General features: G+C 44.2%; 2 protein-coding genes across 4 annotated transcripts; one reads left to right on the plus strand and one right to left on the minus strand.

The window, feature by feature from the left end:
• Positions 1 to 10,446: 10,446 nt before the first annotated feature.
• Positions 10,447 to 25,454, minus strand: LOC110548372 (zinc finger protein 39-like). Of its 3 annotated transcripts, none has more exons than XM_021636566.2 (6): positions 25,305 to 25,454; positions 22,789 to 22,911; positions 22,203 to 22,291; positions 17,154 to 17,280; positions 16,938 to 17,030; positions 10,447 to 14,636 (listed from the first exon to the last, which is right to left on the minus strand). In XM_021636566.2, the coding sequence occupies exons 3-6, from the start codon at positions 22,221 to 22,223 to the stop codon at positions 13,081 to 13,083; spliced, it is 1,797 nt and encodes a 598-aa protein (XP_021492241.1). In that variant the 5' UTR covers positions 22,224 to 22,291; positions 22,789 to 22,911; positions 25,305 to 25,454; the 3' UTR covers positions 10,447 to 13,080. The 3 variants fall into 3 exon arrangements, with proteins under 3 accessions (XP_021492241.1, XP_021492240.1, XP_021492242.1); XM_021636565.2 differs by having other exon boundaries at positions 22,203 to 22,297; XM_021636567.2 differs by lacking the exon at positions 22,203 to 22,291.
• A 7,089-nt stretch (positions 25,455 to 32,543) lies between these two features.
• LOC110548375 (zinc finger protein OBI1-like) lies at positions 32,544 to 53,849 on the plus strand. Its single transcript, XM_021636574.2, has 4 exons — positions 32,544 to 32,654; positions 45,404 to 45,530; positions 46,745 to 46,837; positions 50,300 to 53,849. Exons 1-4 carry the CDS (start codon positions 32,652 to 32,654, stop codon positions 52,072 to 52,074), a joined length of 1,998 nt encoding a protein of 665 aa, XP_021492249.1. The 5' UTR covers positions 32,544 to 32,651; the 3' UTR covers positions 52,075 to 53,849.
• Positions 53,850 to 71,938: the final 18,089 nt, after the last annotated feature.

The raw sequence follows: 71,938 nt of genomic DNA on the forward strand, positions 1-71,938 counted from the left end.
GTGTCTGGTTATATGTTGAGGTCTTTGATCCACTTAGATTTGAGTTTTGTGCATAGAGATAAATATGGATCTATTTGCATTTTTTTACATGTAGACATCCAGTTAAACCAACACCATTTGTTGAAGAGGTTTTTTTGTTTGTTTGTTTTTTTGTTTTTGTTTTTGTTTTTGTTTTTTTTTGTATGGTTTTGGCTCTTTGTCAAAAATCAAGTGTCCATAGGTATTTGGGGTTATTTCTGTGTCTTCTATTCAATTTCATTAATCAACCAGTCTATTTATTTGTATGCCAGTACCGTGCAGTTTTTATTACTCATGCTCTGTAGCACAGCTTGGAGTCAAGAATGGAGACACCTCTAGACGTTCTTTTCTTATATAGGATTGTTTAGATATTCTGGGTTTTTTTGTTTTTCCATATGACGTTTAGAATTGTTCTTTCAAGGTCTGTAAAGAACTGTGTTGGTATTTTGGTGGGGACTGCATTGAATCTATAGATTGCTTTTGGTAATATGGTCATTTTTACTATGTTAATCCTACCAAACCCACATCCGCATGGGACATCTTTCCAAATTCTGATATCTTCTTCAATTTCTTTCTTCAGAGACTTAAAGTTCTTGTCTTACAGGTCTTTTACTTGCTTGATTAGTGGTATATCAAGATAATTTATATTATTTGTGTTATTTATATTATCTGCTGTCAAGGGTGTAGTTTCCCTAATTTCCTTCTCAGGACATTTGTTGTTTGTGTATGAGAGGGCTACTGACTTTTTTTTTTTTTTTTTAGTTAATTTTGTATCCAGCCAATTTGCTTAAAGCTGTTCATCAGCTATGGAGTTCTCTGGTGGAATTTTTGGAGTCACTCATATACCCTTTCATATCATCTGCAAATTGCAATACTATGACATCTTCCTTCCCAATTTGTATCCCCTTGATCTCCTTTAGTTGTCTTATTGCCTTAGCTAGAACTTCAAGTACTATACTAAAGAGGTATGGACAGAGTGGGCAGTCTTGCCTTGTCCCTGATTTTAGTGTAATTGCTTTGAATTTCTCTCCATTTAATTAATATTGGCAACTGGTTCTCTGTATATAGCCATTATTATGTTTAGGAATAGGCCTTGTATCCCTGATCTCTCCGAGACTTTTATCATGAAGGGGTGTTGGATTTTGTCAAAGGCTTTTTCTACATCTAGTGAAATGATCATGGTCAGTTTTGGAGAAGGTTCCTTGAGGCGTTGAGAAGAAGGTGTGTATAAATATCTTGTGTTTTGGTGAAATGCATTGTAGATATCTGTTAGGTCCACTTGTTCATCACATCTGTTAGTTTCATTATTTCTCTGTTTATTTTCTGTCTTAATGACATGCCCGTTGGTGAGAGTGGGGTGTTGAAGTCTCCCACTGTTAATATGTGGAGTTTGGTGTATGATTTAAACTTTAGTAATGTTTCTTTTATAAAAGAATGAGACTCATAACCAAACCTTCAGCAGAGTTCAGGGAATCATATGAAAGAAGGGGAAGTTAGTATGAGGTGGAAAGGAGAGGAGCTCCACAAGGACCAAATATATCTACGCACAGGGGTCTTTTCTGAGACTGATATTCCATCAAGGACCATGTATGGATATAACCTAGAACCTCTGCTCGGATGTAGTCCGTGGTAGCTCGGCAACCAACTTGTTTCCCATAGTAAGGGGAACAGGGACTATTTCTGACAGGAACTCAATGGCAGGCTCTTTGACTCCCCCCACCCAGGGAGAAGGAGTCTTGCTAGGCCACAGAGGAGGACTTTGCAGCCAGTCCTGAAGACACCTGATAAACCAGTATCAGATGTAAGGGGAGGAGGTTCTCCCTTATCAGTGGACTTGGAAAGGGGCAGGGAGGAGATGAGGGAGGGAGGGAAGGATTGGGAGGGAGTGAGGGAGTGGGATACAGCCAAGATACAGAGTTAATAAAATGTAAATAATAATAAAAATAAAAATGAAGAGTTTAAAAAATAAAAATAAAAGAATGAGGGTGTCTTGCATTTGGGGTGTAGAAGTTCAGAATTGACATGTCATCTTGGAAGATCTTTCCTTTGATGTGTATGAAGTGTCCTTCCCCATCTCTTTTGATTAATTTTGGTTGAAAGTCTATTTTATTTGATTATTAGAATGGCTACTCCAGTTTTTTTCTTGGTTCCATTTGCTTGGAAAAGATTTTCCTGGCCCTTTACTCTGTGGTAATGTCTATTTTTATTGCTGAGGTGTGTTTCTTGGCTGCAGAAGAAAGATTTGTTCTGTTTTCATATCCATTCTATTAACTTGTGTCTTTTTATTGGGAAGTTGATGTCATTGACACTGAGAGATGTTAATGACCACTTGTTTTTACTTCTTGTTATTTTGATGTTATTGGTGGTAGAGTGTGTGTACTTGATAAGCTAGACTGGATGAAAAAGAGAGTTCCTCTTTTCTAAGGAAAAGGGGAGTGGAGAAGTAGGGAGGACAGGGTGGGGAGGGGAGGAGGGATGGAGCTACAATAAGGATGTAAAGTGAATAAAAATTTTCTTAAAAAGTAATAGAATTGTCAATAAAATATAAATGTAAAAATAAAAAGAATAACTTTTCCTAATTCTCTAATTCTCTGCATAATGTCTGACTGTGGGTGTCTATTTTTTTATGTCACCTGCAGGAGGAAGCTTTTCTGAGGATGAGTGAGTGAAGCACTATGAATACACCACAATGTCATTAGTAGTCATTTTATTTTATTTTTTGTTCCTTTATTGGAACAGTAATATTTTCTTTTAAACTTGGTATTTGTCCTTTCTATTCTCACTTGATCACCAAAGCAGTATTAAGTATGGTCTCCATTTCCTGGTGTGAACCTTAAGTCAAATAAGAGATTGATTGGTTACTCCCTCAGGTTTGCGCCATCACTTCACTAGCACACATGACTTGCACACCACTATGTGTTCTTGTGTATGTGTCTTTGTATGTTTTCTCATGCATTATCTTCATCTTTGTTTAGTTTTATTTTATTTGTTTTCTTTTTCCCCATTTGTTTTCTTAAAAAAAACAGACAGAAGGAAGTGTAGGAGTTGGAAGAATAGACAGTGATGGAGAATAATAAAGATGAGGGAGCCAAAAAAAAAAAACAAAAAAAACAAAAAAAACATGATCACAACATATATGAAAAAAGTATTTAAAAAAAGTCATTACGATGAACCAATTCTCAAAGTATTAAATTTAGGTCTAGAATTTAACTTAATTTACTCTTTCACTTATTCTTTCAGTGTCACAGCTTGTGTCCTATAAAAAGATAGATTAGTAACACACAACACTTTGTGTGATCCATACAGCACAGAAAGTCTTCCACATTCATGCAAATGGACAGTACACAAAAGAGAACATTAAAAGAGTAGTCCTCTGAGAATTTGTTACATTTTGTGAAGTGATGACAAATTACTAAGAACTACATACTTATGAATGTGTATAATTCACACAATATATGGTTTAAAGTGAACAATTATAAACCAACTTATCAAAAGTGAAGCAATGTGAACAAGAAGTACACAAATCAATAGTCAGAGAGAGACATGAGTACAGGTTCAGAAGAACTGGAAACAGATGAGCACCTGACATTCTTCATAGATTGAATAAAATCTTCATGTAATTACCTGTTATCTGGAGTGTAAGGTTGATTGATATATCATTTTTGTTACAATGTAAAGATTACAATTTGTGTTTATTCTACTGAAGTATAGATCTCATTATGCAATTAAGTGCAAAATATTTTTTGTCATGACAAAATCATATTCAATTTCTAAATTGTGCTTTTCTTCACAGTTAAAGCTCATAAGAAGAGAAAGCATGATGTGCTCCTGTAAATTAAAATGGGCATCAGAAACGTGGATACATATAAAAACATTTTGTGATTTAAAGAAAAAAATTATCAAGTGTTGAAGAGGTTAGGAGATAATACTCATTTATATGCAACTCAACTTTTTAATTTAGAGAAATATGTAAATAATATTAGAAAATGAGAAAACAAGGATGTATTTAATCAAAACATGAAACAATAAACACAAAATCCTAAATTACAATGTTGTCTCTGTCTTGTGGGATGATCTAAACTGGCTTCAAGATTTCTGTGTAACTAAGAACACACAGACTAATCTGCAAGATGGGCTTTTCCTGTAGAGTGTGCTTCGAGCCTGATGCAATGAAGTGAATTCCTATCTGGTCTTGACCAAATGATGTAGCGCTTTGGTACAAAGATGTAGCCTAGCAGCCCTGCACTGGAAGCCAAGATAGAGAAGACTTCCATGGCCACCATGACCTTCCCCTTGGTGCTGTGGTAGACAGGGAGGAATGTGACCCACGCACTGAAGAACACCAGCATGTTAAATGTCCAGAACTTGGCTTCCTTGAATGTGTCAGGCAGGTTCATGGAGAGGTAAGCCATGGTGTAGCTCCCAAGTGCTAAGAGACCAAGGTATCCCAGGACACAGTGGAAGGCAACAACTCAACCCTTGTACACGATGATGGTGTGTCCATGTTCAGAGTGAGAATCTGAATCTATAAAGGGAGGAGAGGTGCTCAGCCAAACTCCAGAGAGCACAAATTGGAACAGGATACAGATGGGATAATGAATTTAGGGGTCCTTGATATCATTAACCACCTCACCATTCTCCCTGGAACTGTGACATTGAAGGCCAGAACAACAGTCACTGTTTTAGCCAAGATTGTGGATACTGCCACTGTGAACAGAATTCCAAATGCACTCTGCTGTAAGATACAGTGGCTGTGTTGGGATGGCCCATGAAGAGCAAGGGACAGAGAAAATAGAAAGTCGGAGTGATGAGAATATAAGTGACAGCTTGACTATTGGCCTTGACAATGGGGGTGTTGTGGTACTTCACAAAGACACCAAGGACAAGAGATGTGAGTACAAAGAAGCTCAGGGTTATGCACGTGAGAATCATTCCTAAGGGGTCTTCATAGGAGAAAAATATCACTGATTTCTGTAGGCAGTAGTTCTGCTGTGTGTTTGCATAGTGACTTTCTGGGTATTTCACACAATTCTCCACATCTGGACAAAGAGGAATATTATTATGGGTCTATATTCAGGTTTCACTTTTATCCCAAGAACTTCTCAGAACCAGTTCTCTGGCATATTACCCAGACCTCTTTCATTGGTTGTTTCATACTCAAGGAAGTTAGTGCTCAATAGTACTCAATAGTCCCAAATTCTCTCTAATCCATTATCCAGAACTGATGCTGCTCATTCTCTTTACTGAGACCTGAAGAGAACAATGCTATTCTCTTCATATTGGTACTTAAATATCTTCAATTATGAGTGAATTTGCCTGTTTATATAGTCATAAGTTATTGAATGAAATTGCATAAACTAACATGGTCATAAAATTTCTTCCTTGTGAAACAGAAGAGTGAATTGGTCATTCAAGTTCATTACAAAAAGGAAAATATGCTATCAAATTTCATGCTTTTAATATTGGTCTGAGTTATTAGTCACAGATTTTCCTATTTTGTGGTGTTTATAGGATTTTTGGTGTGTTCCTTGAAGGTGCATTTGGTGTGGGAATTACTAGACTATTGATAGTTTGAAACTCCCTACGTGAAACTGTTTTGGGATTTGTATGGATCAATGATCTATTCCGCAGATAGATATAAAACTCTTCTGCTTTGGAATGTGCTTTCATGCCATCCTCTCACTCTCATGTGATTCCTCTTTTGTTTCCCATGTACTTTCTTTCTATTGTTTTCTTAACAGAGCATGAATTTGTCATAAACATGACCCCATGTATTAGTTAGTGGAAAGAATGGTTTTAGCAACAACATGTGAAATATTGAGATTTATATATGTAATACCCAAAGATAAATAGAGCACCTTCTCCATGTTTTGGAGAATAAGATTCTCTATTTTTAATCATTCAGCATTTATGTTTTGTTTCTTCTTTCTGAAACTGTTCTTAAACAGAAACCCATATAGGGTTTGAGGTTGCCATTTCAGGTTTCCACCAGTGTATACTACAGTGTGTGCATGAACTCACAATGCCACCAAAGTACACAGAGTCTCTATATGCATAATACATTTTTGATAGTTTGTAAAGTCATTCTTAATATACACATTTTGGATTAAGGCAAATTAAAAGACCTCAAAATTTAGAAAACCTCTATTTTCATGAAGTAATTTTAAAACATCTGAGTGTTGGGAGAAAGATTATTTGATCTCTGAACCCCATTTTTTAATTGGATTACTTGGTTTGTTGATGTTTAAATTCTTAAGTTCTTTATATATCCTGGATATTAGCCCTCTGTCAGATATAGGGTTGGTGAAGATCCTTTCCCAATCTATAGGCTGCTGTTTTGTTCTGATGATGGTGTCCACTGCTTTACAGAAACTTTTCAGTCTCCAAGTGGGTTCCCTAGTAAGGGGAGCAAGGGCTGTCTCTGGCATCAACTCAGAGGAAGGATCTCTGATCACCTCCTCCTGGGGATGCAGCCTTGCCAGGCCACAGAGGAAGACAATGCAGTGAGTCCTGATGAAACCTGATAGACTAGGGTCAGATATAAGGGGATGATTACCTCCCCTATCAGTGGACTAGGGGTGAGGCATAGGAGGAGAAGAGGGAGAAAGGAAGGGTGGGGTTGAGAGGAGACGAGGGAGGGGGCCACAGCCAGGATACAAAGCAAATAAATTGTAATAAATAATAAATAAAAATTAAAAACATGTTATTTGATCCTAAATGTTAACATTTATAAATAAAAAAATCTCATTAGCCAAAAACTTTAATGATAGTTCATTCTTTCTGGTTTTGTCTACATATTCAACATTATGCCTGTGTGTGTTTCTCACATTTACTGTTATCTATTATTTCATGCTTATTTATTATTGCTTAGATGTATTTTGAATAGGGTCTATTTATATTTCCCAGATTCACCTTGAAAAAGAGATCCTTCCACTTCATTGTCCCTACAGCCTCTGAGAAGTGGACTGTCCATACATGCCTAGCTTAATCTCAACAATAATATTAATAGAAGTAGTGATGTATCATTTCAAATACTTTTTGAAAGAAATTATTCCATAATTTATCTATTTTATGGTATATGGATCCATTATACACAGTACAGTCATTTGTACACATTTGTGAGTTATTGAATACTCTGAGATTCTTCAAGCTTAAGTTATCAAATAAAATCAGAAGTGCTTCAAACAGAATCAATGTCATAATATATAGATGATTATTGATTTAAAAATTCATTTGTGGTCCCCCATTCTGAAGAGGCCTATGGGGTGCGGAATCAGCTTTCTACTGGGAGATCTTTCCACCTGCTCCTCATCTGCCTGGCCCATCTGGGCTAAGATATCGAACCCAGCTAAGGTGAGCAGGGAACATGACCCAAGCCCCATTGTCCCCCATCCTGAGAAGGCCTGTGGCACACCATAGCAGCTTTCAGCTCAGAGATCCTTCTGACAGATCCCCGTCTGCCTGGCCCAAGTGGGTCACAGACAGTAAGCCCAGCAAACCACGAACTCAGCAGAGGTGAGCTGGTTGAGGGACCCAAGGCCCATTATCCCCCATCCCAAGGAAGCCTGTGGGGTGCTGGACCAGCTTTTAGCTCAGAGAGCTTCCCATTTGCCTGGCCAACCTACGTCACAAACAGTGAGCCCAGTAAAGGTGAGCAGGGCATGAAACCCAAGCCCCATTGGATCACATCCCATTGAGGCCTGTGTGGGGCTGGAGCAGCTTTCTGCTTGGAGATCTTTCCACCTGCTCCCCATCTGCCTAGCCCACCTGGGACACAGACAGTGAAACCAGCGAAGGGACCATGAGGCTAAAACCAGAGTCAACCAGATGGCTAGAGGCCAGCATGAAAACACAAACAACAAAATTCAGGGCCATATGACACCACCGGAAACCAGCAGTCCTACCACAGCAAACCCTGAAAATACCATTATACCAGAAGTGCATGAAAAATATTTAAAAGCTAAGATTATAAAAATGATAGAGGCCTTAAAGGAGGAAAATAAAGCTCTCAAAGTAGCACAGGAAAATGCAATCTAACAGATGAAAGAATTTGACAAATCCCTTAAATAAATTAAAGAAATACAGGAAACTACAATTGAACAGGAGGAAATGAATAAAACTGTTCAAGACCTTAAAATGTAACTAGAAGCAATAAAGATAATACAATCTGAGGCAATCCTCAGATGGAAAACCATGAGAATGACATCCAGTTTCCTTTATCACTGGCAACCATCACTGGGTAAGGGGGTTGGTTAGGTTTTTGGTTGTTTTCAGGGGCTCTGAATGTTTACTGTTATCAGGAGATGGTTATAAGTCATTAATGATATTATTCAGAGAAAAAATGAGGTTAGGATATTAGGTAATGCAAGTTAATTCTTAGTTAATCAACTCATACTCACATTGGACACTGGTCTAACTTATCACAGTATTATATATCCTAGGTTTAACAAACAGATATGAAGCAAGTATAATGTGGAAAATCTGAATGGGAGGAAGTTATGCGGGCTTAGAGATTTAGGATGGAGTAATTATTGTTCAGCATTGTGCTCTAGATTAATTAAATAAATCCTAGTCTCTGTATGGTGATTTGGGTATACAGCTGGTTTAGGAATAACTGCTGTTTAACTATCAATATTAAATATTAAAGACGATTCAACAGAGGAAAGAAAAAAGAAAGGAAGGAACTAAGGAAAAGAACAAAAGAAGGAAGGAAAGAGGGAAGGAGGGAAGGAAGGAAGGAAGGAAGGAAGGAAGGAAGGAAGGAAGGAAGGAAGGAAGGAAGGAAGGCTGCATCAATGTGGTGGTTTGGAAGAGAATGCTTCCCCCAGGCTCATATATTTGAATGCTTGGTCCCCAGTTGGTGGAACTGTTTGAAAAGGATTAGACATGGCTTGTTGGAGATGTCTCACTGGAGGTGGACTTTGAAGTTTCAAAAGCGTGTGCCAAGCCTATGTGTCTGTCTCTACCTTCAACTTGCAGATAAGGTGTAAACTCTCAACTACTGCTCCAGCACCATGCCTGCTGCTATACTCTTTGCCACCACTGTCATGGACTCACCCTCTGGAACCATAAGCAAAGCCCAATTAAATGCTATGATGGCTATTCTAGGTTTTCAACTTGACTACATCCAGACTTAACTAAAATCCAAAAATGGTGAGCACCCCTAGAGGTGTTGTTTTGTTTTTCAATTTGAAGTAGGAAGATCCACTTCAAATCCAGAAGAAATACACCTTTAAATCAAATCTTCAGGCAGGAAGACACAGCTTTAGTCTGAGCCACACCTTCTGCTGGAAGCCTATATAAGGATATCAAAGAGGAAGTGTTTGCTCTTTGTCTCCTTGGCAGCACACTGTTAGCTAGTCCATTCCTTCACTGGCATTAGAACCTACTGCTTAGAGATTGCAATACATACTAGCTAAAGACTAGCTAAGACATCCAGCCTCATGGACTGAGAAACTACTAGATTCTTGGACTTTCCACTCACAGCCATTGTTGGATGAGCTGGACTGTAGCCTATATGTCATTCTAATGAGCCCCCACTATACCGAGATTCATTCTGTAAGTTCTGTTACTCTAGAGAACCCTAACACAAATGCTTTCTACATTGTGTTGGTCATAGCATTTCTTCATAGCAAAAGCAAAATAACTAATAACTAAAACAATAAATGAGACCTAAACAATGACCATATAAAAAACATGCTAACAGAAAAGGGGTAAAGTCTCAGAGTCCCAACCCTAGACACAAACTGGAGACAACTAATTGATGGACCAGGCTGACTTCACCTTAAGATTAGAAGCCATCCTGTACAAGTTCAAAATAGGCTCATTCCTGTTTTCTGTTGGACCATGTCTTGACACATTTTCTGGAATTTGACACAGTCCATACCTTATACCCGGGCTTCCACCGTGATAAGATATTCTATCAAATAATTTTGAAATATTCTGCCAAGTTCCTACAAACCAAAAACACCCACAAACTCCCCGGGTTTGCGATTTGGGGATTATGTTTTTCTTTCCTCTTGTTTGGGGCTATACTGTCAAACCCCAACTTAGGGAGACAGACCTGACAGAAAATAAAGTTTAATTCTACTAAAAGAGAGAAAGAGACAGAGACACACAGAGAGACAACAAAGAGACACAGAGACACTCAATAGTCTCTCTTTCAATGGGATTAACATGACTGCTGAGTGACAGAGAATTAGCCTTTCCCAGGAATGAAGCCCAATTAAACGATTATCTACTACAAAGCAGTCAGTGCCAGATCCACATGTTTACCCAACAAAAATGAATTCAGTAGGCTGTATTCCAATATCTGTAGGTATATGTGTAACTATAATAATGAAAGAGGCCATAAAATTGGAAAGAGAAGCTGGAGGAAAGGCTAAGAGAGCAAGTTATAGTTATAATTGAACAAGCAAAAAGACAAAATGAGAATTGACCAAAAATGCTTTAATTCAGATGTTAACTATGAACAATTGTGAACCAGCTTTTTGCATTTTAACATAAACTGTTGATATTAGACATGACAGCAGGCTTTTTGTTGGTTAAACTTTGAAAATTAAAAATCAGTCATCCTCTTGGAGCAGTGAATAGCTCACCAGTTTCAGTCTGAATAATTTTGTAAAAATACCCATAGAACTCTGTATGAACAGGATATATTTAACAAAATATCAATGGGGTAGTTGTTTAATGTGAAAGTTAGATATTCTGATTTGAATCTGAAAGGTGTGTGTACTGGGTGCTGGGTTTTCAGAGGAGGTGATGTAAACTTCAGGAAGGCCCTTTTTTGTTTGCCATTTGTCCTTTGGGTTGTTTTTGATGCATATTTTTGGAGGTTTTCATTAAAGATGTCACTGCTATATATGTTTAAATAATAAACCTGTCATTCAGCCACTTCTTTGCTGTTTCCTATCTACCTGAAGGATAAAAACTGTTAGCTAACCCTTCTGCCAACCATGATCTACCCATGGTAAGGGGTCAAGTACCTACTGACTATATGAAACTATGATTTAAAATATTTACACCCTTAAATTGGTTCTGTAAGAGAGCTGGCCACAGCAATACCAAGTTAAATCATATAACCATGGTATTTTAATACTATGTGTAAGCCTGAAACTGCAGCCAGAACTCCATGCATAAAGGGCACACACCCTAAATAGTCTCTCAGTGTATTTGTTACATGTGTGGCAGAATCTCTGTACTCAGGCTGAGTGCTGCAAATTCACATTTCTAAGACAACATATATCATAAAAAACATACTTATATTTTTAGATGTTTCAAGCCTGGCCACTAGCTGTCAATATTATCTATAACCTTTCATTTATGTCAACCAGAAATGCCCAGATTGGAGGCAAATTTATGCTGACTGGGAGTGACCATCCTGCTTCTTTGTACACAACTGAATACAATTTGAAATAATATTTTAAATCATTTATTATTATCAATTAACACCCAGGTTATATGAACAGAATCTTTTTTACATTTTAGAATTTTTAACCCAATCCAAATGAGGGTGTTTTATTTCAACTCTTTCATTATCTTCTTCAGCTTCCCTGCCTTCTGCTTGTCTATGATGACCAAGATACAGGAATCTGCCCCAGCAAACTTTGAACTTCACACTCCCCCACTTCTCTTGATCTTAAAAGATCTGGCATCCTTTCACTGAGCTGTAAAATCAGATCTTTGATTTGCTCAATTTTTTAATAACATTCAGGGCATTCAGACCATGCATGCAGCATCTAAAAAAAGCTCTAGAAATTTTCATTCTTAATTTTTTATGCCTTAAAATGTTATGGCTGGACACAAAAGCACATACATGTAATCCAAGCACTCAGGAGGCTAAGGTCGGAAGAGCAGAACTTTGTTATCACTCAGGGCATTTGTACCAACACCTCATTTTCAAACCAAAAAGTGATCAAAGAAATATCTTTCCAATAAAGCATTCCGGACTGGCTAAATATCCTCTAGAATTGCTTTTAATTTTACAAGAGTTGTTGAGTATTTTACAAGAGTTGTTCAGTATAAAATACAGAGGCAGGACAGACGGCTCAGAGGATAAAGACACTTGCTTGCTGTAAAGCCTAATAACCTGGATGTGATACTAAGGGCCCACAAGGTAGGAAAAAACTGACTTTGGAGTTTGTCCTCTGACATTGACATGTGTGCTATGGAGCACATGCACAACTACATATAATAAAAGCTTTAAAGTGTAACAGAGGTAACCTATATGAAAGGCAGGTTAAACCCACACTGGTCACTCTGCCACTGCGCTACATCTGCAGCCCTAACTGCTTAAATTCATGTGGGCTCACTTTCATGAGTGAAGTGATGCTCAGTGTCATATAATTTCCACAAAGTTCCACAAGTTTCTACAAAACCTACATGAATAGGACCCCTCCAGCATCTTTGATTCAAATGGAAATAAAGTATACCAACATTTTACCCCATTGTGTTCTTGTCCTTTGTAAACTGTATGGGGTTTGTGAAGTTCTTATCCATTCTCAAGATTCTTATATTTTTGATTATTTGTTTGTTGGTTGTTTTAAAGGTCTCATATAACCCAGGCTGGGTTTGAACTTGCTTTGTAGCTAAGATTATAGTATAAGTCCTGATCCTCCTTCCTCAACTTTCCAAGTATTGACATTAGAGGAATGCACCAACACACCCAACAAGGAGTTCTGAATTCTACTCAGAGTTTAAATTCTTCACTTTCACTGGTTTCACACCACTGAGTTCTAGTAGTATGTCAGGAGAACCTCAAGTAGAAAAGTTTGCCCTATTTTCTTTTAAATCCTGGTGTCTTCTTCTGTTACCCGAGTACAAGTGATCCACCATAAACATGTCTTATGTTGGGTTAATGCACTTGACAATTTAATAATTTAATTTGCCAGAGTCAGTTGTAAGTTCTTTGATAAATGAGCATGAAACAGTTTCCTTTACTGTTTATTCATGCAGTTTAACCCCTTGTATGGGTAGTCCTATGTGTAGTACGATCTGATTTGTAGGTGTTTTCCAGTATTCTTTACAATCACAGGGTTCCCTTATTTGGAAGAATGTTGATGTTTAAGTAAAGTTTGCTTGATGGTGGAAAGCTTTCTTGCATTCTTCATATTCATAGTACATTGTCTGATGTTGAGAAGTGTTAACCAAAAGAGATTTGTTGCATTGTTTGCATTCACAGGCTTTCTCCATAGTATGAATCTTCTGATGCCGTCTAAGGTTTGACTTATCATAGAAAGCTTTCCGACACTCCTTACACTCATAAGGTTTCTCACCTGTATGAGTTCTCTGATGTACAGTGAGGTGTGAAGTGCAGTAGAAAGCTTTCTCACATAACTGACATTCATAGGGTTTGTCACCTGTGTGAGTTCTCTGGTGTCGAGTCAGGCCTGACTTGCGATAGAATGTCTTCATACACTGCTTGCATTCATAGGGTTTTTCACCAGTATGAGTTCTCCAATGATGACTGAAACTCGACTTACAGATAAACGATTTCCGGCACACTGTACATTCATAAGGTTTCTCACCTGTGTGAGTTCTCTGATGTACAGTTAAATAGGATTTGGTGGAGAAGGCTTTCCCACATTCTGCACACTCATAGGGCTTCTCACCTGTATGAATTCTCTGATGCAGAGTAAGTTGAGGCTTTTGGCAAAAAGCCTTCCCACATTCCTTACATTCATACGGCTTCTCGCCTGTGTGAATTCTCTGATGGTCAGTGAGCTCTGACTTACGATAGAAAGCTTTCCTGCACTCGAAACATATATATGGCCTCTCACCCGTGTGAACTCTCTGGTGCTGGGTGAGGTGTGACTTCTGGCAGAAAGCTTTACTGCATTCTGTACATTCATAGGGCTTCTCACCAGTGTGAGTGCTCTGATGTCTGTTGAAGCTCGTTTTCCAATAAAAGCACTTGCCACATATTTTACATTCATAGGACTTTTTTCCTCTGTGGATTTTCTGACGGAGACTCACTTCTGGCTGCTGAGAAAACTCATATTCCTTCTGGACAAAGAGCTTTTCTCCCTTAGGTTTTGGAAGGTATGATTCAGTTATGAAAGGGTTCGCAAAGTCACTACATTTGTAATGGTTCTCTCCCAGGTGTATTTGCTCATTTTCATCAAGGTCAGACTTGTTACACTTTAGCTCTGATATAAAAGACTTCTCCCTTATCTGAGCCATCTCTTTGCTAATAAGTGCTGTATCACCTAAAGATTTTGCATATTCACTGAATTTATGAGAAAGTAATATTGCTTTTGTGTTGAAGGATTTCCCTGGTATAAGACTTTGAAAGTAACTTTGTGAATTTTGAAACCTGTACAGACTAACATGCTCTGGATGTTTGATGGATTTTATAGTTCCGTTAAGATCATCAAGTTCTATCTCATCCGAATCACTATGGAGATACACATCCTTCCATAGAATAAGTTTTCTAGGACTCATTCCTAGTGAGTTCTCAGTCTTTATATTCTGATTTGAAATGTGGTTTTCACCCACACTGAAAGTCTTCCCTATTCCAGCCAACAACTTTGATGAATCACTGTCAAATGCAATTTGCCATACATGTGTTGCTTTGGTTTCTGCACTGGTCTTGTTCAGAGTATTCATTTTCTGAAAATCTAAAATGACAGTAAGACATATTAATATGTACAAATTGGACTATCTTCCTTCCCACTAGAAGGATAACACATACACATAAACCTAATTTTATCTTTTCTGCATTACCCATCTATTTGCTTTTAAATCATTTTATCAAAAATGAAAAAAAAAAAACCTAAAACATTATATTAGCAAAATGATACTCATTTCCTTTACCTAACTCAACATCATATATAACTTCTAAATTTAATACACATTAATTGTATGAACTAAGGTATATTAGGTTGCTTTGATATATGTATGAATTTAATAGTATTCACACCCAAAAAGGTTTGTCTCGTTTCTATACAAGTACACAGTGTACTCGGATAATATTCATGTCTACCTTTCTCAGACCAGACCTGTAGGTACTCTTCCCCTTCCAGACACTCCCCATTTTACTATTCTGAGCTTATTTCATTCTAGAAAATTTAACCCTTATTTTTTTATAAGCCACTGATCACACAAAACTGTCCAAACACATCTTTGTTTAGTTTCTAAAATTTCTCTGGCTATTGCTTTTTAGGATTTTCAGTTTTGATTTTAAAAGATAGAGTAAATTATTTCCAATGTTTGTTAGACCTCTAGAGCTTCCAATTTGATTGTTTTGAAGAGAGCATAGATATACATTTCGCAGCCGCTGAGACAGTGTCTACTGTCTATGTCTCTTTAATAGCACTGACGCACACTATGCTTAGCTGTGACATCTCCCTGTTAAACCTTGTTCCTCCATTAGCTACTGGTGACAGCAGACTACTTTAGTCACTCGACTCCAGTAGGTACTTCATGCATGAAAATGGATAGTCTTGTTCAGATTTCTCTGTTATATATACACAGATAGACAGACAGATATAGATATTCCATCCACTCCAAGAATGCTAAACTGAGTCACTATTGCTCTATCCAGAACATCTGGCTTTCTTTGTGTCTAGAAATATTTTTATGGAACCCAGCACAACAATATTCAGTGCATAAACATTTGGAATAATTTTATTTTAATGGGTTGGTTCCTTTATGAATATTCAGTAAATTTCTTTATCCCTTCTAAACTAATTTGGCATGAAATTGGCTTACTCATGTGAATAGAGCTATTAATGAGTACTTTTACAGTGTTTGTTTCAAAAACATTGTTCATATTTTAAATCCATATGTACTTCTGTCAGCGAGAGGAGATGCTGCACACAGCAAACAACAAGATCTTAACTTTTATACCATTTTGGCCATCTGCTTTAAAATTTAGAACATTTATATCTAGGGCTCTTATTGGAAGATAAACATTAAATCTTTATCTTAAAAGGTCGTTTGCTAAATAATGGTGACAGAATGTATACATCCTCTGTGATTTGTGACTACTTCTTGATTTCCTGTCTACAGTATGGCTCAGTCTCAAAAAAACTGAATGATTACCCTCTCAGGTACCTCTCTCGAGCTGGGAGTCTGGGTACAGTACTTCAAGGTAAAGGACGCAATGTAACTGGTTTCTTCACCAATGCTAGTCTGTCGTGAAGAAGGTATTTTCAGGCAAGGAACGCTGGACTGTATGTCAGTCTTCTAACTGTGGGTTTCTCCTCTGTCTAGTTGTCCCTAGGGCTGCCTACATGCTCCAGGTTTCCCTTGCACTTATGGCTTCTCTCCACACAGGAAGATGCTAACAGGCTGTCTATTTGTGTGTACTTGTTTTTGTGTTTGTGCACATGCATTGTAGTTTTGTTTTTATTCTTTTTAGCTGCCCTGAAGACTTGGGATAGTTTCTTCTTTGTTACCCTAACTCTCTTTATTCAGAAAATCATAAAGCAATCTTAATCTACTACTTTACTCTGGAACACTTTGATGCTTTTTTTCTCAAATTTCATCTGTACCCATAACATTAACAATGACTAAATACTAGCCTTATCTCTGTTATTAACACCCATGACTAACATCAAGTCTTTGGTAGATACCCACCTGCATATTGCGTAGCAAACTTGGAAAACACTTATCTCACAGTTAAATTACCTAAGTGAAATAAATTCATAACTACTTCCTTACAGCTCAGTTTAATAGACTCTTCATAAAATAAACACTATAGGTTTTTTTCTCTAAGATCATATAGGAATGGAATTCTACTAAATCAAAAACCATATTTCAATAACAAAAATCAGAGTCTTCTTTGGAAAGTGTATTAGACAAATATCTCCATCACGAGATTCACAACTTTTAGGACTAAGACAGGGATAAATTCTGTGACCCCATATCTGATTAGTTCCCATCATCTTAATCCCTAATAGTATACACTGACATACCTGGGATGCTCTGGTGTGAGGCTTCTCCTACAATCCATGATCCAAGTGTTTGCTCCAAATTGAAGATCAACTCAGGTTTGGTCTTGCAGTGCCCTATATATAGGAAATGTTAAACTACTAAGTCAGGCAGAGAGAAGAAAGAATCCTCATTTGAGGAGACACCCAATCATGAGGCCAACTAGCTTTGAGAGAGTTTATATTCCATTCTCCACTCACCCAAGAACAGCAAGTTACTGTAGTTCTCCAGCATCACATCCCTGTAGAGGGTCCTCTGACCTTCATCCAGGTCCTGCCATTCCTGCCAAGTGAATTCCACAGCTATATCCTCAAACGACACCAATCCCTGTAATGACACATTTCTCCTCAGCCAAGAGTTCATTCTTCTGTGTAGATATCTGTCTTACACAACACAAAACTTGATTTGTATTCTGTATCATAAGAGAAAGAAATATCTTACCTACACATGATTTTGATAATTCAAAAAATTATTATCCAGTTTCCCTTAAAGATGCTGAAAATTCTTATCACTAGGAAGAACAGGATTAATAAAATTCTCCTCAGAAAAGTACCTGACATAGTCCAAAGACACAGATACAAACACACTGTTGATATGCACAAAACAGGCAATGTTCTATGTACAATAGGACAATGAAGTAGAAAACATGTGCTGCTTACACAAGGCAGAAATCTCAAATGATTTCATGGATGTACTCTCATGAATATGAAGCAAGAACAGTCCAGTTATGACAGCACAAAGGACATAAGACAGGCTAACAGAGCTACACAAAATACTGGGTCTGAGCATTCTCATACTGTGATGACTGATAACACCAGTAGATGGTCAAGTCATTTATTACCCAATGATTTTGAATTTAGGTAGTTCAAACAATTTAATTTCAAGTATTTGTTAGAAGTCCAATACATACATAAATAATAATTCAGAGACTGGAGGGATGGCTCAGCAGTTAAGAGTGCCAGCTGTTCTTCCAAAGGACCCAACTGTGATTCCTAGCACCTGCACCGTACGCCACAACCAACCAGAGCTCCAATTCAGAGGATCTAATGGTGCTCAAGGGCACCAGACATACTCACGTTGCATAGACAGCCGGTCTAAACGTCCACACATCCATATACATAAAATGTTTAGGAATTAAATCTGCTTTAACAAATGATAATTGCTGTGATAGGCAATTCTGTATATTCTCACGAAATAAAAAACTGCTCCTGCTACTGAACTGCCACTGCTCGGATCCACATAAAAGTGTCTATTAGCCATTTCCTAAGTCAAAGGGTCTAAAAAGAGACATGAGGAGCTAGAAAATAAGGAATTACATGAACCACGGTAACATGTGATCATCTACATGATTAACTCTAACCTGGCATTTATAGGCAATTGATATTTACAAGAAGAGGGGCTCACAAGGCCCCAACCCTTCTCAAAGATTTATAGACAGTTAGAGAGACATTCTTTCAGTGGTGTAACAGCTTATGAGTTACCCATGTTCCTATTAGGCAGCCCTAACTGGTAACACTGGTTCACCAGGACTTGAGCAGAGGAGTTGTGTGTCATCTGGATGAGTTATGTCTTCCCAAGAAATATTCACACAAATGGATAGTAAACATGCACGATCACAAAAGTATTTAGCACTCTATGATGGGCACTGGCAAAACCAATGAAAGAGAAACAAGAAAGAGCATCATCTTCACAACATAAACCAAATATCCCAAGAGAATTCCCTGGACACTACTCCAAACAGGAGAATTCAAAAGTCACACCATACCAGTGACATAGGACTGGGGATATAGATATAGTTCAGTGGTAGAGGGCTTTCCTAGCACATGAGGCCCTGTAATGCCAATAAACAGATGTTAGATGATAGACAGACAGACAGAAAGACAGATACAGGAAACTGTTCTAATTTGCTTTCTATGCTTCAATAAAACACTGAACAACACCAACTTTAGAAGAAAAGAATTTATTACATCTTTCAGGTTAGACAGAACCCATCATCAAGGGGTACCAAATCAAGAACCCAAGCAGGAACTTGTAGGCAGTAACTGAAGCAGAAATCACAGAGGAATGCTGCTTACTAGCTCTTTTCCTCTAGCTTATTAGTTGCCTTTCTTATATAGCCCAGGTCTACCTACCCATGACGGCACCACCCACAGTGAGCAGGGACTCCTACATCAACCAGCAACCAGAAAATTCCCAACAGACATGACCACAGATCAGTCTAATAGAGGCAACTGTTCAGCTGAAGTTGCCTCTTCCCAATTATGTCAAGCTGACAAGCAAGATCAGCCATCACAGAAAATGTTCACACATAAAAACATGTCCAGACAATACCAAATTAAAGGTACCGATTGTAGGACAAAAATATACCAACTTATCAGAGAATAAAACAAACTAAGGTTATAAAAAATAATAAAAAAAAAACTACATTCATGAACATAAAATTATACACCACAGAATACAATAAATAAATGGAGAGAGTCTATATCACAGTGTCATTAATTTTTCTCAGTAAATTTTCCTCTTATATGTGAAACAGTTGATTTCAATGTTATTATAAAAAATTTTTTTACACACTGGCAAGGTATCTCGGAGGGTAAAGGTGACCATCAGGAAGTCTGGATGACCTGGGTTCAATCCGTAGGTCCCATATGATACAAGAACAACCAATTCTCAAAGTTGTCCTCTGATCTCCAAATACATGCACCAAAATAAATAAATAAATAAATAAACACTTTAAAATTAACACACACAAAAAAGCAACGGAATAGCACAGGCTTAATTCCTATTCTTCAAATCCAATGCTTCCCCTGTATCAGTTACCATGTGTTGCTATAACAATTTATACAGAATAGGAGACAGTGAAATCCCATCACAGTTGTGTGAGTTAATAGTCAAGGTTGCAGGTGGCTCAGTTCCTGATAAGGTCTCCCTTCTGACATCCAGGTGAGAGCCTAGAAAAAGTGTCATTACATGCAAGAATAAAATAATTCTCCCTTCCACATCTGTTTTCATTTCTTTAGTCTGGAGTTCAAATCACGGCTTTGGGCAGGGTAGATAAATGCTCCTTCTCTGTTTTAGCAGCCAGCCCTTCTTCCTCTTCTGGATGAACACGTGCAGGTGCATGGTGTCAGCACCCCACACCTATTTCCTCACTTGACGCTAACTGCCTCCTAAAGGCCCTAACTCCAGTTAGCATGTGGATTTGGATATAGGCATCAATAGTCAAATGCTGTGGAAAGGATGAACACTTCATCCACAGCCCTGACCGCCATTCCTTCATCAGAGTGACAGACTGAAGAGTCACAGCATTCACATAAGCCAACCTGGAGCCTCCCTCTGCTGTCTGGGCTCCCTCTGCACTATGAGCCATGCAAGTGATACAGTCTTCTCTGCAGAAGCCAGAGGAGTCACATGTAAAGCACGCACAGTCTTCTAAGAGGAAGTCAGGGGTGCCACCCACAAGTTCAAGTTTTCCCTTTTTCATGAGAATGTACTACACCAAGGGAAAAAAAAATCTTTTTCCTCTGGTATCCCAGTCAAAGAAGCAAATGCTCTATGCTCTTGGACAGGTTAGTATGAGTTAAAAAGAAAAATTGGCTTCTGCTCTTCCTGGAAACTTAATTACCATGATAAAAATCATCAGAAATAACAAGCAGTGTAAAGATGCTGTTATGTACTGTCTTAAACGCTGACTAAACCTGAATACTAACTATAAGAATGGCGCTCACCCTACTAGTGCTATAACCTAAGCTGGGCTTTACTTACACCACTTAAGATAACAACTGATGTAATACAAGAGCTGCGTAGCATGTTCTGTGCCTGCCACAGGGGCTTAAAACATAAATGACAGCAGCACATCTCAGGACACTACACTTAACAAACGTATCCAGTTATGAATGGACGATATAAACATGACAGTTTTTAAGAAGTAAAAAGGAGCAAGGAACCTGTAGACATTTGAGAACATGCAGTTCTAAAGTTTAACTGTGTTTCCATCTCATTTTTCATGCTTGTATGCTAGGAATTTAGCTCATTCCCACAGCAGTCAGCTAGAACATGGCAAGTTCCAAGTTTGACACATTTTTTTTAACTCCTACAATGTAAAACATATCAAGAAAGATTAAAAATGACTGAAAATAGAGACTTTTTAGGTCAGATGAAAAAACAGAAGCTGTCTACAGGTGACTGACTCTAAGAAGAAGATCAGCTGGGTGGTGGTTGTGCAATGCCTGTAATCCCAGCACTCAGGGAGGCAGAGGCAGGCAGATCCCTGGTAGTTCGAGGCCAGCCTGGTCTATACAGCGAGTCCAAGACAGGGCTACACAGAGAAACCTTGTCTCGAAAAACTAAAAAAAGAAAAAAAAAAGAACAAGAGAACATGAAAATGAATAACAAAAGACAAACTTTATTTTGAACAGAGGGGAAGAGTACTGGGAAACAGAAGAGGAGACTACAAGCTGAAATACAGTGAGAAAGACAAGGCAGTGAGAAGGAGATGATGGCCAGCCTCAGCTCAATCAACCCACAGAAGAAAGAGGCCAAAGATGCATCTACGGGTAGGCCAAGAAGCCTGGGGGAAAACGAACTGACAGTGGCTAAAGCATGGAGGGGGCAAGCCCCACCACTGCTTAAGGAGTATGAGGAGTTAATGACTGCTGAGCATTCCTTAGTAGTGCTGCCACGGTCTGAGCTAGCTTTGCAGTCAGTAACCCTCTAGCCATGCTCATGCCAACAGCCCTAAGTAAACACAGCAGGCCACTAAAAAATAATAAAACTACATAAAATATTTAAAAAGTAAAAATAAACAAACAAAAATGAAGAGAAGAGAAGGGCCCGTTGGGAAGGAATATTCAATAGGAGGAGGGAGGTAATAAAGGATAATGACCAAAGAATACTATATATATGTATGAAACTGTGACACGAGTTTTTAAAGTTGTATCACTTATGTTAACAGTCAAAATCGTAATAGTTTAAAAACATTTTCTCACCATCTGGGAACAGAACACAATGTACCCTGTGCCCACTGATGGCCCAACCTGATGCCCTACAGTCAGCAGGAACTAAAGGCACAGAGAGCGCCAATAGGAGTTCAAGTCACCTTGCAGGAATGAGGCCCATCACCCACCCCACAGAGAGAGGGGACCTGCGGCCAGTGACCCAGTACTGGGTTCCAGCCTCTAGACTCCACAGCCACAAATGACTCCCACCAATCACAGTCCGTGGTTCAAGGCGCTGACCCACACACTCACCATTTCTGGCTTCCAGGACATCGAACGTCCTCCCTATGGAACTCCCCGACCAGCACGTCACAGGGCAACAGAGTCTACAGCACAGCCACCTAGACCTCCAGAGTAGAGGAGACTGAGCCTAGGGACGCATCTCAAGATGGCGAGCTTCAGAGTAAAAAGCCCTAGCAAGACTGGGAAGGCCTGCCCCCTTCTGTTCATCTGCCTGATTAGACATTCTCACCCCAGTGCCTTCAACTGTACAGGAGGGGCTGCCTCCGGGGCCCTAACTAACAATAGCGTCACCAACCCTTAAATGAATGAAGCTATCCTAACAGGTGAGTTGAAATGACAATCATATGTCTACATGTCTGCATGTGTTTCTGTGTGACCCAAGACTATCTTTCAGTTAAAAGTAATCAGTACCTATAATGTACCTACTGTTTTGCCAATATTAGTCATGTATCATTACACTTGGGAATCTATCATAGGGGTGATAATTATCTACACTAGATAACAAGCCCCTTCAAAATCTATTAAATACAGTATGGTTGGGCTGGTCAGTAATTCAGGCTAGGAGTAGAGGGCTCCTTGTTAGTTTGTAACTTACCTGATGGTGGGAGAGGCAGATGAGCTTCAGAGGCTGACCTGACTGTCAACGGGAGCATCTTGATTCTCCTCCTTAATTCTCATCCTCTTGTGGCTCATTGGGGCCTTCCTCTCTAGCAGGGATCTGAAAGAAAAGGGGAATGTATTCAAGGACCTTTCAGACAGATACCAAACTAATACACTTTCCCATTCACAGCTTCAAAAGCGATGTGTCAAACAGGCAACTCCAGATCCAAGGTTCAGGAAAACAAGTTCCCTTTCAATGGGACTGTCCTGGCTATGGGGACAGAGAACTAATGACAACTTGCTGACATTTCAAAATTCAGTATCATTCAGCCTCTACTTGTAGATAAAGTTTTTGCACCTGTTCCAAATCAAAGAAATTCTCTGACCTAACCAATTGGACTTGGGGTTATATATATATATATATATAGAGAGAGAGAGAGAGAGAGAGAGAGAGAACATGAAGGTTCAAGGAGGATCTGTTGAGGTACCTGGGAGGAGCAGGACCAACACGATGAACACATTGTATACTTGTATGAAACTATTAAAGAATCAGTTAAAAAAAAATACTGTTGTATTTTTTGGTTGTGAGCATAACCTTTAATGTCCAAGCCATCTCTCCAAGTCCTAACAAACTACTGGAAAAAGAAAAAAAAAAAAAAAAAAAAAAAACCTGTCCTTGTCCTTTTCAGTCCTAGATCAGGAATACTTATTCTAATGGCAGAACTCAATCAATCAAAGAGCAACAGTATAGTTCTGATTTCACATGACAGGAGAAGCTTAAAAACATGTATGATACTTCCCACACACATGCCAATCATTTTCATCACTCCTAGTACTTAGAGGTCATTTATGGTTTCTTGTACCGGTAAGTACAAGCCTGGTATACCTTACTGTGAAAGTGACCTGACGATCTGATTAAAGAAGGCATTTCCTCGTGCTGGAATTTGGAGAAAGATACAGCTAGGTATCCTGAATTTGTTCTTTGGTTTTCACTAAACAAAGTTGTTTCTAACACGTGAACTGATCCTGCAATGGAGCATATACACACAGCACCCTGAGAATGTTTCCAGAACCTTCAACTCTGGTTCCTAACCCTTGAAAGACTTAAAATCTTCAAAATTCAAGTTGCAATGAGGCAATGAAATTAGAATTGCTCTACTGGCCCACCTGGAAATCAATACTCTTTTATGTTCTTTAGGAGTATGCAATGTGAAGGCAGGGCCAAACCCAATGCTTTTAAACCATCATCTTTTGTTGACTCATCTGTTAATTGGTTTTTAGGTAACAGGAAAGTCTTGGGGCTGCAGAAATGGCTCAGCACTTCAGAATACATGCTGTACTTCCAGAGGACCCCAAATTCAGTTCCCAGCACTGATGTCAGAGGGCTCACAGCAACTTGGAAGTCCAGCTACAGGAAACGCAATGCCCTTTTCTGGCCTCTGAGGCACCTGCATGCTAATGGCATACATTCACATAAATACAAACAAAACATAAATATGCTGCTAAGTTGTGGTGCCTTACCTACGTTGTCTAATTACTATCATTTGCTCGACTCAGCAATTACCTTGTTCCTGACTGAACTCAGTCCCAGATGTGTCCTACCGTGCATAAGGTCTTCTAGCTTCAAAGAGCATTCTATAAGGTGAGCGCTATGTGGGGAAAAGGGTCATCCAGAAACAAAAACTCACAGTTCTCCAGGATTGCCCAAGGGTGAGGCCATAAATACCTCAAAATACCACAGCTGACCTCACGAAGACGTGTGCAAACATGGCCAACATTAAAACAATACTATACTGTTATTAACGATGTTACTTTCTGTGGCCGCAAGGTAACACCCATGCGATTACCCATTCACAAAGCATTCACCTAAAACTCAAGACTTTTTGCATGACATTCAGCAGTCAAACGACTTCTGTCTTCCTTTCACTTTCTGTGATATGTTTGTGACGTGTTCACAAACAGAAAAAAAAAAAAAATTAAGTCCTTAACAGATTACTTTTCTCTAGTAATCTGGATTTTAAAAAATAGTAAGTTATACAATACTGCATATCTGAAATGTACAGTGAGGACCAGTTAACACAGTGGAAACTGGACAGTGCTATTTGAGAACATGGGCAGAGAGCTAACTGGAGGGGGGTGCTAACTCGGAACGCGGAGGGGCGGCGCTGGCATCAGTCTGGATTTGGGAACCGATGCCCAAACCTCAGGGGAAATTAGAGGACGGCAGCAGGCTCCCAGGAAGGGAGAAGGGATGCGCATCCGGCGGGCCGCAGCTCATGTGGGGGAGAAACCTCACGGACAGCACAGCACACGGCCTGCGGGAGCCAGGCAGCCGGGGCCGAGCTGCCCGGAGCCGCTCCGGGGCCCGCCGCCGCCGCATCCGGAGGACCGGACCCGGGCTCCCGCAGCCCCCAGCCCCGGGATCCGGCACGGACGCCCGCGAGGCCGCACCGCACCCCGCTCCGCACGGCGCTCCCGCTCGGCGCCTCCGCGCGCCACACGCGCACTCACCATGTCCGCGTCTGCGGGACGCCGGAGTCCGCTCACCGTACCACCGCGTCACCGCGCCACCAGCCCTGCGCGGGGGCCTCCGGGACGGCGACACCGGGCCCAAGATGGCGGCTCCCAGACAAAGGCCGGGCGACAGCCAAAGCCCGCCCCTGCCCTCCGTCCGTGCGTCTGATTGGACACGCCTCATCCCTGGGCCCCCGATTGGACAGGGCTTCGGGTCCTGCCCTCCTGAGTGACAGTAGATGGCGCCAACGCACAGCAGAAGTTGCCCAGGGTGACAGGTTCTTGGCTGCAGCTAATTTTAAGGCAGGGAGGGTTTCTTGTGAAACACAGCATAGTCCTGTAATTGGACGTTTGCAGTTTAACCTTATATTCTTATATATAAAATCATATAAGCTTGTGATGTGTGAGTGTATATTAGTCATATATATATATATGTGTGTGTGTGTGTGTGTGTATATATATATTAGTCACAAATAGAAATAAGATGCCCAATTTTTCAAAAATGTCTAATTTAGGTTATAGACCCCCCTAGCTGACACTTTGAGAACCAGCTTTTACACACACACACACACACACACACACACACACACAAAGCTTGCTGTGTACAGGGCAAGACTCCATGACTTTTGGCAAGTAGGCTAGGTCACTTGGTTTGTTCAAAAGAATTGGATCTGGGTTATATTCCAGACTCAGCTAGAACCACTATTCAGGTAGAGCCATGACAGTCTAAACTGTCCAAAATGTACTAGAAGAAAAAAAAAAAAAAAGAGTTTAAGGTAAAGGGTAAAGGAATTTACCAGAGCAGAAATTATATACTGCATTAAATATGTGGCTTTTGTGATGAAAATAATTAAGATTTATTCTTTGAGTGATGCTGAAGTGTATAGTTTTTCTTTAATTAAAAAAAATTTAACCAAGATATATTTACATCACTTCTTTCTTTCCTTTCCTCTCTCCAACTCTTACCATGTCTCCTTCCTCCAACCCCTTTCTCAGCTCCTCCCTCTCTCTATCTCGGATCAAGGCCCCTTATGTGTATATTAAACCTGATGAGTCTGTTTAGCATTTCTGGTGTGCGCATTATTTCAGAGATGATCACTTGGTATTGGACAACCAGTTAGGGGACACACCATGACCAAGGCAGCTCTTAGAAAAGAAATCACGTTGCTGGGGTTTGCTTGCAGTTTCAGAGGCCAGTCCGTTATCATCATGGCGAGGAGTGTGGCGGCGTGCCTGGCCCTGAAGTAGGCACTGAGAGCTATGTCCCAGTCTGCACGTGGGAAGGAAGAGAGAGAGCCTGGGCCTTCGTTGTGGAGCAGTGACTAAGACAGAGGCGGTGCCCAGGAGCAGGGATTGTGACGGACCTGGCTTTGCTCTTTGCTGGGCCTTGCTGCTTATGGCATTGCTGCTTGAAAGTGTTTGACTGCTTTAAGTGGGGTTTAATGGGCCATCTTAGTGTAAGCAAGGACAGTAGCCATTCGAGCAGGTAGGAGCCAGCTCAAACATCAGAAGGGAAGAATATTATTAAGTGGCCGAGACACCATTCTTGTAACGTTTTGGCAAAGAATGTGGTTGCGTCTTGTCAGTCTGCCTCGGGTTAAATGGAAGAGTGTTGGATTGATGGCACTGATGTGGGGGATTTGGAGACAGCCTAGTATTCACTGTGGCATGTGGCTGCTAATAACCACTGTTATGCAGCTATCTAATGAAAAGGAGTGAGCAGGAAAAAGAAAGGGAAGCCACAGCGAGCAGGGTCCTCCCATCAATCAGTAACCTCTACAGAAAATGCCCTACAGGCTTGCTGGCCTGCAGCGTGAGGTTTGGGAGGCTTCTCCCCCCGCCCCCCACCTTGAGGTTCTCTTGCCTCAGATGACTTTAACTTGTATCAAGTTGGCATAAAAGTAGCCAGGGCAGGCAGTAAACATCAGAATGCCATGGCAGGATTGAAATACAAGAAAATTGTGGGGATGCAGAAAGGAAAAGCAGCCCCTCACCCCCGAGTCTGAGTGGAACCTCTTGACCTATAAGAAGCAGAAACTCCTGCACAATTAAACACATCTGTGGCGAAGGCTGTCAACATAAGATTTAATGTGGCCTTTACGTAGAGAGGTCTGTGGTGAAAGTAGCTCAGAAACATGCTTAAAAGCTGACCGTGTATGGTCTTGGCGGGGCCTCATTGCTCTTCCCCGACATAGCCAAGAACTACCAAGCAAGCCTTAAATTTGTTTACGGTTGTTGCCTTCTGGCATCCCTGTGAACTAGACATTTTCTTTATGGTGAACTTACCCAGTATCCCCCAGAAATCACCTGGTGGTTATTTGGGGGGTGACTGTGTGTGTGTTCACAGGTGTCCCTGGGCCACGTTGTACATAGAGAGGTCAGAGAACAATGTGTGGGAGTTGACTCTCCTACCATGTGGGTCCTGGGCGTTGGACTCGAGGTCTTCAGACATAGAGGTCTGTGCCTTTGCCAGCTGGCCCATCGTCACTCCATCGTACAAAGGGGCTAACTGGAGGTTTTCTGGGCTTGTTTCCTTGAACAGATGAAGGAGCGAATATCTGTCAAGATAGAAGACCAAGCCACAAAGAAAGTAAAATTAAGTGCTTTATTCTTGAAAGCTGGGAGGAGCCGTAAGCCTGGAAGTTTACTCCATGCTCAATGGACACTGGCTTGAGGATTTTATGGAGGCTGCTGAGTCCTCCTTTCCCCCTGCTGCTCCTGTTTAGATACTAGCCTGGCTGCCATTTCTCCTCAAGTTGTCTTCTGGGGTCAAAACCACTATCTCAAGGAGCCTGCTTTCAATTTCCCTGCCTGCCTGTTTGTCTGACTCCACTTCCCTAAGACCCTTCCAATTTCGAGTCACCCCTCCTCCACTGGGCCCAAGTTGTGCAGCCTACACACTTCCTCGTGGAGGTGGGACCACCCACTGGAGGGTGGCTGACTTACCAGGGTCCCCACTCTTAAAGACAACTGACTCTCCCTTCCCCAGAAGCCCTCAACTGTCAACAGCTACTCATCTGATGCTGGGAGAGAGGCAGGCATCCGAGCCTTTCCCCTTCCACCCTGAAATGTTAAGTGGCTTTATTCTGTTGCATGCATCCACAGCTCTGTGAGTGCATGCGTGTATCCATCCTGCCATATTCAGAGTACAATGTTCATGTCTCTGTTTTTGAGACACAGTCTTACTGTGTAGCTGTGGCTGCAACTTTCTAGGTAGACTGTGCTGGCCTCAAAATCAGAGAAATCTGCCTTCCAAGAGCAAAATTAAAAGTGTATGCCATTGTGCCCAGCAGTTTCTTTTGTTTTGTTTTGGTTTTATTTTTGTTTGTTTGTTTTGTTTTGTTTTGTTTTGTTTTTTTGAGACATAGTTTCTCTGTGTGTGTCACCTTGGCTGTCCTGGACTTGCTCTGTAGACCAGGCTGGCCTTGAACTCACAGAGATCTGCCTGCCTCTGCCTCTGCCTCCCTCAGTTCTGGGATTACAGGTGTGTGCCAACATGCCTGGCTCAGTTTCAGATTTCATGATACTTTTTTCCAGCAAGGTTCACACTTCACAAGAACCAATTAATTACAACAGTTCTGTGCATATAGTGGATACATGGGAAACTGAGTTCAATCCGAAGCAAGATGAATGGTCGAATCCAGAAAAAGATTAAACTTAGGTAGTACATTAAGACTGGAAAGCCACAAAGCAGCAGCAAGGATTTTTCTGTCAATTTAAGAAATTTGCAGGAGCTGGAGCGATGGCTCAGCAGTTAAGAGTACTTGCTGCTCTTGCAGAAGAGTTGGGTTCCCAGGACCCACATCACACAGCCCACAACCACCCCAAACTCTAGTTCCAGGGGATCCAGTGCCTTTTTCTGAGCCAGGCCCGGCGGTGTACACCTTTGATTCCAGCGCTCGGGAAGCAGAGGCAAGCCAGTCTCTGCGAGTTAGAGGCCAACCTGGTCTATGTAGAGAGTTCTAGGACAGCTAGAACTAATAGAAAGACCCTGTCTCAAGAAAAACCGAAAAGACTGAAATACAATATCCTTCTTCTGGCTTGCACAAGTGCAAATACATGCATATCCTTACTTCTCACACACACACACACACACACACACACACACATAAGTTAAAATAAATAGATGTAAGCATATTGAAATTTGAAATAATACCACCTTAAGGAAGCATATCAAAGATCTAAAATAACAAAAGGAAGTACATGGACCCTATGTTTGAATGAAGGTGTTTGGACTTCGGAGTGAGGCAGGGTCCATCCTGAGTCCAGTTGTTTAATGGTTGAGACTTCAGGCTATCTCCCATTCTCTCTCTCTCTCTACACGCACACACAAACACACACACACATGTCCCTCTATATATACATACATTTGCATCTATACGTACATACTATATACATACATACACATATATGTAGCTGTGTGTCTGTGTCGCTGTGTGTCTGTTTCTATCTGTGTGTGTAGGGACTCCTGCCTGTGGGTACGTGGGAAGGTTGGTTTCAAGTGTCTTCCTCTGCCCTTCTCCACCATTTCTTTCTTTCTTTGTTTCTACTGTGGTGGTTTGAATAGAAATAGCCTCGATAGGCTCATATATTTGAATGTTTCGTCATTAGAGGATGGTGCTACTTGAGAGGGATGAGGGGGTGTGGCCTTGTTGGTGCGGGCGTGGCCTTGTTGGAGGAAGTTATGCCTCTGGGAGTGGGCTTTGCCAGGCCCGTAGCACTTTTCCTGCTGTCTGCCGATGCAGATGCACAACTCTCAGTGGCTTCTCCGGCTCCGTCCTGCCTGCCTGCCACCACACCTCCACCCTCAGTAACGGGTGAAGAGTGGACTTGCCCTCTGAAACTGCCAGCAAGCCCCACCTGAATGCTTCCTTTTACAAGAGTCACCGTGGCCATGGTGTCTCTTCACAGCAATAGAACACTGACCAAGACGGCCAGGGTTCTCACTGAGCTTGGAATTCTCCCGTCTCTACTGCTGCAGTGCCGGGATGACAGATGGCCCTTCGCATGGGTGCCATGAATCCAAATGCCAGAGTTAATGCAGAAGGGCAAACATTCCACCCCTGGGCCAATCATTAGCACACTGAGAGACAAACCCATGGGGTTTGAAGGCCTTCCCTTGGCTCCTCCAAAAACTCCCTGTTGGAAGTCAGGTTGCCTCCCTGGATCTATAACAAGAAGAGAAAACAAAACAAAGCAAAAACCCGAAGCATGCTAGATCACTAAGCACAGTGCATCATTAAGAACACCTAAAAGGTAAACCATTTACAGCAAAGATCACTATTGCTCATTCCATGGTGTCAAGATACGTACAGCAGAAAAGAGAAGCTGGGGCTCATTCATGGAGAAAAAGATCCTAATCAGGAACTCCAGCTAGCTGCCTCAATGTCCCCCACCAACTTCTGCTGCTTGTTTGTAAAAACTCCCAGTTTTTGCTGTTGTTACTTCTCTCTCTGTCTCTCTCTCTCTCTCCCTCCCTCCATGTATGTTTCTATGTGAGTGTATGCACCCATGCACACACATGTACATGCAGGTGCCCTGGAGGCCAGAAGAGGACACGGATCCCTTGGAACTGAAGTTACAGGTGCTCTTGAGTCACCTGACCTCTGGTCCTCAGGACGGAACCTCTAGTGCTCTTAAGCCAGTTTTCCAGCTTAATCAGGTTCCTCCAGGTGTTCCTGCTGGCTACTGTAAACTCCTGTTTTAAATGGTTTGCTATCTTTCTGCTGTTTCTCCCTATTTGCTACATGCAATTTATCCTTTTACTTTTTTGTTTGTTTCTTTGTTGTTGTTGTTTTGTTTGTTTGTTTGGGTTTTTTTTGGGTTTTTTTGGGTTTTTTTTTTTGTTTTGTTTTGTTTTGTTTTTTTGGCTTGCTTGCTATATACTCAATAAGCACACTTATTCAGAACCAGAAGTTTGGTTACCACAGATCACTCTCTGGACTAGAGAGAAAAGCATGTGACCAGGACTCAGTGACATGCTACTTACAAACTACCTGGCTAACATTAGGTGCCTTATAGACATTGACTTCCCTTTCCTTTTATAAAATGTTGTTGCTGTTGTATAGAAATATATTGTGCCAGAAATCACCCAACATCCCACCGCACAGAAGGAAGGGACACCCACAGCCCGACCATTAGGGGACAAGGCCAAAGAGCAAAATAAAAAGATGTGGGTTAAACTCAGCAGGCTGGGGCAGTAGACTGGTGAGAAGACAGCATTCCATCCTCCCGTGACCCCGAAGTCCCCCCTCAACCGTGTAATCTCTGAAAGGATGAGCTTGTTCCCAACAGCTCTAGGAAGCTTTGCCTTTGGATAATGCTGGTTGAAGCTCTCTGTTCTCTTGTGGGCTCCTGGTTCCCTCACTGGGCTATGGGACAAATGCCTCCAAGGACGTCTATTCCCTCCCCTCCGGTACAACAAGCCCTGCTACTTCAAACATTTGCTGAGTTCTGGAGACTTTGTCCCAATACTACATACAGGTCACCAATTTTACAGTAGTCAGATTATAAAAGATATTTGGGGCGTGTTTTGATCGCGACAATCAATCTCACACTTTGTACTTACTTATTTTGAGACAAGGACTACATATGCCTTCCGGGATGGCATAAAGCTCACAGCCAAGCTGGACTTGAGATTGCGGATTCCCTGAGTCTGCCTTGCAAGAGCTAAGAGCACGTACAGACCTGTGCCGCCGAGACTGGCGTTGCCTGCTTCTCTTCGGTTTTTAGCGCGAATACAAGGAAACTTCACATTACCAGCCTCTTCCCATTCCGAAGGCCAAGCTGATGAGAGCGGATTTCAGAAAACTCAGAATGGCTTTGAAAACCGGCCTCTTCCCCCCATTTGTGACTCATACACATATACACATATTTAACTCGTAATCTCATCTGACTTCATATACAAAAGTAAATGCAAATGTGACCTGTGGCCCAGAGAGGACTGTAGCAGGCTGAGGGCACCCGAGGTCTTTGTGCACATTGGCGACAGGACTTCTGGCAGCCGGAGTCCTTACTCCACAGAGCCAAGCATTGACAAGTGACCTGAGCCAGGGTCCCCAACAGCTGCCGCAGAGACCCCGTCACCTGGGCTCCTTCTGCTGGGCGTTGGCGCCATCTACTGTCATTCGGGGACCCGAAGCCCTGTCCAATCGGAGGCCCAGGGCTGAGGCGTGACCAATCAGACGCACGGACGGAGGGCAGGGGCGGGCTTTGGCTGTCGCCCTGCCTTTGTCCGGGACCCTCCATCTTGGGCCGGGCTGCTGGGGAGGCCCCCGCGCAGGGCTGGTGGCGCGGTGACGCGGTGGTACGGTGAGCGGACTCCGGCGTCCCGCAGACGCGGACATGGTGAGTGCGCGTGTGGCGCGCGGAGGCGCCGAGCGGGAGCGCCGTGCGCAGCGGGGTGCGGTGCGGCCTCGCGGGCGTCCGTGCCGGATCCCGGGGCTGGGGGCTGCGGGAGCCCGGGTCCGGTCCTCCGGATGCGGCTCCGGGCAGCTCGGCCCCGGCTGCCTGTTTGCTCTGGATCACGCGTGCGAGGACTTGGTGGATCATCAGGGCCGAATCAGAGTGTGACGTTCCTCCACAAACCTGAGGGAAGCTGCATCGCAAATCCAGAACCTAGGCCAGCTCCTCTGAAGTCCGCCCGTGCGTTCTCGAAATTCCACCTTCCAGCTCGCACTCCCAAACACTGTGACTTCCCCTTCCACCCAGCTGTACAACCCCTGAGCTTCCCACAAGAGCTCCCCGGGGCGGCTGCGCTGAAAGCCTTCCATTTGTCCCTCGTGGGGTATTTTCCTTATAGTGTATCTCAAACACGTTGACACATTTTTTTTTTAATGTTTTGTTTTCTTCCAGGTGCCAGAGAAATGGCCTTTTTTTTTTTTTAGCTTTGTGTGTGTGTGTGTGTGTGTGTGTGTGTGTGTGTTCCTGCGCACTCACCAAAGGAGGGCAGTGGCAGAAGAGGGCCTGTGATCCCCTGAACTGAACAGTTGCCTAATGTGGGTGCTGCGAACCAATCCCAGGTCCTCGGAAGAGCAGCAACTGCTCTTGACAGCTGAGCTGTCTCTCTAGTGCCAGCGATGTTTGTGTGTGAACATTTCAGGAGGGTAAAGCAAAGAAGCATCACTTGAATCCTTGTTTTAAAAAGACGGTGTCTTTTGTCCTTTTTCCCCTCCTCTAGGCCAAGCCAGCTTATGAGAATACCTTTGTGTACCTTTCCCTTGGGAACTGTGAGGTGTCCTCATCCCACCTTCGTGGATTTTCCAGGTGGGAGGTTTCTGAACTGCCTTGGTCCGAGTGCTTATCATTGTCCAGTCTCTGGTCACTGGTTCCTCGGAGTATTTAGTTAACACTGAGTGGACCTGAAACGTGGGGTGAGCTGCGGGAGAGGGCAAAGGAAGTGTGAAGGTCCCAACAGGCTGCCCAGAGGTCTGCTGTTTCATTCGCTGCTGCGTGTGTGTGGCTTTTCTGTTAATTAGTAATGCTGTATTTCATGTGTTGTGCTGATAGGTCTTTCTGTTGCTCTCAGTGATACAATCCTTTCATCCATGCACATCCGTAGATGACAGTCGCAGCACTGGGACCCTTGGGCTATGTTGTCAAGATATAAACTGCATGGTAGTGTCCTGTAATGATAGCCGTTACTGATTTTACTCTAGGATACTGGTCCACTCCTGAGGAGGGGTCCTGAGGTGTGGGGTGCAGCGTCTCGGGGGAGCAGCTGCGTGCCCGAGTCTGGTCTGCGAGTGTGAACAGTGGGCAGCGAACATGGGATTCCTGCCATTTCCTTGACAGTTTGATTGTCGTTCCTTTGAACACAATACCAAGCTTATGATGTTTGCAGTATATAGTAGTTCTGCCTGGTTTTCTGAAACGAAACGAAACTGCTCTGCATAATTTATATTCTCGTTAGCAGGGTTCTAGGATTCCTCTTTTGCCGCATCTTATTGCCCGGCATTGATTTGATCGTACTTATCCGTGCGGAGGCTGCAGAGGTAACCGTGCGAAGTAACCGCTCCCTGATGGAGCCTCGGGAAGAGCGTTCAGAACCTCTTCTGGGGTAATTGGGATCCGTGACTTTTAACTCTTCTTTTCACTAATGCTGGGAGTTGAGGGCCAAGAGAGCGCCTGTGTGCCAGCTTAAAAAGTTGGTTTTTCCTGTATTTATGGCTACTCGCACAAGCCCCATCTCCTCTGCTTCCAGAGTGCAGAGGAGTGGGATTAATTCGTTAAAGTGAGATACTTGGTGCATACTAAAACTCACTCCGGGAGGGACTGTGGGACCTTGTTGATGGGGTGGGCTGGGATGGGGTGGGGAGCTCAGCAAGCCGAGCGCCAGTTCTGGATGTCAGAGCTTTACTCTCTTGTTAGTTTTCTCTACTAATTAATAATGTTTTTATAAGGTCACATTTATATATGCCTTTCTTTCACTCTCACTACAAAAAAAATCCATCGGCAGATTTTATTTGTATCAGGATGCTGTGGATTTTGTTATCATAGTATTAAAGATACATAATAAATATAGTATTGAGTTCTATAATGTAGAGTATCATGTAATAATAGCCAATCTTATCCCTCTTATTCTAGGTTAACTTCTATGTACTGTGGATACACACATGCACACACACACATATCATACATTTACATCTATTGAGTCTTCCAAAATGTTCCAGGGTTTTAGGGTTTTTTTTTCCCTTCAGTTAAGAATTGAGCATGTTGAAATTTTTTGGGGGGATAATATTACTAATTAACTTAGGAAAAATGGTTATGTTTATAAATTTTTCAATACCGATGATATATGCAATTTAGTCTTTGTATGTATCTTTCTGAATTTTTATTATCTCTCAAGTTCTGCCTATTTCCTTTACAAAGTGTGTCCTGATGAAATGTCACGTGCATATAATAGTTATGCCAAACCTAGCCTGTGCCTCACTGTGCGTCATTGTGAACCCTGAGTGTGACTGGCACCTACGTCACGTCATTATTTGTCACGTCCTGAATGCACCTCCCTGGTTTCCACCTCCCAGGACTTCAGCTCTCTGAGTTTTTATTTCTGTGTCTCCCGTGTTACGACATACATTAATAGCTGTGACAGAGAATATTTTGTCTCATAGCCACTTCTGCAAAGGAAGTACAACTCACACTTCATCTTGAGTTTGTTATTCCATGTGTTCATTGGTATTGTTTGTCTGTCTTGTGATTTTGTTTTATTTCTGGGTTTTTCTCATTTCTAAATGTGCTCTATATTTTTATGGTTATTGAGTATGTGCATACTTACTGTATAAAACAGCTTTTCAAATCTCTTGCCTACTTTCCTTCCTAGGCGTATAACTTTCCTTCCTTATTAAAAGTGATTAGAGGTATGTAAGGCAACTGATTTCTCCTACTGTAGCACATTTTCCTTTGTTTTATTTGAAGAATACAATCCTTTCAGTGCAGTTTAAATTATGAAATTTTTAAAATATAGCTTTGTATACAACTAAAAAGAAACACTCTGTTTCCCAGTACACCTTTTGAACGTCATAGTATGCTTTTAGATTTATTTACTTAAAGCTATGGAATGACTTCTTATGGTGTGTGAGGAAAGGATTTGCAAATATTTGTAACCATACTGTTTCTTTACCGTTCCTGTAGTTTTCATCAGAAAAGGGGTATTTTTCTATTGTTGTACGGTCCAGTCTCTGTCATCTAGAATCTAAGAGGCATGAATTTTTTTAAGGGCTCTGTCTTCATATCCGCAATTCTGTCTTTCATCTTATTGCCAAGTTCATGCTATATTTTTATAATATGTAGGTATGTGACATGTCGAGGTGTTGTGCTCACAGTAGATTCATATATGATAGTGGTTATAACGTGTAACTGAGGCATGTATACATTTACTCAGCAATGTTTGCGGAATGTCAGAATCACTAAAAATGCATTTCTCATAGGGTGTCTCCACTATGATGTGAGGTATGAATTCAAATATTTGATACAAATTAACATAATTTTTCCTTATTGACATTAAATGGAATTGCTGAAATTCTCTAATATGTTCCTTTTTGATACCTCTTAACTTTTGTCTTTACTTTTGGGTTTTTTTTTCTTTATTCTCGCTCTAGCCTTTTTTGGAAATTGCATTTATTATTTTTGTGTGTATGAGTGAGCAAGTGAGAGAGAGACTATATGCACATCAGGAAACAATGTTCAGGAGTCAGTTCTCTCCTTCTGTTATGTGGATTTGGGGGACCAAACTAGGGTCACAGTCTTGGTATCAAGTCCTTTATCTCTACCAGCTAAGCCATCTTGTCAGCCCCATCTTTTTTTTTTTTTAATGAAATATTTCTTTTTTTCAACTATTGAGATCAGAGTTTAGGCAATGAATTCTTGGTCTCTTTGTTATTTTACTTAACATTGTCTCTAATGAAGGTTGTGTGCTTTGTTATTAACTCTAGAGTTGAGTACATCTCCTTTTTAAATGTATTGGCTCATAATTGACATGATTTGCATCTATTTTTGTTTACTGACATGTTTACATTCATAACAACAGTGCCACAGCCAGCAGAATTAACATATCCATGAACCCTTTGTGTTTATACTGTTCTTATACAATTCCTTCTTATGTTTTTCCCTATTGTATTTTATATAATAAACATTTCCTTGAAGAAAAGAGAAATGTGACAAACATCAAAATCACAGAGCTTGGTGAAGGAACACATAACTATTACCACCTGTGTCAAAAATGGATGCCTCTGTAACGGGTGAAATGTTTGGAATGTGTTAATTTAGACCACCGGTTCCCACCACTCCAAATCTAAGTTCCGATAGCATCTGCAGCCTGTGCTACAAGTTTGCCCACTTTGCTTTAACCCATTTTATTGACTTACATGAGGAATGTCCCCCACAGGCTCATGTATCTGAACACATGGTCCCAGTTTGGGGAGATTATGGAGGCTCTGTGAGGTACAGCCTTCTGGAGGAAGTACATCCTGGGCAGGCTTGGAGGATTTCTAGTCTTGCCCTACTTTCTATTCTCCCTCTCTCCTTCTTGTGCATAGGTAAAAATGCAATCAACGAGTTTCCTACTTCTGCCACTGTGCCATCCCTTCCCTGTTATAAACGGACTCTCATTTCACTTTAACAGTAAGCCAAAATAAACTCTTCCTTATGGTGCTTTTGTCATGGCATTTTATCATAACAGCAAAGAAGCAACAAACACAGCCACTTACCTGAGAGCTACACCACTGTAGTGCCTTGATTTATGACTTTGGTTTGTGACTATAAAAGTTCATAACCACTTCCACCCAAATCCACTGCTAAGCAACAGCCACGAAATTTTGACTTGGAACAAAGTACCTTTTATTCTCTTTCAGGTGAGAAGTATTGTGTGTGGACACTCCCACACACCAAACCCACACATTACCTTATTGTCCCTGCTCCCTTTGGCACTCCAGAGTTTGGGGAGTTGCAGGTATATGGACACTGGTGTGCCTGAAGAGGGCTGAGGTCCCTAGACATCATTTAAATGAGAGCCTTGATCCCGGAACTGCAACCACAAATAGGCAGGAGCCAGTTAGTGAATGAAAAGCTGTGAAACTGGCCTCTCGACAGGGGCGGCCGGGGTGGTAAGCGCTGGTTATGAAGGCTTCAATAGTTTGCCCGTCTGGACTGCTGGGCCTCCTGGCCCAGATTCACCATGTCCCGCCTTAAGGTGTCTTGGTGTCTTCCCTGTGATTGCCATGTAGGTTACAGTAGGGTAGATGGTATTGCACAGTCATTGACGTTAGTAAAGACCTTAGCACGTGTCTCTCACAAACCATAAAGCAATTTACACATATTCATGTACTCTAACCCATAACCACTCTCATGCCATCCCTTTGCACCTGGTTAGACAGTTCAAATATCCCCATCCCTTTGGAATAAATGCAGGAAAGAAGGTCAGTCTACAGGCAGATTCACCTTCCTTCTGTGAAGTAATTCCTGCCAGCCACATTTCAATGTAAGCAGAACCTAATCCTTACACCAAAGTTGACCCCATTGTCTTTCCAGAGCTGCTCCTTCTTTTTTTTTAACTTTTTCATATTAATTACAGTTTTTTCACTTTGGAATCCAGCTGTAGTCCCCTTCCTCATACCCTCCCAATCCCACCCTCCCTCCCTTATCTCCTCCCATGCCCCTCTCCAAGACCACTGATAGGGGAGGTCCTCTTCCCCTTCCATCTGAAAGACTCTACTAATCGAGGTATCGAAGTAGAAGCTGAGACTCATAGCCAAACTTTGGGCAGAGTGCAGGGAATCTTAGGAAAGAAGGGGGAGATAGAAAGACCTGGAATGGACAGGAGCTCCAAAAGGAGACCAACAGAGTCATATAAACTGATCCCTGGGGGCCCTGAAGAGAATGATAACCCAACCAAGGACAATGCATGAATAGGACCTAAAACCCTGGCTCAGATTTAGTTCATAGATTCAGTCTCCAAGTGGGGTCCCTAGTAAGGGGTGCAGGGACTTTCTCTGACATGAAATCAGTGGCAGGCTCTCTGATCACTTCCCCCTGGGGGGGTGCAGCCTTGCCAGTCTATAGAGGAAGACATTGCAATGAGACCTGATAGGCTAGGGTCAAATAGAAGAGGAGGAGGACCTCCTCTATCAGTGGACTAGGGGAGGGGCATAGGGAGAAAAGAGGGAGGGAGGTTGGATTTGGGAGGAGAGAAGGGAGGGAGCCACAGCCAGGATACAAATTGAATAAATTGTAATAAATGATAATAGTAATAATCAAAAGAAGAAAAGAGAAAGGTTATATGGGTAAAGTTCGGTCTGTAAGTCCACAGTCCTTTTTCTGGATCACAGTCTTGTGTGCCTAGCCTTATCTCTCTGCCTCACTTCTGCCTAAAAGACATCATTTCCCCAAGTCCTTAAGGGAAGCTGAAGAGCAAGAGCACTCATCTTTGGTAACCTCCATCTGGCTATGGGCAATAGACCTATGTATCTGACATCACAAAGTGGTGGCCCCAGCAGAGATAGCAAGACTGCTGAGTCTTGCTTCAGAATTAGTCATAAGCCGTAAGTTGTTGAAACTTGGAATTTGGAGGCTTTCAAGTAAGTTGAAAGCAATTTTGTTTAAAGGTTTAATAGACAAGGTCCAAACAGCAGGGCCAGGAGCAGCATCAACAAGGTCCCTGCTAAGGGAAGCATCCAAGATAAGCAAGATAAAATTCTAGACCATAAGCCCCATGATTCAGATAGCTAGTACCCAAGTTGCAGCCCTGGTCCGGCAATCTTTGTGAAACATCTCTGACTAGTACAATTAGTTAACATAAAAATATTCTTCACGGGAGAAAACAGGAAACAGGACAGGAGCCTACCCCAGAGGGCCTCTGAAAGACTCTACCCAGCAGTGTATCAAAGCAGATGCTGAGACTCATAACCAAACTTTGGGCAGAGTGCAGGGAATCTTATGAAAGAAAGGGGAGATAGTAGGGCCTGGAGAGGACAGGAGCTCCACAAGGAGAGCAACAGAACCAAAATATTTGGGCACAAGGGTCTTTTATACTCCAACCAAGGACCATTCATGGAGATAACATAGAACCCCTGCTCAGATATAGCCCATGGTAGCTCAATATCCAAGTGGGTTCCCTAGTAAGGGGAACAGGGGCTGTCTCTGACATGAACTCAGTGGCTGGCTCTTTGATTACACCCCCTATTGGGGGAGCAGCCTTGCCAGGCCACAGAGAGGGACAATGCAGCCAGTCGTGATGAGACCTGATAAGCTAGGGTCATATGGAAGGGGAGGAGGACCTCCCCTATTTATCTGTGGACTTGGAGAGGGGCAGGGAGGAGATAAGGAGGGAAGGAGGGAGGGTGGGATTGGGAGGGAATGAGGGAGGGGACGATAGCTGGGATACAAAGTGAATAAACTAATTAATATAAAAAATAAAAATTTAATTAAAAAATTTTCTTCAAGGAAGAGGCAATGACCTCTCATGTTTAGAGTTAAGTGGCCTGGTCTTCAGTTTTGGAGGGCTACTGGAACTAGTGAATCTTTTTTGTTTGTTTTTTGGGGGGGGGGATATTACCCTGTACAATGTCCTGTAATCTGTGATAGTTAGTATTGTCAGATTTCCAGAATCTAAGATTACGTAGAATACAAGCCTCTGTCCATGTATGTGACAGATTATCTTGATTACATTAATTGATGTAGAAAACTCATCTTAATTGTGGGCTGTAAGCATGAAGTCATTGTATAATTCAAATGCTTATTTCTGTACTGCCCATATCTGCTTGCAATCCTTCTTCTAAGAATCTTAATATTGTGTGAGCACTGCTCCTCAATTGTCCTCTGACATGCCAATAAAGCAGCTTACAGCCAGTCACTGAGCAGGGAAGAGAATAGGGCTGGACTTCCTGTCAGCCAGGAGAGAAGGAGTTGGAGGAGGAAATTAGGGGACTGAGGTTGATGTGATCATGAGAGGAGCTGGAGCAGCAAAGCTACAAAGTGCAAGTATCTCTGGACCGTATGCTGGGAGGAAGCCAAATTAGCTTACGGAATTATGAGCAGAGTTAATACCGCTCAGCGATCAGCTGTAAGATGCTTTGGGGAGCAGTGTTTACACAGCATTAAGACAAGAGATTCTAACAAGGATTGCAACCAGATATGGGGGCACAGAAATCAGCAGTGGAATTATACGATGACCTTATGTCTGCGCTCCCTTCTTAGTCCAATAAAAGGCTCTTTGTCCTACAGTAACGAGCTACATGTAACAATAACGATTATGAAAATTGTTAGGTAAGAGTTTCACTTGTACGTTTGGCAGCCTTGGGTAAAGTGCTCTACTGCCTGTCAATTCCATCATCTTACCTAAGCTTAACAATGAAACTATAACTGTCTAGTGTTAAAACTCATCAAAGACTTAAGAAGTAATAAATATTGCCTAAAAATATAGGAAGTGCAGGCAAACAGCTTCCGAAAATATAGAAATGGCAGAGATATTTGGCCACCTGGAAGGTCCCCAAAATTTCTCCATAACATTGGAGCATCAGTGGGCTGGACCATTCCTTCGACCGGGGCCTTGGACTATGTAGGTGGGGAAAGAGCTGAGCAGAGTGCATTCATTCATTGCTGTGCATGTAATGTGACCAGCTTTCTTAGGTGCCTGCTGCTGTAACCACTGTAATTGGAGCAGACTAAAACCTTCCTCTGTTAGGTTGCTCTTGCCGGTGTATTTTATCATAGCAACAGAAAAGGAACTAGGACTTAGCTGTCAGCTGGGTCTCTAGACATATACTGGTAAAATGAGAGGGAGGGACCAAGCCCACCCACCTTGTGCCCACTTTGTCAGTAATTCCCATCCCTACAGAACAGGAATGAGGGGTGTAGCTCCTTAAGCTCAGACAGCCGTTGCTAAAGGAACAGTTAAATATTCATTGTTGCGAACTATGGCTCACTTAGGGGCCAAGTAAATAAAAGGTACAGGTTCCTGTCCAACTGGCTGGAGAGCATTGGTAAGAGCTGGTCCGCAAGAAGAATGTTTCCTGAGTCGCAGGCAAAGCTGGCTTTGATGCTGAACATGAGATAAAGTCAACAAATGCATCTTCCCAGGTCGATAAAGGTTTTGCTAGTAGAGCCCCAGTTAGAGGTTGAAAGGGGCCTGCGTGATGTTCTGGGTCACCGTTTTAGCTTTATTTTCCCAATGCATACAATTTCTTTTGTTGTCTACTGGAACCCATTGTTAGCTTTTCATAGGTGAGTACAGAAAGCAGCCTGTGGTTCAGGGTGGAACAGCCTTTGAGAGAAATAGATGTGATTTCCCTGGTGAAAGTGGATTGTTTTGGGGCTCCATATTCAGGCACCAGAACCACAGATGCAAAAAATTCAGCTCTTACCTCAAAAGGAAGATGAAATGGTTTGTTGTAAAGCAAGGGATGAATAACCATGTCCTGTGAACACATACTTAGCTTCCCCCAAGCTCTATGTCCCCATGCAGTAAAGTTCTGTATGAACAGACACTTTAAAATACGGGGTAGAGACATTTGGTAGACAGGTTACGACGAAGTAGAGAAGTCTCTGTATGGCCCTCAGATGCTGCCTCGTGACATTCTTAGCCTTGGCATTGGGAAGAGGATAAAGGGAGGATTACCACGTGTAATTCTCCCTGACACATGACCTCTGAGGAGTAGACCATTCAGAACATCAGGGTCCTTATTGAAGTCCCTTCCTTCTGGGCTCCTTTGTAAACCAAATGTTCTTGGTAAGTGACCATGAAAGCCTGTATATACGGCATCTCTGACCATTTTTCTCCCATAAAGTGAGTCTAACTTACTGCAATGCAATTAAGGTTGCCAGTAAATAGCCATTACTCCAGTGTGTCTAATTTATATTGTAATTAGGCCATGTAAGAAAACAAATAAAGGTGCTTTCTCTTTAGCTTATTCGGGTCAAATCGATTTTGCTAGTTAAATATATAACCAATTAGAGGGTTCAATCAAATTGAGAAGTTATTCTGAGAGATCTAAGGATGAGGATGGTAGAGGTCATTAAAGGTCCAAAAGTTCCTTTTAGAAGCACGCCTGTCCATGAGTCACCTTAGGGTGCCAGACCTGTCTAGACCTTGGATGAACATATATACCTTTTTCTTAGTGACCTCTTCCAGTTATGTCCTCTCTCCAAACACGACAGTCTGTCCTTAGAAGTGCTGGATCCCTGCAGATTGGGAGCCGTCACGTAGGTGCTGGGAACCAAACCCAGGTCCTCTGGAAGAGCAGCCAGTGCCTTCCCTGCTGAGCAGTCTCTCTAGACCGGCTGCATTGGTTTTACATTCCAGCAGAGCACTAGCATTTCCTTCTCGCCACACAAGTGTCCTCTGAAAGGCTTGTTGTCTGTCAGTGTTTCAGTCACAGCACTATCGCTGTGCGTCGGCTGCCGGGGCTTGCAGTGTATTCAGGGAAGTATTCCCCAACAGAGAGTTATTAGAGCCCGGGCTGTTAAGCAGGCCCTGGAAAAGTGTACTTAAATGTCCTTCTGGAAATAAGTGAGGATCTGTGCCTTCCCACCCCTCCCTGTATTCTTGCTGCAGATTTGAGACCATGGGAGGAGTGTAGGCCCCCTGAGGACATGGTGTTTCTCAGATCCAATGTAATTCTCACATGTTCAGATGCCTTTGCTCCCAGAGTTTGGAGATTTGGCATGTATTTCCTCAAATAAAGTGTGTTGAGACACTCCGAGCATGGCAAACTCCATCTTGGAGGAACTGGAGGGCCTGGGAGGTGTCAACGTGCTGGGCAGTGGGGAGGGCTCAGGATACGAAGAGTCCCAGGCAAGCTGCCAGAGGCCTGTTGACCTCACTGGATTAAGTCTCTAGGGCAGGCTATATGAAAGCTTAACTGTCAGCTCAGCCATTAACAGGCTGTGCTGATAGGCCCCTCCCAGATAAACTGGGTCTCCTCTGCCCTGATCCCAGGGCTGAAGCCAAGGGGAGTACTCATAAGCCCATAAAAGCCCAAGACTTTATTCTGTTGTCTAGGTGGACTCGTGCCCGCCTAGGCCAGCACCCTCCCAGGGTGAGACGAATTGAGCTCCTAGAGCAGACCGCAGACATAGGGTGTCATATGCATTTTCCAAATCTTCTGCTGGTGTTATTTGTTAGGATCGTTTCTCAGTGACGTCGTATGTTGCCCAGTGTGCCTCTGCTCTCCCCACACAGCGACGGGGTGGGGCGGGGGTCGTTACAGATCCTTAGAATACAGAAGTCTGTCGACTTGTTCATGCCTTGAAGAGAGGCTTGAAACTTGTGTAGATGCTCATTCAGACTGTTCATGAGTGCAGTGAGGTTGCAGAGCATCATACCTTCCGGCACGCGCTGCACCGTAGTCCTATGCTACCAGCCCCAATATTTGCCTTTTTGTTGGGTGTGTGAGAGAGGGGAGGGAGAAAGAGGTGGGGTGTGGATGGTACATGCACGTAAATGGCCAAGCATACACACGTGAAGGCCAGAGGTAGACATTAGGTGTCTTTATCTTTCTCGATTTTGTTTTCCTGAGAGATGGTCTCTCATTGAACTAAAAGCTCACTATTCCACCTAGGCTGGCTGGCCAGCAAGCTCTTAGGATCCACAAATCTCCACTCCCCAGTACTGGGATCGCAGGTATACAAAACCATGCCCAGCTTTTAATGTAGGCTCTTTTGATTCAAGCTCGGGTCCTCCCAGTTGCAGGGAAAATGCTGTTTACCCACTAACCATCTCCCCAGCCTCCACTACTCTTAAAAAAGACTTTATTTTATGTATGTGAGTGTCTCAGTTAGGGTTTTATATTGCTGCAACAAAACACTCTAACCAAAGCAACGTGAACTTGGTTCATTATTGAAGGAAGTCAGGACAGGAGCTCAAGCAGGGCTGGAACCTGGAGGCAGGAGCTGAAGCAGAGGCCATGGAGGGTGCTCTTTACTGGCTTGCTGGGCCTGCTTTCTTACAAAACCCAGGACCGGAATTGGTACCACCCGCAATGGGCTGGGCCCTCCCTGAACAAGCACTAATTAAGAGAAGGCCTTACAGGCCTGCCCACAGCCTGATGTTACGGGGCCATTTTATTAACTGAGGTTCTTCCTCTCAGTTGACTTTAGTTTGTGTCGTTGAAATGAAACTATCCAGCACAATGTTTGGCCTACATTTGCCTGTATTTATGTGTGCCATTGTGCATGCCCTGTGCCACAGAGATCAGAAGAGGCTGTCAGCTCCCCCAGAACTGGGGTCATTGATGATTGTGAGCTGCTGTGTAGGTGCTGTGAATTGAACCTGGGTCCTCTGGAAAAGCAGCCAGTGTTCTCAACAGCTGACCCCTCCACTATATCCATTACTTTAATTCTATTTAAAAAGTAAAGATTTTTTCATATGTATTCATCAATGGACTTAATATTGGGAAATTGTACCGTTTTCTTGAACCCCTGAATCTAGAGATACGATATTTATTTTCAGTTTTGTTTGTCACATAACACAGAATATAAATCAAGCTGTATCTTCTATTAAAAACCAGCAAGACAGTTGTGTGTGTGTGACAAATACATGATCTCTGATTTTGATTTTTGTTCTCGAGGCTAAGGACTTGGGGGTGACAAGTGTGTCGTTGCAGGGGCTGGTGTCATTTGAGGACGTGGCTGTGGACTTCACCTGGCAGGAGTGGCAGGAGCTGGATGCTGCTCAGAGGACCCTCTACAGGGACGTGATGCTGGAGACCTACAGCAGCCTGGTGTCCTTGGGTGAGTCCCATTCCCTGGCAGCTCTCGGTAGCAAGTACTTTCTTCTTCCCTGATCTTTTATACTCATGGGTACTATACATTTTTAACTGACATATAGTACTGGGACTAAACAACATTGAAAATTATCGCTTCCTTTCACACACCCCGGTGCTAACCACCCCCTCTCTCCTGCTCCTTTTCCATATGCCATAACCACTGTTCTGTCTTTTATTTCTTTGAGTTTAGCTTAAGCTTCCAAGTGTAATGAGAACATGCAGCACTGTCCGTTTGTTTTTCTCTTTCTTTCCTTCATTTTTTTTTTAACCCAAAATTTATATATTAAAGCCACTTATGTGTAATGGCTTTCCAGGAGAGACAAAGAAGAAACTCTGCCCACCCAAATAAGGGGGAGCTGTTCTAATCAGCTGGAGCTCCAAAGCTAGTGTATGAAGAACACGTGCGGTTGAGCAGGAGGGGACCGTTGTTGGAACTTCATGTAATGTGCTAATGACCATCTAAGAGGGGATGTCCACGTCGGCTACTACTTGTCACAGACCTCACTGCCTGCTGTATGGTTCACTCCATTCTGGCCCGTAAGTGGGCCAGTGTCTTCTGCAGGCCACGGCTGCTCTGCTTCAAGATGCTGATGACTGTTCATGGCGGAATTAGCTCTTCTGTAGCCATAACACCCTCCCTCTCTGCCATGTCACTCTGACAGAATTCTCATTTATTTTAGTAGAAAATATTCCATTTTGATATATACTGCTCTTTTTTTACTATTCTTGTGTTGATGAACACCCGCACTGGTCACATATTTTTGCTTTCTGAGCAACACTTCAGTGAACACAAGATGGAAGGTTTTAAGCCTTCTTTCATATTTCATGAATTGATGCCTTTACTTCCAAAACTTCTGGCTAGCTTTTTCTGTGAACACTCTCTGCTTTCTCCATTTCTCTTAAATATCATGATTTAGCATTCCAATGTCTCTGGATTTGTTGTTGTTGTTGTTGTTCTTAACTTCTTCAGTTTCTTCCAAGTTTTCTTACGTCATTACATTGGGTTATTTAATTCCCCATAAGTGCTATCCCAGTAAATGAAGACTAGGTGAAAACCCTCTCTAACACAAGTTCTAACCTGGCCTTTGTGGCAAAGATCCTTAAATGGGACTGTTGTCTTTTATCCATAAACCTGTCTTTGCACTTTGGTACAAATCTTCTATTATTTCCCATTTACAGGGCACTGTTTAGCCAAACCTGAGTTGATCTGCAGGTTGGAAGAAGGATTTGGGCCGTGGCGTGTTGCAGAAACCGCAGAGCAGTGCCTCCCAGGTTAGTCAACACTCCTGGGCAAGAGTCAGCAAGAAGTGAGCTCCTCAGCTAGTGGCCGCATTGCGATGTTCCCAAAGCCAGCCCTGAACAGAGTGGGCTGGTGAAGCAGACATATTTCATATACTTTCCATCCTGGGGTCTCCATGTCAGGCCATTTCCTGCCCTGCCCTGCCCTGCCCTGCCCTGCCCTGCCCTGCCCTGCCCTCGTTATTGTCTGACTATCCTTGTGTTTGCCCAAACTCTCTACTATGTGGAACTGCTCATACTTTTTTGTTGCTATTAAATACTTTCCCTATTTTCCTATTTCTTTTCTTTTTTCAGTGCTAAAGATCAAACCCAGGCCTTTAGGCATTTGAGAAAAATCCTCTAGCAACTGAGTTGCACCCCCACCTCCACCCCTCACTTGTCCTCTCCCCTTTCCACAGACTCCTCTCTATCAGGCATTTGCTGACATGGGGTTTGTTGTTTTCCATTCTTGCTTTCTGATTATGTCACAGGTTGCTGTCTTGCAATTGCTTGGATAGCAACAGTGATCACACGAATGAATCATCTTTTGGGATTTACATGCAGTGAGAAGAAAAGGGGAAACAGAGACAGAAGGGTGGTAGAGGGTGGCTTAGCAAGAGACTAGGAATTAAACAAAGGCTTAGGTTCTTAGGAAAGGCATCAAGTGAACTAAGCTCCAGTGAATTACTTACTTAACAAACTAAACATTAAATCCCGATTGTAGGAGTTAGGTTTTTCTTGTCATCAATGTAGGCTGGGGTCACCTGGGAAGAGAGAAACTTCGAATGACAAATGCTTTCATCAGATGGCCTGTAGGCCATCTTCTTAATTAGTGATGGAGGTGGGAAGGGCTCTGCCTACTGTGTGGGGAGCCACCTCAGGGCAGGTGGTTGTGGGTGCTGTCATAAAGCGGGTTGAGAAAGCTAAGAGGAGCAAGCCAGAGATCAGTGTTCCTCCAGGGTCTCTGCTTCAGTTCCTGCCCTGAGTTCCTGCCCTGGCTTCAGTCAGTGATGGAGTGTGAGCAAAGTGTGTAAAGCAAATAAACCCTTTCCTCCCCAAGTTGCTTTTGTTCCTGCTGCTTTATCACAACAACGGAACCCAGCGATCCTGGTTAATTTAGATGCACAACTGTGGAAGGCAGTGGCCTGTGGGAAGTTTTAAAGTTACAGTCATTGTTGCAGTAATTATTGCAGTTACTGGCAGGATTTTTAAGAAAATGAAGAAAGAATGAACTAGAGATTCTGGAGAAAAGTGGCAGCTAGAAGGTTTTACTGGTTTGGGAATGGGAAGACCAGCGTGTAACAAAGCAGAGATATTCTGAGGAGAGAGGAAAAGAACCTGTGTGGTTAATAATAAGACGTTGTGAGGCTGAAAGACAGAAAATCAGAAAGGCGATGTGCGGAAAAGTGGGAGCCACTCAAGTCCATCCTCAACTAAGAACAAAGGAAACCTAAAGGCACACCCACAAACCATTCCGCAGAGTGCACTGAGCCCTGATGCCAGCAGACCCACGTTCCTCCACTCTGAAGTCCTGTAAACATTCCACCTGGTGCGTGCGTGCGTGCGTGCGTGCGTGCGTGCGTGCATACGTGTGTGTGTGTGTGTGTGTGCGCGCGCGCGTGTGTGCGCGCGCGTGTGTGCAGTGTTTCCATCTGACTTTCTGCACTTCAGACTGTCATGGAGAAGCCCTTTTTATTTCTCTGCATTTCTTGGGGTGCTATCGACAGCTGCCACTTTGAGAGTGGTCCCAAGATTTGAGCTGTTCTGGGAGCCTGAAAATCGGACACAATCAGGAAGTAAGGAGGCGCTGGGCACACTTGCAGAGTTTCTGTGCAGGAAAATGGCCACCAGAGACAGCTGTGTTGATGAGCAGGTCAGGTGCAGAATCACTGAGACACTTCAGCCAGAGTAAATTCAGAGAGTAGAGAGTGTCTGCTGGTCTTGCCCTCTGTTGTGAGGTTTGAGCCCCAGTCACTTGTGGGTTTCTTCAGATTGTAATAGCAAGACTTGGCCTGAGTCAGACATAGTCCAGAACCTCAGTCAGACTCAAGTAGACATCACCTTTCCTCTTTGCACAAACTGGAGCAAGTAGGGTCCTGCCTGGATCCCCTGAGGTTTGTGGAGGTCAGCAGTGGATCTTTCATGCAAACATGGAAGTTTCTAAATGAAATGCAGCCCTGTCACTCACAACATAACCTTGATGGGCCCAGCCCTCTGCCAGCACCCAGCACCATCTAATAAGGTGATAATGAAGAGTTTAAGTTAGCCAGGGTGACTCCATTTTGAAATGAGGAGCCATCTTGACCAGGAACTGAACTCAGGTACCAGGAAATATCACAGAATATGTGCTTGGCAGAAAACAAAGTTAACTTTCCTAGCAACAGCCTCCAGGAAATATCACAGAATAAATACTTGATAGAAAATAGAGACAACCTCCCTGGCAATAATTAATGAGAATTGGTTGGGAAAATTCTCCCCAACGTTCCAGATATAGTTTAGAAGAATGGCAATTGTGATTATGTAAAAGATCACCTCTCCCCTATGGCTTTTACTCAATCCTGTAACGTCAAGGCAGGGCCCCCCCTGCTTGCTGTCATGGAATCCCACTGCTTATGCTTTTTCCCTTTAAAAACCCTGCTCACTCAGGGCTCTGGGTTCCACTTCTTTACTGCTGTGTCAGTGAGACTTGGGTCCAGAGTTCAATCACTCATGTAATAAAGCTCTCTTGCTCTTGCATCAAGTCATCTCCTGATGGTCTCTGAGGGTCCCGTGATCCTGGTATTACAATAAAGACCCCAGGTGATATTAGACTCCAGGCACAATGACAGTCTCCCCTTGCAGCTGAAGGCAGTGGTAGAACAGATTGAAAGCTTAGCCATTTCCTTCTCTGAGCTGCTTTCTTTTTTGCTGGGTAATTAGTATTACTGTTTAATTTCCTTTCTTGAGTCTTTTATTTTAGTTTGTGTTTTCCTTATACTTCTACTTTTATGTGTTTTGTTCTTACTTTGTAACCAAATTCTTTTAGCTTATATGCTCTCTTCCATACATGCTATTTTTTTTTTGACCCATATTTTATTTTATTTTTGAGACATGGTTTCTCTGCTATGTATCCTGGCTTCCTGGAGTCACTGTGTAGATCAGGCTGACCTCAAACTCACCTTCTGGCTCCTAAGTGCTGAGGTTAAAGGGCATGCCGACCTCTCAATTTTTTATTTTAACATACATCAAAATTTATTCTTCTTGCTAATGTATAGTCACATGACCATCACTACCATGATCAAGATATGTAAAAGAGCTTATGCACCCCAAATACATTGTTTTTAAAATGACATTATGTAGTTTCTCAGAGTGACAGTCAAATTCTATAAATAGTAATGAATGCTAAGTGCAAGTTTTCAGTGTTGACCCATAAGAGCATATATCGCTTATTAAATGATCATCTTAATATCGTTTTAGATGTCTCTGAATGGAGCGCCCCAGTTGAAACAAGCCAGCAAAATCAAGAGGAGTGTTTTATGCAAGTCGAAATCACCAAGAGAAACACATCAAGTGAAGATCAGGATGGAACAGAAAAAACAGTCGATATGGACTCCAACTGTATTTCAAATATGAACATAAAGAATGAAGCCTATTCCAGAGCATCCCTGCAGGAGCTTGGTGATCCACGGCACGATGTACCTTTGCCTAGCAAGCCTGATGCGAGGCGGGGTGCAGAAGAACCTCACGAGTTGAGTGAAACTCGGGGAGCTCTCTCATATCCTGACCATTTTACTCACCACAGCAAGGATCAGTGTTCACAGTGTTATTTTCAGTATTTTGGACCAGATGAAACCCTCCACACAAAAGCAATATTAACACCTAAAAAGTTTCATGTGCGGGAAACCTCTAGGAAGTTCAGTGACTGTGAGAGCTCCTTTGATGAGGTGACCCTTCCTGACCAGTACATGACTCAGTTAAGAAAGCAAACTTTGGAATGGAATATATGCCATAAAGTGTTCCCTAGTAAGCCTGCACTTAGTAACCATGGCAACATGCACACAGGAGAGAAAGGTTATAAAGGTGAGTATGAGAAACCCATCATTAACAAAGCATACCTTACAGAACATCAGGAAGCACATGCAGGAAAAGAGCCCCAAGAACACAAGGAAAACGTCAAGTTCTGCTGCCTGGATGCGGAACTACAAGCAGTTGATCAAAAACGGCACAGAGATAAACAAATTTATGGGTGTAAAGTATCTGGGAAAACATTTTGCCATGAGTCACAGCATGTCAGCCAACAGAGATCTCAGACCTGTAAGGAACGCTGTGAGTGTAAGGAATATGGGAAAGCTATCCATGATGAGCCAACCCCCTCTCAACATCAGAGACTTCCTACAGATGAGAAACCCTGTGGGTGCAGAGAATGCAGTCAGGCTCTCCACCACGAAGCCCCTCTGTCTCAGTGTCAGGGCACTCACGCAGACGAGCAGCAAAATGAGTGCAAAGAATTAATGAAGATTTACTTCTATATATCAAGCCTCACTCAACATCACAGACCTCATACTCTCGAGAAACCATACGGATGCAATGATTGTATGAAAACTTTCTCCCATAAGTCACAGCTCACTCGCCATCGGAGAACTCACACAGGGGAGAAGCCCCATGAATGTAAAGAGTGCAGCAAAGCTTTCTGTCACAAGTCGCACCTTACCCGGCATCAGGGAATCCATGCACCTGAAAAGCCCTTCGAATGTAAAGAATGTAAGAAATCTTTCCACATGAAGTCACAACTCACTCAGCACCAGAGAACGCACACCGGTGAGAAGCCCTTTGAGTGCAAAGAATGCCGGAAAGCCTTCTTCCGTAATTCACACCTCACTCAGCATCAGAAAATCCACACGGGCGAGAAGCCACATAAGTGTGAAGACTGTGGGAATGCTTTTGCCCGTAAGTCACACCTCACTCAGCATCAGAAAACCCACACGGGTGAGAGGCCCTACGAGTGTAAAGACTGTGGGAAGGCCTTCTCCCGTAAGTCCCAACTGGCACAGCACGGGACGACGCACACTGGTGAGAAGCCCTATGAATGTAAAGAGTGCAGGAAAACTTTCTACCTTAAGGCGTACCTCACTCGGCACCAGGTAATCCATAAAGCTGAAAAGCCGTTTGAGTGTAAGAAATGTGGGAAGGCTTTCTCCCGTAAGTCATACCTCACGCGACATCACAAGACCCATAAAGGTGAGAAGCCCTAACTAGGTGAGAAAGCATAGGGATACAAATTTTGAAGGAGGTTCTTAAACTAGTCATACTTAACAGAGAGCTTACACGAGTGAGAAGCCATGCATGTAGGAAAATGTCCTTCTGTTACATCTCAGCCAACATCCGAAAACCCATGCCAGTAGTAAACTCTATAAATATAAAAGTAGGAAAGAGACTTTTCTACAGGAGTTAGGCCTCACCGTATGTCAGAGAACTTTCACCAGTGAGAAGCCATAGGAAATGAAGGAATGCAGTGTTTAAGTTACAACACATTGTATGTTCGTGAATTCATATTACTGAGAAAGTCCATGATGTATATATACATCAACAAGAGATGATGTATCCCGGCATGAGCCCTGTCAATGTAGACAATGCAGAAAAGCTTTCTACCGTAAAACAACTCCCTACTGCACAACTGCTGTCATTCAAGCGTGAACAGCATGGGGCAAATGTTTGACAAGTCGGACCTCACTGCGTCGGCGTACTTTTTCAGCTATTGTATTTTGGGCTCTTAGGCCTCTAATTCCCTTCTCCACCCCAACACCAGGTGGAAGAGAAAGAAGGTTAATGGGGAGAGGGGGCGTAGTTCTCTTTAGCTACTTCCTGCTGGTTAGGGTCCTTGGGTTTCTTGGGGCAAAGTCCAGTCTTTGTTTCAGAACATCTTCAACTTCTCTTTATCAAACTGCAACAACAGCAACCAGGAGCAGCAAGGGGTAGCAGCAGCCTCCTTCTTCTTTCTTGGAGACCTCTGGCCTTCTCTGGGCTCTGGCATTTATACCGTCTCAGAGTCCCAGAATTAAACTATCTGCAGCTGGCAAAAATCATACCCCTTTCAGCCTACATAAGGCAAATAGTCTGCTGCTGTGGACAGTCTAAATCAGCCTCATATCCCACACCTATGATTAAAACAAAAACATATTTACATAACATAGCTGAGTTTCTAAGAAAATCAAAACTCCCACTACACCACATCTGCCAGAAAAGCCATACAGGTGAGAAAACAGGCTAATCTAGGGCAGCTCAGAGGCCCGGCAACTAAGGGGTGCTGTGAGGGTTAAGAATAGAGAGATTTCAAGGATCACTTGCTTTTATTCTCAGCTTCTTTTAGTGCTGATGCTTCCATTTTACCTGTACTGAGACAAGGACAGCCTGGACAACATAGTAATAAACTTGTCCCCCCCCTTTTATGAGACTCAACCTCTCTACGTAGACTAGGCTAGCTTCAAACTCATGGAAACTGCCTGTTCCTCACAAGTGCTGGTATTAAAGGTGTATGCCATCAGGCCTGGCTTGTCGTAAGGTGTTTTTAATAAAGAAGGTCCCATCAAACTGTATTGGATACTCTCTGTATAGGACATGGGAAACACACCATACGTAAGTACTCTCAAAAACTTACAGTGAGATTTGGAGTTTGGCTGGAATCAGAATATCACGAAGGCAGAAACCCAGGAAGAGTACGGGGACTGTGCTGCTGTAGTTTATTGGCCTCTGCATCACAGGCCCATGCTAGAAGCCTCCATGTATCAGGCCTGTGAAGTTTCTCAAAGTCACACTCTGCAGTCACTGCATCACTCATGACAAGAGTCTGTCTGAGTGTCATGCGTTGCAAAGGCTGGCATGTGGCCCGCTGTCCCAGAGTGTGCCATGTGTTACCTCCCCATCCTTTCAAGTTCATGCAGGTAGCCTGCGTCGTCACAGATGCTCAGATTAGTTGATAATGCTTTCTTTGGTTGCAGTCAGTAAAATAAATCTCAATTTTTTTGTTTGCTTATCTTTGTATGCATGTGTGCAATTCTTGTGTGTAAACATGAGCATGTCTGTGCCACAGCATATGTCTGGAAGTCAGAGGACAATCTTGGTATGACCTGTGAGACAAGGGCTGCACGCTTTTAGAGACGCTCCTGTCTCCACGTGCAATCTCCCCAGGTCTCTTAGGGCTCTACTGCTGTGGAGAGGCACCATGTCCACAGCAGCTATTATGAAGAAAAGCATTTAGCTGGGATGGCTTATAGGTTCAGACGTTCAGTCCATTTTCATCATGGTGGGGAGCATGGCGGCGTGCAGGCAGACACAGTGGAGGGGATGGAGCTAAGACTTAGACGTCTTGATCCACAGGCAGCACAAGGAGACTGTGTAACACTGGGTGGAGCTTAAGCCCACCCAACAGTGGCTTCCTCCAGCAGGGCCACACCTCCTCATAGCGTCACTCCCTGTGGGCCCGTAGGGGCCACATACATTTAACCTACATTTAACCATCCCCAGGCAGTGATGGCATCACAGATGTGTGCTACTGCATCCAGCTTTACATGGGCTCTAGAGATTCAAATTCAGGTCCTCATGCAAGCACTGTAGTCAGTGAGTCATCTTTCTAACCCAGTTTTTTGTTTGTTTGTTTGTTTGTTTGTTTGTGGTATTTTAGTTGAGGGCTTGATATATAGCCAAGGATGTCTTCAAATTCCTAATATAACTCTAGAAATCTCAAAGTCCCTATCCTCCTGCCCAGCCTCATATGTGTTTGGATTACAAGCACCTACCACTTTGTTCGGCAAAGAAAATGAGTTAGTGCCTAAACTTTTAGAACGCATTTTGTAAGTGCCCATATATAAGAAAACTGGGGATAAAGGGATCAGTTCATACAACTTAATGTTGTTCTTGAGGATGATGATGGTGTTTGGATTTTTTGTTTTTTGATTCTTTTCTTTGTTTGTTGAGACAGGGTTTCTCTGTGTAGCCCTGGCTGTCTGGAACTCTGTAGACCAGGATGGCCTTGACCTCACAGAGATCCACCTGCCTCTGCCTCCTGAGTGCTGGGATGAAAGGTGTGTGCCACCACCACCTGGCTTGATGCTGGTTTTCAGTCAGACTTGTTAGTCATGGATTATGACTCACAGTTTAAATTACAGGGACATGTGTTAATAAAGAGCCACAAATGGTGCTGAATTCCGCACACACTGGCCTACGTCTTGTCATACTGGAGGCTGGTCATTGACACTGAATCCCCGTAGACAGGGATCGGTTGTTCAGGCATGCAGCTGAGCAATGGACACTGTACATACCGTCCCATACATGCCGTGAGGGAACTAAACATTACTGTACAGGATACAGTACAAGTGTGATGGGATGTGTGATTTTATCTCCCTTGGTGGGAGGTACATGCTCTTACATGTATGTATCTTCTGATGAAATCCTCACTATACATAAATTAGCTAGATTGGTAACAGATAGATAGATAGATAGATAGATAGATAGATAGATAGATAGAGATATGACAAGACATAGCTCAGTGTCTAGAGCATCTTTGATGATGGTGAGCCCCAACACAAAATTGGGCAGGACTACCCCCTGGGCAGGGAATCCTGGACTGTATAAGACAAAAGCTGAGCGTGCACCCATCTGTCACTCTGCTTTCTGGTGCAGATGCAATGTGACCAGCTGCTTTGAGCCTCATCATGATGGACTATACCTTGTACTATGAGCTAAAAGAAATTCCTCTCCCTCAGAGTAGTGTATGATAGCAACAGGAAAAGTTTTATTATAACAGTATTATTACAAGTTAAATTATGTCGCAAGGTACTGTTAAAGTCATTGTCTCCGGTTAAGAGAATGTGGCCTTATTTGATGATCAGCTAGAGATGAGATGCAGGGTGACTGATTGTCTGGTGTGAATGAAACCCATATATACAGAGGAAAACACCATGTGATAAGAGATCAATGAGATCTCTTAGAGATCGTGAAAATGGAATACACCTGCAGCTTCCACAAAAAGACCGGTTTTTATCCTGTCTCACGGGATGCATGGGACAGTAAAAGCTTAGTTTTGAATTCCTGTATTTCCAGCCTGTGAGAGACTGTGACAGCTCCCAAGGGAAAGAATAAAGTATCCATTTCCAGATAACATAGGAGACGTCATAAAACAAATGCCAATCACTCGGAATGTATTCTTTCTCTGGAGATGAACGGGTTTACCAAAGCCGTGCTTGCCATGTGCAGATACTGCGCATGTCCTGTGGCAAGTTTCCTGGGGTCGTCACAGCTGGCAAGGCCGCTGGAACAGCTGAGACCAATAAAATGGGACACAAACCAGATTCTTTCCTGGAAGATCTTTATGGGACTTGTACTTTACGAGAGAGAAGGGCCAGACTCTGGGATCTCAGGTATGGACCTGGCCAGTATCCCAGGACCTACACAATATTTAATAACATCTTCTGTACAACTAGATTTTTACAGAGGCAGGTGGATCTCTGAGTTCAAGGCCAGACTGGTTTACAGAGGGAGTTCCAGGACAACCAGGGCTACACAGAGAAACCCTATTTTAAAAAGGAACAAGGTGGGGAGGCCTTTCAAGGATTCCCTGATATCAGACATATCAGTTGGTTAATAACTGGTATTTAAGAAGAATGTGTCTTCAAATTCCTGATAACATCTTCTGTATAACTATGATAACATCTCCCGTACACTTCCTAACTGCTCTGAACACTGGAACTGCTCGACAGTCTTACTGTTGGGCTCCCTGGGGTCTTTGTGGTCAAAGACTAGCTCTGACAGCCAGGGTCAACTGAGGCAGAGCATGGAATTGGCAGCTGATCACTCAGCAGACTTTTCTCAAGGGAACAAAGTTTGATTCACTGGGACCAGGGATGAACTCCCTGTGTCCAGTGGAAAACTCCTTGGGGTCTAGTTAAAAAGGGGGGGAGGGAGAATCACACACACATACACTTGGTGGATGAAGCAAGATTCAACAAGCTCTAACACCTTCACACATCTACATGCATATATACATACATACACACATATACACGTGTGGTGGATGGAGGAAAGCTCAAGCCAATGTTACATATATACACACATATACACATGTGGTGGATGGAGCAAAGCTCAAGCCAATGTTACATACATACACACATATGCACATGTGGTGGATGGAGGAAAGCTCAAGCCAATGTTACATACATACACACATATACACATGTGGTGGATGGAGCAAAGCTCAAGCCAATGTTACATACATACACACATATACACGTGTGGTGGATGGAGGAAAGCCCAAGCCAATGTTACATACATACACATATACACATGTGGTGGATGGAGGAAAGCTCAAGCCAATGTTACATACATACACACATATACACATGTGGTGGATGGAGCAAAGCTCAAGCCAATGTTACATATATACACACATATACACATGTGGTGGATGGAGCAAAGCTCAAGCCAATGTTACATACATACACACATATACACGTGTGGTGGATGGAGGAAAGCTCAAGCCAATGTTACATACATACACATATACACATGTGGTGGATGGAGGAAAGCTCAAGCCAATGTTACATACATACACACATATACACGTGTGGTGGATGGAGGAAAGCCCAAGCCAATGTTACAGATATACACATGCACACACTGGGTGGATGGAGCAAAGATCCAGCAAGCAAGCTCCAACAGCTTTACATGTATACATAGACACATACACATTCAGCAGACGGAGCAATCGCCAGCGAGGAAGCTCCAGTCAGCTTTACGTATTTTTCAAGCTGTCCAAAAATCACAATGTGGTGACATTCTATTTTTCTTTAATGATTGATCATTTAAAAATAGGATGTTGCTCAGTACCTTTACATGAAAAACATTTTACATGTTATAGGTGAAGAAAACTAATTATTCCCAAGAGCCCAGATGCATTCATAACTAAGCAGTTTCTTATAGGTTAACAAAGGGCAAGCAAGCAAGGAGATTTCTTCAGCCAGTTTCTCTTTACTGGCAGGCTGCAATTTGTGGTTAAAAAGAATCAATTATCATTCTTTATCTTTAAAAGTGATCTTACTAGCATCTTAAAGTATCACAAAGCTAAACTTTTATATAAAAAACAATCAGCCACACTGCTATAAATCCTCACGGTGTGCATCACTCATTAATAGCTTTTCAATAGATCATATCAGGAAGCTTAGGACAGTACTGGCTACAAAAAATTAATCATCACCTTGGCCACCAGTCTGGCTTTAGCAAGAGCCATGTCAGCTAGTGCCAGTCTGACTGTCATTGTTTTTGTTCCCTGACCTCAAAAAATACCTAACTCAACACTTAAGAGTGTGCTTTTCGGAACTCCAGATTGTTCCCTGAGATTTTTTTTTTAATATCAGAGCCACTAACAAAAATGTCTTAACTTTGCTAACAATATGCATCTCCACATTCTTTCCAATGGTGGTGGCCATTGCTAACAATCTACACCTCTAAGTCCTTTCTGAGGATGGTGATGAATCATCAATCTGCTCCACAGCGATGCTTGAAAAAGATCCATCCTTGTTATTGTAGGTGCCAATGATACCTCCCAGGGGGGAGCATGAAGCCCCCTTCATACAACTCACGGATTAGGAAGAATGTGAAGACCACAAAGGCAACAAGCAGAGCGATCCTCCGTAACAGCACGAAGTCCTCAGGACACACAGGCCTCAGGGCTCTGCCTCTCCAAAGCACACCGATCATGGTTGTGCTAACCAGTGGGCCACATTCCATGAGTTCTAAATCTGTTTCACTGTTCCTCTTGCAAGGGCCTTGACACTTTGCAAAGCATTTAAGACTTCTTAGCATGAAAGCTGGTATGGTGGTACATGTCTATAATATTGTCATCATAGAAAGATCAGAAGTTCAAGATCATCTTTGGCTACATAGGAGGTTCAAGACCAGCCTTGTCTACACAAGACCTTTATGTAATGGTTAGTCTTAATGTCAGCTTGATACACTCTAGAATCACTGGGAAGAGGGGTCTGAGGTTGAGTGAGGGATTGTCTTAGCTACATATGCTGATGTTGGCAGGTCTGCCCACTCTGGCTCACACCATTCCCTGTGCGTGGGGACCTTGGGCTATATAATTGTAGGGTTGGGGCTAAGTGCTAGTTTGTGCCCATTCTTTCCTGTCTCCCCACTTTGCCATGTGGATGTGACCAGCTTCCTCAAGCTCCTGCAATACCATTTCCAGGCTGACAGACTGTACCCTGGAACTGTGAGCTACGTACGTCCTTTCCCATTATCCCAGCAGCACATAAGAGACTAAGACACCATGTCTCAAAACAAATCCGTAACGACAAGGCCAAAACAGTTCTCCCTGGGACCCTGTTAATGTCTTACTCCTTCCGCTGTCCTTTTCCTGGCCTTGGTCATCCAAACCATCCATTTCTGTGCTTGAAAACTCACTCTGGAGTGACAGCTCTGGTGTTCCTTCTGCTTGTTGGTGACCTCAGTGAGGCCAAGGTCATTATGTCCAGCATACTAAGCTTCTGGGTGGTTTCCTTGTTCTATCAGATGGATGGTCATGATAGGTGTTCACAGTTCATCTGTCTTGACCTGTACTGCTGCCCTGCTCATCTGAATCCTTTTATGTAAATACTGCATTATTAGGTGGTTTTTTTTTAATGCTAGTGGTCAAATCTAGTGATTTGGACATGCTAGGCAAATGCTGTACCATTGAGCAATATCCACAATTCAGGTGCATTATCCTATAAGGCATGAATAAAAATGTATCTAGCTTCTGAAAATAGTGAAATGTTACAATGAAGCATTCTTGGATTAGCTCAGCGACAGAGTCTGTGTCTAGGCGTGTGGAAGGTTCTGAGTTCGATCTAGAACCACAAAAATATGCACCAAAGACTGGCAGTATACAGATCAATGATAAAATGCACACAAAGGATTCTAGGTTTAGTTCCTAGCACCCATAGAAACATACAAAACAATAAATCTCATGTTTCTTAAAAACAAACACCCACTGGTAGAGTTTTTCTCTTTTTCTTCAGCCTTCCTGTCTAAATAGCCCCAGCTAGCCTCAAACTCACAATCCCCCGACCTCAGGCTTTTAGGTGAGTGCAGGATTGACATGACCTAGGCACCAAGCTGGGGCAGACAGATTTTCAAGCCATTTTTGAAAATTAGAACAATAGCTAGATTATCCACATCCCTGCAGGCATAACCCAGTGAAGAACACAAAGATGGGTTCAAGGCTTAAGTGTCATGGTATACATTCCTCTCACAGCTCTATATAGAGTAATGTGAATTAATCAATTAAAATCGTGGTGTGGTGTGCTGGTTCGCTTCTTTCATGGCAGCATTCGGGAGGCCTCGGACCATGGAAGTTCTAACCAGACAGAAACAATCTACCATAAACTGTATGTGGTGCTGTGGGCTGTCATCCCAGCTACTCCAGTGGCTGAGAAATGGCTTGGACTGAGTGACCTTATTCAAGGGTGGCCATGGCGGACTCAGATATAAGGTAACAGCACACTAGCACACAGATAGCCCTGTATGCCTGGCAAGAGACTAGAAAGAGATGCCCTGTACCCTATTACTGAAACTGTAGACGTCTGGGGCCTGCCTTGTGGGTGCTGGAAATCAAGCTTGGGTCCTCTGGAAGAGCAGCCAGTGCTCTTAACCTCTGAGCCATCCCTCCAGCCCATAAAGATATAATGTAAACATTACTTTTATCACGAGAGGAAGGCCCCTGATCTAGATCCCAACATTAACCATTGTTTGCACAAGTCTGGGTTTGGTTGGTCAGTTACAGCGTTTTAACTATCTCCTGAGGCTGGCAAGATGGCTCAGTGGGTAAATATGCTCCTGCCAAACTTCAGTCCCTGGGATCCGTGTGGTAGGAGAAGAGAAGTGACTCCTGCCAGCTGACCTCTGATCTCTACCTGTGGGCCATGGACCAAGTCTCCCAGCCCACGCACACACCTAAAACTAACTTTTAGAAATCACCTCTGTCCTGACCACAGCTCTGTGCTGTATGTGAAGTCTCCGCTCACCAGGAGGGGAAACTAAGCAAGGTGTTTGGGTGATCTCTCCTGGCAAGTGTTCTTGTACTTGTCCTGAGAAAATGAGGAGGAGCATAGCAGTCCTGGCTGGCCATCTGGAATGATTCCTAGGTGTCCACTAACCAGAGCAGGGTCTCAACGTAATTCTCTCTCTCTCTCTCATAATTCCCAACATAATTTCCCAGCCACGCTCCCCAAAGGGGAACTTTGGGGGCTGCAGAGGTGGCTCAGTGGTTAAGAACACTCAACTGTCCTCACACAGGGCCTGTGTTCCCATGACTCACATCAGGCCACTCACAACCATTTGAGCTTTCAGCTCTGGGGGATCTGACACTTAGGACCTCCTTAGGCAGCTGTGCTCACAAGCACATACAAAAGGTGTGTGTGTGTGTGTGTGTGTGCGTGTGTGTGGGGGGTCTGTGGTGTGGTGTGGTCAGGGGAGAGCAGCGTCATTGGCTTGGGAAGGCCAGTTGCATTGCCCAGGAGGCAGCTTTCCTACTGTGTGGGCGTAATTTGATGTCATGGGAGAAAAGTCATGTCTCTGTTTGCCCGATCCGTGCGGTGAGAGCCACTAAGAAGATGAGCTCAAAAATCCCACCTTCCGGCTTCAGGGCTTTCTTCCTAGAACTGTGGGGAGTGCTGAAGGGGCTGGGGCTGCACTTGGGTACATGGGTAATGGAGGAGAAAAACACCTGCAAACAAGCACCTACACCACACACGCACACACGCGCACGCGCACACACACACGCACACACGCACACACCACCCCTCCCCCATACACACACACACACCCCACTTCCACTATCAGTAGTAACATACCTAAGATGAGTACTGTGTGAATAGAATTCATGCACCTGGTATGCCTGAGTGTACAGACGTGTGTGCAGATGCACATGGATGCAGGCATACTGTGTGCATCGCACACATGTATGTGGAAACCGAGGCTGACCATTCTCTTTCTCGGTTGACCGCCACCTTGTTTTTAAAAGGTTTTTCAATGCTATTTTTAACTATGTGTAGGGGTGTGTGTGTGCATGTGTGTGCGTGTGTGTGTGTGTGTGTGTGCGCGCGTGTGTGTGCGTGTGTGTGTGTGTGTGTGTGTGCGTGTGCGTGGGAATGTGCACGAGTTCCCAAGGCACCAACCACAGGCTTCTAGCTTTACACACAGACCCTCAGATCACTCCGGCGCTCGGTGCTTTCTTTAGGTTTCTCTGAAGTGAGCCATGTTAGTGATGCAATGTGCACACGGACACGCACCTATGTGAGAATGGCGTAGAAGAGCTACTTACGTGGCCTGATATGCAGAGGACAGTGACGCTTCTCTGCAGGCATTATGCCTCTACACAGGTCCATCGTGACCTGCACTGTCCGGGCTCTACCAGCACCGCTCTGAGGTAGGGCGCTGTGAGCTCCGTACAGGCTGCTACCAGTTCCGTTCACTCTGAGGTCTGTACAAGGTGCTATGGCTTACGAGTGGGCTCTGACATGAACACAGGGTTCTGTGGGTTCTGCGTGGGCCACTGCGACCTGTGCGTGTGTCATTATGCTCTTCTCACAGGGCCAGTGTGGCCTCAGTGGAGGTATACTCTGTTCTACACAGGGCACCGAGGCAGGGTGCCCGGTGGGCACCAAACAGAGAGAGAGGAGCTCAGCCCCGAAGGCTGTTTATACAGAGCATTCTGTGTAAGAGTCTGCTCTTACACTGTGAATTCCATACAGACCATATGGCCTCTATGCACCCACGCGAGCTGCTTACATGCACAGGAAACAAGGTGTGTACACAGGACATGAAAACATCTGAAAAGTGAGTTAACTCCAGCGTCCACTACTGACTGCGACCTTGCTCCAGCACAGTTTCTTACCTTTGGTTTGGAACTAAAACTTCAATATAAATGGAATGAGTGAGTGGGGAGTGATCCCAGCACTCAGGGAGGCGCAGGCAGACACTGTGAGTTCAAGGCCAGCCTGGTCTACAAAGCCAGGACAGGCAAGGCCACACAGAGAAACCCTGTCTCAGAAACCCTGGTCCCCGTCCTGCTCACCCAAGCCCCTTCCTGCGCTCCACACTGCAGTGATTTACCCTCGCTGGGCTCCCTCACCTTGTCCACTCACCTGTGTAGAGTCCCGCCAACCTAGGCCCCTCACGCTCACAGCTTACACGAGCGCTCTTGCCCGTCGGTGCATTCCTGTTCACCCAGGCCCTTTCCCATTCACGGTGTTTGCTGCTGCCTCACCCCCCCTGCCCACCTATGTGCCCATCTGCTCACCTGTGCCCGCTCCTGCTGGCCTGGGCTGCCTCCTGCTAACTCATACCCCTCCTGCTTTCCTGTGCCCACCCTGCTCCTCTGCGGCCCCTCCTACTTACCCACGTTCCCTTCAGCCTACTTCTGTTAGCCTGGGTTCCACTGCTCACCGCACTCACTCACCACCGGCTTCTCGACCTGACTAATGCTGCCCTCCACGGCGACTCCATGCCCCTCCTCATCCCCACTCTCTCCTGCTCACCCGTGTCTCCACATCCATCCTCCTCTGCTCACCGCTTCATCCTCTAGTGGCTACCCGTGTCCCCTCCCTTACAACCTTGTCCCCGCAGCCTCTCCCTTGCCCCTCTTGCTAGCCCCTGCCTGCTTAATCCTGTGTCCACCTGCCCACGGTGTCCCCAGGCTTGTTCAGCACTCTGCTGCTCACCCACTGCCCAGCCTCCTTCCTTCGCCTCCTGCCCACCGCTGTCCGCCGCCTGCCCATCTGTGTTCTGACTTCTCTGCTGGCCTTTGTCCTCACCCCACCCAGCTCGCAGCTGCTTGCCACGCTCCTCTGTTTGCCTGGGTTCTATTCTATTCACTTATGCCCACTTTAATCCCCGATTCCCTCCTGATCTCCCCTGTCCCCTCTGCTCACCTGCTGCTCCCTTTCCTGGTGAATTATGTTGTCTCTGGCCACATGGCTCCTTTCTAAACACACACACATCACGTCACATGCACATCACACACACACACACACACACGCAATTTCGAACTCATAGATCCTTCTGCTCACCCATGTCCTCTCCTGCTCAGCTGTGTCCCCTCATGCACAACTCTGCCCCTCCTGCTGACCCTTGGGCCTCCAACTCACTGGTGTCCACTCCTCCTTAGCCCTTCCCTCTCCTGAGGACACGTCACCCAATGCTCTGGTGACTCCGGCTCAAGTGTTACTGCTATTCAGTTGTGCCTTCTTATATTCCTCCATGTTTCCACCTCATCACTGTTCCCTCATGCTCCCTCATGGTCACCCATGCTCCCTCTTGCACACCTCTGTCCCCTCCTGATCGATGGTGCCCCCTTCTGTAAACCCGTGACCCTTCTATTCAAATACAGCCCATTCTGATCACCTGTGCGTCATGCTGGTAACCCATCACCCCTCTTTCTCAGCGGCTCACCCGGTATCCTAGTGCCTATGTGTGCCCCCCTCCTGCTCAGGCATGACCGTGACACGCCCCCACCCCCACCCCGTTCCTACCTATCTCAGAAAATCCTAGAGCTCCCTCTAGTGGCCACTAAGCTCAGTGTAAGAAGGTAACCCGGCCTCTGCCGGTCGGGGGTACCCAAGGCTTCCCCAGGCTCATGTCCAGTCGGCAACGTGGGGCTCCCCTGACATCGAGAGACAACCTCCATACAAACACCTCACACTCAGGTCTAACCTGGAAAATGGCAAATACCGCTGCCTCTGCCCCCAGGCTATGAGGAACCAGCAAGGAAATAAGACTCCTTTCCTCTGGGGACTGGGACCCCGGTGTTCTGCAGGGCCCTTTGTGTCTGTGGATGAGCCCGGATAACCCCAGATGTGTCAGGAAGTGGTGCTGCTCACCTTTTCCGGTTTGACCTTCCTGTCTCCAGTAATTCGTCACTGGTGTTGATGGCAAGCCTCGGCCAGCCTGGTTTTAAGCCCCCATTGACGTGCATGTTAGATATCTTTTCATGCCTCCCTTTAGGGTCCTAGCTAGTTGCCCCATTTCCCTCCTGTAGTGGGACATCATGTCTCAATATCACCCTTTTCGAGTGCCTTTGACTTGGTGGACTCTTACGTATCCCAGACCTCAAGTGACCTGTCCTAGAATGGCCTGGGGCAGTCTGGGGGCCTCAAAGACGCTCTCTATTATAGCTCTACAGCCTGAGACCTCACCAGAATCCATTAACGGGGTAGGGATGCCCAAAAAAACACCCAGATTATAAGACCAGAAAACAGCTGCCATCTGGAAGCCGGGTGGCCTCGCACTGATGTGTGAGATCCTGCAGATCTGGCCTAGCGCTGCAGAGGAATGCTGTCCCCGAGGTTAGAATCTGACAGTGGACAAGTGGGACAGCTGTCCTGGACTGTGCTCCCAGGATCCAGACGGATGCTCCAGTGGACAGAAGCTGCAGGATTGAGAAGCAGTGCTGTGTCTTAATGGTTGGTATGTGTCCTGAGCGCCCCCTTGTGGTCTCAGGGGGCTATGCCTACCCTGCTCACCCCTGCCCAGTTCGCTGAGCACCGCAGGTGAGGTTAGTGGATCAAAGGCCGTGATCTGACAGAAATGAAGATATTCTAAAGAGACACCTGTGTGTTTCCATCTGATCATCAGGCTTTTGAAACAATAGAGACAAAAGAAATGGAAAATTTCCCAGGACTTCATGCTAGCTGGGGAAAAAAAGGCACCAGCTAGAGAGAAAACTTGTTCCCCAAAAGAGATTTCACATAATTCTAACAACTCACCAGGCCACCTTATAGTATAAGCTTGAAGCCTGCTCAGGACTGCTTAGACGGGTATTCTCTTGGCCCTCTATGCAAACTTTTGTCTCACTTCCGATGACTGAGGGGAGGGAGTCTCTGAAGCCCTTTGACCCTTCCCGGTGTGGCCACATTAAATAAGTCTGCTTTCCACTATTAATTTGTCTCTTTCGACTGGCTTTTTGAAAACTGATGGGCAAACCTGGTGGCTATGGAAAGATGGATGGGTGAACCTGGCAGCTACTGAAAATGAATGGTTGACGGAACTGGAGAGATGTCTCTGCAGCTGAGAGCCCCGGCTGCTCCTCCAGAGGATCTGGGTTCAACTCCCAGCACCCACAAGGCAACTCACAAATGTCTGTAACTCCTGTTCCAGATGTTCCGACACCCTCACACAGACGTACATGCAAGCAAAACACCAATGCACATAAAATAAAAATAAATAAATTTTGGAAGGAAGGAAGGAAGGAAGGAAGGAAGGAAGGAAGGAAGAAAGAAAGAAAAAGAAAGAAAGAAAGAAAGAAAGAAAGACAAACCTGGGTTAGCCTGCACTGAAACAGGAAGGAGACACAGCTGACCCTGCAGATCCCCTCAGAACAAATGTGCAGTCATTCTGGGTCACATCCCCTCACTAACACAGAGCCACACACTCACACCCACTGTGACCCAGCCTGCCTCTGTGAACCCAGAACAGTCTGGTACAAACCTGCATCATGTGGATCTCCCCGAGGCCGTGGTGTAGACCACCCAGTGTGTCCTGATACCACCTGGTGGCTCTGGGAGGAAGTGGCTCTCTCCAAAAAGCCACCCCCTTGGTGACACGTGCCAGAGCCCGGGAACATCTTTCCCCCGGGGGTTCGCTAACCCAGTTGTCCACAGTTGGCTGGTCCATGCCCATCTTATGCCGAAGAGAGGCCAGCTACGTGTCTTCTAGGAGTAATCCCTGCCTGTCCTCCTGACCTTCCAGGAAGGGCTTCTCTGGGCAGCACTGGACATGACCCACGAGGCCTCCCTCCTGATCCAAAGTCTGTCCTTGGCTCACACGTCTCGAACGGTAGGAAGCATGGGGCTGAAGGCCTGAGTGAGGGTGGGGGCTCTCCACACAGATGCCTGTCAAGGTTCTGGCTTCTGTGACGAGCCTCCGGCAGGACAGGCTGTTCACTCGGAGGAAGCTGGATGGTTTCACCATTATAAAAAGGCCCCACGTGGAGAAAGAAAAGGGAGACTCGGCTGTGATGCTTGTGCAGAAATGTCTGGTGGTCATGCAGGGTGCTTGCTGGCCTCACATTTATACACACGTGTGTGTGCGTGTGCAAGTGTGTGTGTGTGTATACCTGAGTGTCTGTACGTGCATAGGGAAGTCAAAGCCAACCTCAGCTGTCATTTCCCAGGTGCTGTCCACCTTGTTGTCCAAGACAGGGTCATTCGGCGTCCTAGAACTCACCAAGTAGACAGGGCTGGCTGGCCAGCAAGCCACAAGGATCCGCGTATCCCTGCCTCCTCAATAGTGGGATTAAAGCATCCGCCCTCTATGCTGGCTAGTTTCATGTCAATTTAGCACAAGCTGTAGACAGAGGGGGCCTAAACTGAGAAAATGCCTCCAGAAGATGGCGCTGTAAGAAAGCAAGCCTGCAGGGTATTTTCCTAATTGATGATTGATGGAGGAGGGCCCAGCTCATTGTGGGAGGTGCCATCCATGGGCTGGTGGCTCTGGGTTCTATAGGAAAGTAGGCCAGTGAGCAGCATCCCTCCATGGCCTCTGCAACAGCTCCTGCCTCCAGGGTCCACCCCAGTTTGAGTTCCTACCTTGGTTCCCCTCAGTGGAAATTCAGAATGTGGAAGCCAAATAGAGCCTTTCCTCCCCAGACTGCTTTCGGTCGTGGTGTTTCCTTACAGCAACAACCCTAACTAAGATGCCCTAACTCACAGTCCATGCCGGCACACACAGCTTTTTTCACATGTTTTCTGAGGCACGAACTTGTGTCCTCAAGCACTCTTCCCTCCAGAGCATAGTCCCAGCCTTTTCTATTTCATCCCAAGCCTCATCTTCATCCTGGAGACTGGGGGCGGGGATCACTGACCCTCTGTATTCCTCTTCTCAGTGTGACCCCACTGAGGAAGTCTCCATTCTCCGCTTTTCACTGGTGTGTCGTTAATTGGCATATGAGGTGTCACTAGACGGCGCTGCCTGCTGCTGCCGGTCCCACTGCAGCTGGGAATTACGAACAGCCAAGCGCCAGGATCGCCATGCCCAAGGTAATAATCCTCCATCCTGAATGCTTTAAGTCGGGAACCTATGGCTTCTAAATCCTGAAGCAACGGGCCAGGCTCTCAGGGCGTGAAGCTGTGAGTTTCTAGGCCTGCTGGGTCTGGGTAGAGCAGAAGGAAGCTGGCCAGTTGACTGGAAAAGCTGAGGTTAGCATCCTGAGCCTCTCCTCCCTCCCACCCACAGGCACAGGCCCTTCAGGACAGCCTTCCCCTGCAGTCCCATGAGTCAGCCAAGACAGCTCAGACAGTCGTCTCTCCTGCTTCAAGGGTCAGGGGTCAGGGGTCAGGGGTCAGGAGGTAGAGTGTTTGCTTTGCCTGTGCCCCAGTGTATATGTGTGAGAGAGAGAGAAAGACTGATAGAGAGAGGAAGGGAGGGGAGGAGGGAGGGGGAGAGATAGGCAGACAGACAAAGAAAGACAGAATGAGAGAAAGCCTGGGGCCGTTCCTCAAACTAAATATCTTTATGTGGGTGTCTATGTGTGTGTGACCATGTATGTTTCTATTTCTATATGTTGGTTTGTCTGCGTGTGTATCTTTTTATCTGTGTGTGTAGTGTTTATGCCTCTGTATGTGTGCACATCTGTGTCACTTGTCTACATGTCTCTGTGAGTGACTAATTGTCTCTCTGTGTGTGCCTATATATCTCTGTGTCTAGTGTCTGCATATGTGTATGATCATGTCTCTGAGTATATGTGTCTCTGAGTATATGTGTCTCTGAGTATATGTGTCTCTGTGTATATGTGTCTGTGTATATGTGTCTCTGTGTATGTGTCTGTGTGTATATGTGTCTCTGTGGATATTTGTCTGTGTGTATATGTGTCTCTGAGTATATGTGTCTCTGTATGTGTCTCAGTTTGTCTCTATGTACTCAGTATGTGTGTCTGTGTCTATGTTTCTAGACTTATACGTGTCTCTGTGCTTCTGTCTCTGCGTCTTTGTGTATTATATGTCTGTATGAATCTTACTATGAATCTTTATGTGTCTGTGTGTCTGTTTCTAGTGTCTATAAGTGTCTCTGTGTTTGTGTCTCTCTGTGTATCAGTTTTCCTCACAGGACAGCCTGAACCCAGGGCCCATACTCACAGTCCATACCTATATCTTTTCTTCTTCTGGGGACACAGGGCAGTCAGTGTCCTGGAAAATAAGTCCTGCAAGGGTCTCTGACTCACAGGGCCGCTTCCTAATGCCCACCGCCCCCACAGTGGCTAGCACAGGCACCCACAGTGCTCAGCCACAGCGTGACTCACACACCTGATAATCTCGAGTCTGTGGTTTTCTGGGAAGTGCAGCTGAAGAAGCAGGAAGATGGACTGAAGAATGGGGCTCCAAGGCTTCCTGGGCCTGTATGTAGCGTGCTGGCCTGCCCTTCCTGGGACTGCTGTCAGCTAGGAGGCCCCAAGCCATCTTCACCTCAGGCCAAGACTAGCTGGCAGAGCCTGAGAGACTGGAATGCCATCAGGCAAGTAGGCCCCAGCCAGGGACCCAGCATTGCCCTCTTAGAGAGCACGTCACCAAGTCCTTGGCTGAGTATGTTAACTTCTCAGGGGCTGTCTCTTGCAGTGGAACGCCCACCTTACCCCCACCCCACTCCATCCTTCCCTGAGTTTGAACCAGTCTTTTTAAATAATTTGTTTATTTTATTTTATTCTATGTGCGTTGGTGTTTTACCTGTATGTATGTCTGTGTGAAGGTGCCAGATCCCCTGGAACTGGAGTTACAGAGAGTTGTGAGCTGCCATGTGGGTTCCGGGCACTGAAGCCGGGTCCTCTGGAAGAGTAGCCGGTGCTCTTACCTGCTGAGCCGTCTCTCCAGCCCGCAAGTTTGTACCAGCCTTACTGGACCCTCTTGAAGCATTCTGGCAGCTGTCCTTTGTCAACTATCTTCCCAGAGAGTGGCGCCTCCATTTTAACTTTTTGTGGCCTTTTTTGCTTGTTTGTTTTAGTACTCTTTTAGGTAGTTGGTTGTGCTATTTTGACATAAGTATTATATATCCCAGGCTGACCTGACAATTTTTTTTTTTTTACCTGTGGGGGCAAGAGTATTTGGCAATATATCCTCTCTCTCTTAATTGGGGTTTCTATTACTGCAACGAAACTCCATGAACAAAAAGCAAGTTGAGAAGGAAAGGGCTTATTCAGCTTACACTTCCACGTTGCTGTTCATCACCAAAGGAAGTGAGGACAGGGACTCAAGCAGGGCAGGAACCTGGAGACAGGAGCTGTCACAGAGGCCATGGAGAGGTGCTGCTTGCCGGCTTGCTCATCGTGGCTCACTCAGCCTCCTTTTTTATCGAACCCAGAACCACCAGCCCAGGGATGGCACCACCCACAATGGGCTGGGCCCTTTCCCATCAATCACTATTTTTTTTATTTTTATTTTTTTACAATTTATTCATTACATATCCTGATCGAAGCCCCGTCCCTCAACTCCTCCCACTCCCACCCTCCCTCCATCTTCCACCCATCCCCTTTCCCCATCAATCACTAATTTAAAGAATGCCGTACGGTCGATCTTATGGAGGCATTTCCTCAATTTTGGTTCCCTGCTCTCAAATAACTCTAGTTCATGTGTCAAGTTGACACAAGCACACTCTCCCAATAAGGTTCCAGTGACAACCAAAGTTTCCTCCGGGGAACCAGTGAGTTTGTTAGGCTTATTTACAGATCATGGGTGAAGAGCAGGGACTTGAATGACCTTGAAGCAGCCTCCCCGGAAAGCCTGCACTCAGTGTGGATGATGGCTAACCATGACTAAGGGTATGAGCTAGCAGCTGGGATGTCCCTCAGAGGGGACATGGGTGCCTTTCAGAACACTCTCCCTATGGAGACAGATTCTGCTGTGTCATCAGATCTAGTGGCGATCAAGGCATCTCTAGGCACCGGCCAGGTCCAGGTGTGGAGGCACCTCGTTCCGTCTCACCCCAAGCTCCAGTGGCTCAAGCGTTCACTAGTCACCACAGCTGGACCTCAGTGGCCATACCTGCTGTGTCCCCAACAGGCCCTTCTGCCCTCCCAGGATGGTCCTGGCCACTCCCTCTGGCTGCCACGTCAGGTGAAAGTTCCCATTCACAGGCACTAGCTCATTCAGTCATCCATTCATTCGTGGAGTAGGAGAGGTTCCCTGGTGGCCTGCCAGACTGACACCCAGCTGTTCTACTGTCAAGCGGGAGATCTAAATTTCCGCAGCCTCCATCCCCCTTTCCCAAGTAAGGCAGCGATGGGAACCTTTCACACTCCAGCATGTTCAGCCATGATCCCCCAGGGCTGGGCATGAGTCCTAAGGCTGGGCAGGAGCCCCTGAGCTGGGCAGCAGCCCCTAGCTTGGGCATGAGTCCTACCGCTGGGCAGGAGTCCTAGGGCTGGGCAGGAGCCCCTGAGCTGGGCATCATGCCACTTCCCCACTCAGGACTCCTAAAGAGAATTAGCTTCAAGAAGGAATTGTCTGGGGCTGGTCTTGGCCCACAGCCCAATTTAGGTCAATTACCCAGTTCTTAATTAAGTTACCCTCTGTTCTGGCTTCCTCTCCGTAGCTTCGATAAAAGCGCTCCAACCAAAAGTGACTTTGGGGAGGAAAGGGTTTATTTCTTCTTAAACTTCCAGGTTACTGCCCTCCAGCTAAAGGAAGTCAGAGCAGGAACCCGATGCAGGAACCTGAAGACAGGCCTGCTTGCTGTCCAGCACTGTGTGATCTCTGCCCAGGGAGCTAGCTCACAGCTGAGGAAATGCAGCAGCGGTCATGGAGGGTGCTGCCTGAGAGCTGGGTTTCTGTCTCACTGCCTCGCTCAGGTTTGATTAGCCGAGGCCCCCCAGCCCAGGAACAGTGCCCCCACAGTGGGCTGGGCCCTCCTCCCTCAGTTAATAACCAGAACAGCGCCCTACAGACATGTCCACGGGCCGATTTGGTCTAGGTAATTCCTCAATGGGGGATTTTCTCTCAAATTCCTCTAGGCTGTGTCGCATTGACAATTAAAGCTAACTAGGGCACCCCTAAAGTATCTGCTCTCTCCGTAGCCGAGAAGGCATGGTGCTGGATGTGT

This window comes from Meriones unguiculatus, chromosome 15 (assembly GCF_030254825.1).
Source record: "Meriones unguiculatus strain TT.TT164.6M chromosome 15, Bangor_MerUng_6.1, whole genome shotgun sequence".
NCBI lineage: Eukaryota > Metazoa > Chordata > Mammalia > Rodentia > Muridae > Meriones > Meriones unguiculatus.

Bases quoted from the DNA above. Each gene is read 5' to 3' on its own strand.
- LOC110548372 (XM_021636566.2), bottom strand. From the start codon at position 22,223: ATGTCCTGGAAGCCAGAAATG. The intron at 17,281-22,202 runs GTGAGTGTGTGG...GTGTCATTACAG, and splicing joins TGTCCTGGAAGCCAGAAATG to GGATTGGTGTCGTTTGAGGA. The intron at 17,031-17,153 runs GTGAGTGGAGAA...TCCTATATATAG, and splicing joins CAGTAACTTGCTGTTCTTGG to GGCACTGCAAGACCAAACCT.
- LOC110548375 (XM_021636574.2), top strand. The intron at 45,531-46,744 runs GTGAGTCCCATT...TCCCATTTACAG, and splicing joins CAGCAGCCTGGTGTCCTTGG to GGCACTGTTTAGCCAAACCT. The intron at 46,838-50,299 runs GTTAGTCAACAC...ATATCGTTTTAG, and splicing joins CGCAGAGCAGTGCCTCCCAG to ATGTCTCTGAATGGAGCGCC.